Source organism: Pleurodeles waltl, chromosome 4_1, assembly GCF_031143425.1.
Source record: "Pleurodeles waltl isolate 20211129_DDA chromosome 4_1, aPleWal1.hap1.20221129, whole genome shotgun sequence".
Taxonomy (NCBI): Eukaryota; Metazoa; Chordata; class Amphibia; order Caudata; family Salamandridae; genus Pleurodeles; species Pleurodeles waltl.
In genome coordinates, this window is record NC_090442.1 from 495,591,189 (window position 1) to 495,663,277 (window position 72,089).

A 72,089-nucleotide genomic window follows, 5' to 3' on the forward strand; every position below is an offset into this window, starting at 1 on the left:
TCAGCAGCAGTAAATTTCAACCTCATACACCTATTTCTAAGGACAATCCCTGTGGGGGAACGTGAATCAAGAAGCTTTTGTCAATTTTCAGCTTAAGTGGTATTTTATTTGCAGCAATCGCTTTTTGCATCTAACATGCGACAATACGACATGCTTGGCCTTTGTTAATCCTCGTGCTCGAACGAACTATCAGGCCATATGTACACCTTATCGATTGGCGTGGAAGCTTTTTTTAAAGCTTTTATTTCTGTATGGTGCCATTCTCCTCACCGTGCGTCTATGAGATTCAGATTTGGTTTGAAACCTGTTCAGAGGCCTTACAATGGATTCCTCACATATGTTGTCAGTCTTTGATCTGAAAAACCCTCGTGCTGTGTTCACTCATCTAAAAAGAGCCCGCAGCCATTTTGCTGCAGCTGTAGCAAGTCCAAATGTCATGCTCGTTATTGAGTGCAAGACTGACTTGGCGGGTGCGATGGCTTAAATGCGGTTGTCTTGAGTGTAATACGGATGATCATTATTTTCTCATGTCTTCAATGTTTCTCTGGCTGTCGCTCATTGCTAGACAATGTGATTATTCTGAACCTGATATGAAACAAAAATTACTGTTTCATTTATACTGTATTATTTTACACGGCCTCAAGGCACTTGCAAGCTCATCTTACAGCAAAAACAAATACTGCATAAGAAGAGTTGTTTAATACCAATTCAAATCGCGCCCTAATGTAATGAAATGGCATCTTAAGGATGTGAGTAGGAAAACAGGTGAAGGCGATGTATTTCCCTTTTTTCTTATAGTCTAACCACCTTGAAATGTCACCCGGCTTTTGTTCCGCACAGAGCCATTGCTAAACATGAAAGCTTATATGTGCTCAGTGTTATTTCTAATCAGGTTATGCAAAGGGGGTTTATACCCTTCTTTGTCCTGAAAATAAAAACAGCAATTTTAAAGTCAATTGAACTAAAATGTTAGTAGTAAGCTTGACCTTAGGATCGGTGGTGAAATGTAAAACGATGCGCCCCCACCCCCGCGGGATGAGGTGAGGAGCCCTTGACACTCCTATATCTCACAGCTATTCATATGCCCTAAACTGAATGCCCCTCCCCCCACCCGTGCTGCAGAGGTCATGTGTTATTCTCCTGCCTGGAACCCTGATATTATCTGCTGCTGTAGGATTTTCACCTTTATCTTGATTTTAAACGTTGTTGCCATGTAACCTCTCAATTAAATGTGAAATTAAATGCATGTGGGATTCGAATTAAAAACAATTCTGTTCTTTTAATTGAGCTAATTTCTCCAGGATTCCTCTTTCACGACAATCTCTTTTCTGTTTTGATGGGAGTTACTTTATCATCTAAAATCTATTTAAATATCGTACTTAAAATATATACTCCCGGGGTGCGAGCAAATAATTTAAGACAGCAGTGGGCAATATTACAGATAATGTCCTAGGGATGGTTAGTGCCTGGTCTTTATGCACACTTATTACAGAAGGGGTTAAATTATTACGGAAGGGGGTTGGGGACATTTGTGAAGCTCCTTCTGCAATATGGATCACATTAGCGCACATTTTTCACATATGAGAGACCAAGGGGTGGTCCCATTTGAATGGAGCCTGGTGTTTTAAAAACGAGGCAGTACCTCGGCTCTTATCTCCTCAAAGTATTACAGGCGTCGACACGAGCAAGTAGGCTGGAAGAAGGTGCAATGTCAGTGTACACCTTTTTGTGAAACTATCAATAATAGTCAAAATCTACTCATCCCGGTTCACTTCAATCGAGTTTTCTTCAACTGGATTAGTTTACAGACTTTGACATAGACTTGTTCGATAACCATTTAAATAATAACCACACATGATACATACGGTTCTCAATAATAATCTAGTTATTCACTCCTTTGGTATTTGAGGGGAAATACAAAAGGTGTTTTCCATTGATTTCATTTAACGAAGGGAAGCCCTCACTTCATCAATGTTCCTCAATTTGCATGGATCGCCAGATACCCGAGAGATGTAGAAAAATGACAGACGGCACTCTTCCATCTCACCTACTTCTGCTGCTTAGCTCAAGTTTCTGTAGACCTGAGGAAAGCAAAGGAGCCTGGGTGGTAATCCACAACCCCATCCAACAATTTCTCTACCAGAGGTAACTGGCGGAGATCTGTTGCTGACAGGGGATTCCAAACTAAGCTAACTTGTCTTTCAGCACGGCATTGGGTGGGGAGCAAAGAAATATATGATGGTAGGGCAGCTGGCAGAAGTGCATATTCTGGCAGGGATGGGAGCTGCAATGAAGAAAGGGTTGTGGGGTGGGTGGATTGTGAGTTGGTTACCCCTACCAGCGCAATAAACTCACTCTAGATAGGTCAAAACAGTCATGAGAGAATATCTGCTCAAGCTCCGGTAGCTATCGCATAAGTGGCAGGCAAGCCGCACAGATATGCATGCTAATGTCAAGCAGTACCAACAAATCTAAAGTAAAAAACACAAAAATAACACTCCCAAACACATTTAGGAAAACAGAGAAAAGATTAATTAACAAAAAAAAATATCCAGGGTCAGATATCCTTGATAGAATGGTGGACCAGAAGTGGCCTGAGAGTGGTCAGATGGTTTGCCTGATTCTAGTGCCAACAAAAGTACCTAGTGTACCACTATGTTCACTAGCAAATAACGTTGTTCCTTTCCACAACTTTGCATCCTCAAATTGATTGCCATACCAAAAGGCATCTTCTATATTCCTAAAGCCTGTCAGGAAAACGTTCCTTTACCTAAAAATATCAGAATGTCATCTATTTTTTCTTTCAAATGACCCTATCCTCCCATTCATCTTCTGCATGCATTTTCTTAGTACAACATTTTCTAACTCAAATGCATTTCTAGTAATGTATTTCTGCAGACTGCCCACATTTCATTTTAAAGATCACAACCTCTCCTTTGATAGTCATACTCCTGCAACTTAGCCATACTTAATCTACTTTAGTTTATCTTGTAATGCCATCAATCCTTCTGCGTGAACTCACATAACCCCTTCACCCCAATTACTCACACCCATCTCCTCTTTATTTTTATCTACCACAAAAAAACTGGAGTAAATGTATTGTTTAGAATGCTCTGCTGGCTGGACAGCTTTGCCTGCTTGCCCCATATCAAAGTTTTACCTTTGGAATTAGTCACTTTTTTTGGAAGTCAAAATCCTCCAGTGGGGCAATGCTAGAAGCTGCAGCTGGGCAAGGCTCCACGAGGCTGGATACCTTGTCTTCAAGATCCAGCTGAACAAGTTTTTAGCACAGAAAAAGCTCAGAGCAGGACAAACCAGGATTTCATTACCACTTTCAGTGCAACCTCCCTGTGCACACTTCAGCATCTTGTCCCAGTTCTCTAGCAGTCACAAAAATGTCTGTCTCAACTTTAAAAGTTCTGGGTAAGTTTCCTCTGGTTGGTCCTGAAGCTTCAGGTCATCAGGGCAGATTTCTAGGCATCGGGCCACTCTTCAGCGAAGTCTCCTGCAGAGCCAGGTCCTCAGTGGTCAGCTGGGCTTTCCTGGGATCTTGAGCCTGTCTGCTTTTTGTCTCCCTGAAGCAGGAAAATAGGAGACCAGTCATGTGACCCTTCTTGGAAAGCAGTTTAAGTCCCTGAGTACAGTCAGGGTTTAAAAGTACTTGAGTCCTTGTGTGAGTTCTTTTTTGCCAGAAGACATACTATTCCAGTGGGGTCTTTTTCAGATGGAGCTTTCCTAGGATCAGAAATGTTTTGAGGCAGTGGAGGTGTCAGGTTTATCCTGTGCATTAGCTAGTGATTGGAGAAATTCTACCACCCTATCCTAACTCTTTTCTTGTAGGCCCGACCTCCTCCTCTACCACTCTCTTGTTGGTTTATTGCAAAATTGCACAGGAGCCACTGTTTCAATGTGGTGAAACCTAGCTGCCAGCAAACATTCCTGTCTCAGCCACCCCTTTATTCAAACAAGCTCTCCTTCCACCCTACTGTTTTACCTCCTACTGTGACTGCAGTCTGGCTTTCTAGGAGGGTCCTGGAAATGAACAGGAGAAACCCTCCTTGGCATCTCCAAGTCAAGAGATATTGATAAATCTGCCAAGTATTCTGCCAACTATTCCTGTTCAATCAGAAATTGCTGATCCCTGCTAAGTGGTCAGCAGTTAAAAATTGCTGGTCCTTCCTGGGCTCAGAGGCAGAGCATTGTGCTCTGGGCAAGGGTTAACTCTCACAACCAAGGATGTGTATGACATTTCTGCAGGTGTGCTGAGTGGCAGAAATGTTTTTAAACTATTTCTGGCGCAGGCAGCCTAACGCACATTGTCATAAAGTTGCTTTCCTGTTTATGTTATCATGAATTCAAATTTACCATTAAATCCGATTTTTTAAAAAATCAGGCAAGAAATAACTTTGCAGCAGTTTTTGTAGCCTGTGAACATTGAAAAAACCTTTGGCTTTTATTTTTTGTTTGTTATTTATTTCATTGGGATGGCACACAAATGCCAATATGGAGCCTTACACCACCACTAGCGATTTTCATTTCTCACAGCATCCCATCTTACCCTAGCAGCATACTAAAAAATACCTCTGGAGCTCCTTATTACAGGAAGTAGCCTATACTTGAGTCCACAAGACTGGTTCCAGGAGGAAGCACGCCATCTCTATGGTGGGCTAAGCAGTTTCATTCTTGTTGACAAAGTCCTAATACACACTGAGTCAGTCAATGAATAGAGGTACCCAGGCTTAGGTCATGGATAGATAGTGCACATTAGACGTATTTTTGTCATGTAAGTGGGTGGTATAAATACACAATGGAGACCACATTCGAAAGTTAATTTTTCATGCCATAGGTGCACTTTAGGCACCATTTAAAATTGAATTTTAGGGAAGTTAAATAGGCAAAATAGGAAGTTCCAATGTACAGCACATCTTTTATACCGGAAACACTGGCACTTTACTGATGTTTAGCAGTGGTGAAACTTCACAGAGTTCTAAATCCAGCAAATCTAGACATGCAAAAATGTGGTGACCTTGGCAAAAATGGGCCTTTTCTTACCCATGTACATCTAGGTCGAGGAGGTAGGGGTTAAGGCAGATGACAATGTGTATGACTCACCCATGACCCCTCTGCCCGGGCTTATAATGTGAACATGAGAAGAGGATTTGGGTTAAGGGCATGCATAATGAATTATGGCTGCGTGTCTGTTGATACGGAGGATTATTTTCTCCTCTTGGTCTTCAGTGCCATTATAGACAGCTCTAGATTCACTCTCATTGTCTATTTGACGTCACATAAAACCCTGCAGTGAAAAACAGCAGTGTGTGTATGTATGCGTATGCATATGGTATTTCTGTGGTGCAAACCTACCAAAAAGCAATGGTGCGGTGTCCATGGTTAAAGACAAGCATAGGTCAGCAAGTAATAAGAGAAGAAGTTGGGCTGTAGGCAGATAACGGATTGTGTTGTAGTGGTCTTTAAAGAAATGAGCCTTCAACTCTTTCCTATATTCACCATAACTCTCTGTATTTCAGTTACCCATTTACAATTCAATATGTTCTATATGTTATCCTTGACAAATTATTGCTTTACCCTTTAACTAGCACTTTACACGAAACTATGGTCATGTGATAATTTGATACAATGATAGATCTAATTAAAAATGAAAGACGTGGTTAGAAAACAAAATAAACGTTTTGCTATTAATGGAAAATTTCAACCTTAGCATGTTTGCGATTTTGTTCTTAAAATTTTGTTTGACATTAGGGTCATGCGGACCACTAAATCGATCGTTCAATAGTTTACGCTACAAAGTTGAATTTGCTGTGGAGCTCCAGTGTATCACTCACACAGTTTGATGAGGCTTAATTCACCTGCAACACGCAGTGGATTCAATGGGTGCATGTTAAAAAAAAAAAAAAAATCTCCCATTTGATGAAAGGTGCGAAAGCAATTTCAGGATACCGATAAATCTTAAATTCCTGAGAAACACAGTATAACACCACATTAAATCTATTGCATAGCAAGGTGTTCAAATTCCCTTAAATTAGAAATTAACTGAAAATCTAAGGATTAACGTTCTCTGTATACACATATGAAAATGGGGGTGGTGCAAAATTGCATTTAAATTCTAGATGAAAACCCCACTAAATTACATACTAAGAGACTGAATAACTAACGCTCCTGTTCACAGTTCAACAGTGAATGAGGAATCAAAAGCCTATGTTGATATAAGAGATATGTGTATTAACTATGGATTTTGTAAAAAAAACAACCTCTTGTGTACACATGCAGAACTATCGATAACCAAGGAATCAATGAGAATTTGGCTCTTCCAAAGGACAACGATGGACATTTTTCTAAATTAGTTTGACGTTTTTCTAAACTAGTTTGTATTTGCTCATTAGATCTCCTTGATTTTCCGAGTTCTTATTTCAATACTATATTTATGCTGATTATTTGTGTGCAGATGACATATTTATAGAGTATAAAATGTCACTAACATGGACAGCACTTATTCATGGCTAATGAAAAGGAATGAAATCCAGGAGGCATGCATCAAAATGGAGGAAGTTGACAGCAGTTCAGGAGACATGCCCTACAATGGGAAGAAGCAGAAGGTGGACCTGAATGCTAATAGAGCAAATAGAGTGCTTTATTAGAGATGTGCGCTGGAACAAATGAAGCAAACTGTAGCATCTCATGAGACTGGAAGAGACACGACTGTCCCTTCAGGAAATAAGCAAAGTCCAATTATTTGAGCAATCAGTCATTATTCGAATTAAGCTAATTTCTTTTCCTTCAAACTGTCTTTCTCTCTCAAATATAAAAATACCTAGGCTTTTCTGATGAAGGAGCTGGAAATGTATACACATGTTGAATCCCAAATGATCCCGAAAACTCTCTTATTATCAGCCAGTGATGATCGGATAGTGAAGTCTACCTTTTATCTTGAAAATTAAACTTTGGTAATTTCATTGAAAATGAAACTTTGGTAATTTCAACTTCTCTTCTGTCACTTACTGTTTTAGCCCACAACCTCAGTGGTCAAATCACCATTTTCTGGTGCTTTAACCCAAAGGCAACCTCTCCTAGTCTATGGCTCCTATCTAAGAGTACGTGAGTCTCCTTGTTATGGCAAGAATGGTGGTGCATCTCACTGGGCTGGCTGGCTCTCCTCTTCCTCCAGCACAACATGCTCTTAGGCAGAGGCCACCCCTAATTCTGCTAGCTTTTGCTTTTCCTTGGAGTAATGAGGTCCTATCCTGAGCAGCTCCGAATGACATCTGGAGTGTGAGGCACCGGGGCACCCACCTACAAATAAGAAAGTGGCTGGTTCCAACAAGGAGAGCCAGCTGGTGCCATTGGGGCCCTTGAGCTCCCACTAGGGACCCCAACGGTAATGTTGCTTTGGGTGCCTAGTGTGGGCACCAGGGCACCCACTTAAGAGAGTACCAGCTGGGAAGCTGGTGAGAGCTGAGGGGCACATGGGCTCCCCTTGCAGCCCTGAAACTAAATTTATACCGTGGGTGTCCCAGGTGAGCACCCGGACACCACAAGAATGTGGGAATAATAAAGTGAATAACAAACGAATAATAAATGAGCAACAAGTACACACTTTCTTAGCTTGGTTATGTCATTAGAAGGGGTAGGTTTATTACCATGCATTTTAATGACACAGGGGTTCTGCAGCAAGTCTCCCGAGTCAGTAAATCCATGACCTCCAAGAGAACTTACCATATTTTAAAAATACATTCCTAGCTGGAGGTCTGTGGTCATCTGGTTTGTAATGCCTTTTGTGGCTGTTTTTTTTATTGTGTTTTGTGTGCTGAAAAATGGTAATAGAAAGACTCAGACATGTTAGTTATAAAAAACAAAATATATATATGACTGAGTCTCCCTTTTATCATTTTCACCCCTCAAAATGCAATCATAAAAGCTATGTTATAAGAAAGGCTCACAGACATGTTAATTTTATGTTTATTATTTAAATCTGTTTGTAACATTTTTTAATAATCAGAGTTAACACTGCATTGTGTGAAATAATGAAGTATATATTTGACAAAAAATATTGGTGATTTTTGGGCAAATATGATAGATCTGCTTTATATGTATAATAATGATATGCTCACTGCTTGATAAAGCCATTAGACCCACTTTTTATATTTCGTTGTGACTCTTTGACAAAGTCATTTGGTCTGCCTTAGTGCAATTAGGCCTTGCACTGAACAACAGTGGGCGGTAGGTGGAAGGTCAGGCATGGCATGGGTTTTGTTGCGGGGGGGGGTTGGATGCAAAGCTTGGTCATAGGTCAGGCCATGTGGCCAAACCCATTCTGCGCAGGGCATTAGGTATTGTAATAAAATATTACTTTATGTTAAATAAATGCCCTAGAAATTCACTGAATAAAACCTAAAGTTGAAGTAATTTTGTAATTAGGTGAACATTTCAGTAACAATATAACATTCTAAACTACCATGAAACAATTGAAATTCACAAGTTACTACAAATCACACCCTCACCTCCCACTGCTAATTACTCCACATACTACATCACTCATGATGTGAACTATGCCATCCCTGCACCATCTGAAATGACATAATTGATAACAAGACTGTGCATGGTGCTGGTGCAAGTTAAAGTTACTTTAGGGTACGAGTTATAACTGCTTGAGATAATTATAATTCCAGTCATTCTTTTAAAACATTTTTTCACCTGACTATACCGTTATTTTACTCATTTTTCTTTTTTTAGTGAGTCAGGGATCGGGGTGGCACAGTGAATTTATTTTTAGGAGAAGGGGCACAACCACGCCTCCCTGGGCCTTTTAGAGGCCCCTGGGACTCCATCCTCCGGGGCTGTATGTTTTGACAGAGAGAGGGGCATGCAGATCTCTGCCCAAGCCTCCAAAACCCCATCCCAATTATGGAGAGGAGGCAAACACTACACCTCCCCAAGCCTCTCAAAGGTCCTAGAAGCCCATATATTTGGACCATACATTTTTGACAGGGGGGCATATAGCCACACTCCCAAGCCTCCAATAGGCCCTGGTGCTGTATTTAAAATTAAGGGGCGGAGATATGCAGTCCCCTTCCAAAGTCTCAAAGAGGCCTCAGGAATCTCTTTCCCCGGGGCCACTTGTTTTTGGGGAGGACCACTGTTAATTACATCCCATTTTACATAATTCATGGCATGTTCCATGACATCATTTATAATATGCCTGCAACATCTGAAATAACACAGTTGATGACAGCACTGTGCATGGCAGGAGCATGAGTTATAGCTGCTTAAGTGCAAAAATGATTTTTACTTGAGATAACTATAACTGGTGAATTTCAGTGGTTTTGTTGGTTTAAAATGGTATGTTTTAGCAGCATTTTCACCTAACTGTAACATCCCCTTTAACCTTTGATTTTTTTTCAGCGAAGTTGAAGCATTGATTTAGACGGATTTTAGCTTTCATATAGAACAATGTTCAGGTCACAATGCTCGCAAAATGATTGCCTATTTATACAAAAGAAAAACTTCAAAACTATATCACTTTCTAAAATCGAAAATTGCTAATACATAATTTTTTTCTTGTGCAAGAACATGCAATGTGATTTTTATCTTTTTTTACATAAATTGTATACTTTCATATATGTTTAATCATTATAGCAAAAAAAATGCTTTATTATAAAGGTACAATGCATACCCAATAGTAGGAATTGATTGGATAATTCAGATTTCCAGATTGAAACAGTAACAGTAACCATAATGGCTTACACAGTGAGACGCTAATAACTGCTCAGACTAAGATATCTAGGGCCTTGAGCGCAAAATTTGTATCTGATCATCAAAGTCTTTCTGAGGGCTGTTTTTTCTAATTAGTAATATTCATGACACTTGACTGAATAATAGCCATCAGGTCATAGTACAGCAATCTGCTCATCAAATGAAGCATGTACGCCTCAAGAAAACAGCATATACCCCCAGTTATTAACTGGTACTATAAACAGGCTGGCTTGTTTCAAATAATTGAGCATGGGCATTTTTAATTTTAGTAATATTATAAAGATATTGTTTTTTCCACGTATTATAGATTGTAAAACATTACAATTTCTAGCATAGCTCAGAATGTTATTCTAACAGATCAGTATTCTGTAATTTCCTCTGCATGTAAATGATTATACAGTACATTTTGAGATGAAAGAGTGCAGTTTACATATGCTCTGCCTGCAATTAGAATTAAAAAAACAGTATGGTGTGCCAAAGAGTAGAGCCTTTAAACTGCTTCAGCATGTAGCCTTCACATGTCTCAGTGATCAGTGATTTGATTCAGCTGGCACCGCCATATGTTGAGAAAAGCAGGGAATGTCTGAAATAAACAAAATACTGCACAAATGACCAGACAGTCAAGCTCAAATAATGTAGCTCGTTTTTACACTGACATAGACTGCTAGATCTTTCTGATCACATAACACAATTACACTCTGTGTTTTTGTAAGCTTTAAAGCAATGCATTATTCCACATGCATTTTATTTATGCAGATATACGTGCATCAGGGTTCAATGCACTTAATGTGTGTGAATTCACCCTAGCTTGAAGGTTTTGCTTGGCCAGTGGTGTGCCCTTAGACCAGGGGTTCCCAATCTTTTATACAGAAAGAACTGCTTACGTTCACTGAAAATGATCTGGAGCTAGTAATATTATTAGTGTTCTAACAATAACCGCATCAGACAAGATTGCATTACTAGTCATGTATTTGAACGTAAGTTCTTCTTTCTGTATAAAAGGGTGGAAACCCCTGGACTAAGGGCATATTGTGCACCATTGGCCAAGCAAAACGTGCATGCTAGGGTGAATTCACACATATTAAGTACATTTAACCTTGATGCACGTACATCTGATGGTCAGTCATTTTTCTGCAAAACAGCTCTGTTCTAGAGTTTAAAAATATTTTATAAATAAAATAATGACATTCATGGTGGACGAGATATGTGAAATTACTTGATTTTAATCAAATGGAGATATCAAGCAACATGTTTTAATGTTCTACATAGTGAAAATACCAGCCTTTTTACTATTGTATTTTAACTGCGAACACACTGTATATTTTTATATATAGATATCCCTACCTCAATGTTTTATTAGCCCTCATTTTTTATTTACTACATTTATCTTTTTACTTACATTGGTTTTTGTTTGTTTATTTCTTAACTGTACTGCTGTTTGCAATGCTAGAGTCAGATTTATGACATAGGGCACAGAGGTGAAGAATTGTAGCACTAAAGTATTTAACTCTTAAATAAAATTCTTTGTCAAATCAATATTGGAGGTGAGAACACAATTATCTTCTCAATGCTTTTAAATCAAAGAATATTAAAATGAAAAATTACCTTATAATTACGTTAACATTTCATTTTCATTTTCTCCAATCTTTTTTCAAAGTGTTTCATTTACAAACAGCAGGCTTCTTGCTCCTAGCGGCCAGTAGAACACTGTGCCATATTTATAACTGAAAAACAGAGTAATTTTTTAAATAGGAGAAATGTAAAGTGCAGAAAAATGTCCCACATTTGAATATTTTTGCACTTTAAATTTCTCCCATTTAAAAAAAATGGCTGCATGTTTGTGTTATATACGTAACTGTGCTACATGTGGCCAAGGTATGTACTGCGCCACAAGTACATACAACATAGGCTCTCAGTTACCCATCCACATATATCTCATTTATATTCACACATGTTCATACATTCTAAAAGACCACATTCTCACTGACACACATGGGAACCCTGTCATAGAGCCCCTACTCAAAGTATTTTGTTCAAACCATAGTATCTGGCTACATGGACATTAGGTTTAAAGTGAAGAAAGCTGGGCGTGCGGGTGTCTGGTAATAATACAAGAGTTGTTTAGTCTTTAGTACCTCACAATGATTTTCACTGATCAGAAGTAGCTATTGCTACAGAAAGTTTGGAGACCCCTGCTTTAGGACCAGTCAGATTTGGAGTGATTAGGATTTTCCAATTTTCATGTGCTTCAGTCTCTATAAAGCAAGAAAAACGACACAAAACTTTTCACAATTTCTACAAAACTAGGGTTAGAAATACCAAAATATGAGTATTTCAAAAACACCATATTCGAAACCTATTACTAAGAAGAGATATGTCAAAGCATCCTCTCTAACAGTTGTAGTCAGACATGAACTAATTTTTACTAGCACAATCAACTAACAAAAAATTTGAAAGTAAGTCAAGATCTTCCGTGACACTTTTCCTTACAGAACATTATATATTGAGCCCAGCATTGAAAGTCCTCTTCATGAATGGATCATTTATTTGAGAGTTAATTTCATTGAAGTCAATCCTTCTGTGGCACCTCAAGTTTAAGCATAAGGAACAAGGAAGGATGTGACCTTTTGGCGATCTAAATTGTATCTTTGTGTTCATGCAGATTAATTTTGTACTAGCATTTGCACAGCCTAGCCATTGTAAAACAGCATTAACACCCACTGGTTAGATAAGAATATAATTTACAAATACAGGTCAGAGGAAAATGCTCCTTTTTGACAAGCCTGTGCAGCAAAAGTATGTTTTGTATTGATTTGGTAGGTGCACAAGCTGGTAAAAAAATATCCTACACAACATAAAATCGAGGTAAGGGGTTACAAAAATAGGAGATAAATACAGAGTCACATAAACCAATACAGAGGGCTCTAATTCTGATGTTATATCCATATGTTCTCCTGGGTATAGACACTGAAATGGTTGGAATATTTTATAAGTAAACTTTTAGCATAGCTTGCAAAAGCTATGTTTTTACTAAACAATTCCTTGTAAAAACTGTGGCGGAAAATTAACTGTTTTGCTCCATATGCTTTACATTTTTCTTTAGTAAGCCAGCCTGGTTCTGCACAAGGTAACGTCTGTACTTGCCCAGTGAGAGAGGTTCTAAAGGCCCTGTACTTGCTCACTGAGTTAGAAACCTTGGCCTCCCCTTTTGAGGGCTGGTGGAGACAGTACACCCTTGCACAGCATAAGGAAAATCCTGTTGCGTCATCCGAATAAAAAGTAGACAAAGCAGCTTGCACAGAGGCAATCCTGGTATCTAAAGCACGGTTCATAATTTTTTAAATATAATCTTGAGTGTTTTATCTTGAACTGGTCAGAGAGCAAACAGTTATTGAATAGCTTTCGATTAATTGAAAGTAGGAGTAGCTTAAATGTCTACACAAAATGTCAGTTAAACAATTCCTTTACATCATCGAAGCAACTCACAAGCCTCTTAGTTTTGTGTATGTTGTGTAGGTTGGAAATGTAACAGCACATTGAATATATTGACACTTTAAAGTTATTTGCACAACTGCTAACACAGTAAATACAAAACAAGACCCTAAATTCCAAAGGTAGCATCTTCCAATAGCAGCAAAGGAGTAATTCCCAAAAGTATGTTTTTTGAGCGGGGACGAGCATGGTTCATACTGTAATACTGAAGAGGGATAAGACATTTCCAAACAATGCACTTTATATCTAACGGAGCCAAACTGGTGGTTTTATGTATTATTCCTCTGAACTGTGACAGAGCAGGGTTTTCTATATCTTAATCTTTGGGTGTAATTATTAAAGAACCCCTGCCACTGGTCGTGTGGACCTTTTTTCATCAACATGGAGACGTTAAAAGCAGCAATCATCTACATAAAGTCCATATAAATGATAAAATCATCTAAGACTTTAGTACAGTCATTAAAGAGAATTTGTGTGTGTTAAAGGATTTTATTAATCAATTCTTAAGTTTCATTATTTATTCAATCATTAGAAATTAATATAATCCAGTAATTGATATTTCAGTATAAGGAAACATACAATACTGGTAATTATGTCAGTTAAATTGTACTAAAACAGCTTGACTGTTCCATAAAGGAAATACCCAAATCTCAATTATTTTCGATTGGATAGAGTAAGGCGTTAGTTTAGAAAACCCAATAAAGTGTTCTATAGAGAAATTAAATGCATTAGTATAAAGCCTTTGCACTTCAAAATAAAAAGGCATGTTATGCTGAAAGGTATTCTCAACTGTAAATCGGGAGACATCTAATAAAATGGAATAGGGTCAAAAATGGTTTCCCATGAAGAGTGATATAGTCTCAAGAAATCTAGGGATCAATCTCCAGAAATGCGAGTTAGAGAAGCCTCTCCTACTCTAGGAACACACACTAATATAAACACTGTGAATTATGAATTAAAACAAGTAGCTTTTTCTCCATTCATGACATCCAATTAGATTTTACTAAACCTCTGGGAATAGGTAACTCTCCAATATCTTCACAATGAGTCACAGACACAAGTCCTTGAAAAGATACTTCATCCAAATTTTGCAGTTCAGACAGTTCTTTCCATGAACCATCCTTCCTGTTGTCTTCTCTCCACACAATGAGAAACTCAGTATCACTTGTCTGATACATCACAAATGCATATTTACTAACAGAAGTATTCTGGAAAGTTTTAGCATCTGCAGTGGAAGGAAAAACATTGTGTGCAAAGCAACAGTTCAAGGTGACAAACACACCTTTCAGTGCTAATGCATCAATTGTGGTTAATATGGCATGGACAGATAGGCTAACTTAAATCAGTGTGTATATATATATATATATATATATATATATATATATATATATATATATATATATATATATATATGTGTAAAACCCAAGAATGATTACCTACTACAACTTACATTCACACTTAGCAAAAACGACTGCATTCTTTTTGCAAAATTGGCTGCAGCACTGTGAATATCATTAGTAGGGAGTAACCAGGTACCAAATAAAAATATGTAATTGATGGTGCCATAAGGTGAGAAGTGAACAGCTGATATGACATTATATTACACAGTGATGCACAACCATAACAGGCAAAAGTTCAATGGATGGTTCTATACCATTAGAAAATAATGTGTTACGGCCTTCCCGAGTACACACAAGAGGCCTAGTAAAACACTTTAGCAAGCAAATACTCTAAATGTATGCAATCAAACTGCTACTGTTCACTGATCATAATCTTATCTGAAAAGTTTTCAAAAAGCATGTGAAGGCCTCAAGCAAAATGCAATGCATGCCATTTTGTTGCAGTTAATATTTGTTGAAATCTGTTCAGCAAAGCTTACTTGTGTACTTTTGCCGTGTGAATATATGTCAACCTGGAAGGAACTTTTTGCTGCCATCTGTTGAGCGTAGTTGATTATTTTGATTACATCCTGGCAGTTTTTCATTGTCTGTGACCGTTATTTGAAGTCACAACACCATTTCCATTCTGTCTTTCTGCAGGCGAGCATCTTCGCCAGTCCCTTGAGGGGACAGATGTTTGTGACTGAAATGAAAGGTGTTTGTTTCCAACAACATCTTAAAGACTTCACATTATTCCAGTTTTTTTTTTAAGTAATGTTATTCTTTGAAATAACTGGTGAGTCAAGCTCTTTAAACCATTTCTTTTTATAGTGCTGTAAACAGTTAAGACTCATTTAGCTTCCTTATGAAATCACACAACCAATACACCTTCATTGCCCATGTGGAACCAAAGGGTACCCCAAAATTGAGACATCCCAATAGTTACCATAGTCAGATTCCCACAATTTACTGGATCGGTGATGGTGTTAACCTCAAATTCATATGGCAATGTGTCCTGCATAAAGGCAGCTCCCAAACCACCAAAAATCAAGCAATATGCAGTTTCCTAATTAATTTGAGACTAATTGGAAAGTGGGTGGGCCCAAACAATAACTGAGTTCTATATAAATTAAAAGTTAAAGAGTCTATTGCAAAATTAAAAAATAAGCGGTGCAGAATAAATACCATGAGGGCTCTCAAGTGTAGATTTATGTAGGGTATGTAAAAATCAAAAATAGTTTAAGTCTCAATGGACAGCAAATCCAGAAACAGTTGGACAATATCCCAAGTAGAACAGGAACATCTTCTGGCTCACTCCCAAAATTGAGGGGTTTTATATATAATTCTTGCATAGAAAATAATAACTTTTGTAGAATCATTGTGATGTGAGTGAATGCATTATTTCTTCAGCAAATCAAAGCATGATAAAAATAAACGTCACCTTACCTTAACACCTAGACATTATCCACCTCATGAATAAGTATTCAGCACTCTCTATGCTAATGTCATCCTGAGATGCTGAAATGAACGAGATACATTTATAGTGTCATGCTATTTGAATGAAACGGTATTGATGAAGAAATGGAAGATATGGCATCATGTTACAAATTACACCGGAGCTCGAGAAAGCTCATTATGAGCAGACGAAAAATTACAGTGGGAACATCCTAATCTCTTTCAGATGGGGGCAGGGATGACACTGAGTGAGCAACAGAAATGACTTCCACTGTAATCAAAATGGTGTTTCACACAGAAATGTGGCCTAGTTAACATACACAAAAACACAGTTGTATAGAACATAGAAAACCTGTTTCAATATCAGTTATATTAAGTTGGTCTATACATCTGGATCAAGTGTGAAGTTGACTTTCTCATTATAAATAATGTACAAAATAAATCCACAAAATTCACTTACACCTGCTCACCCCACACTACATAAGCAGCCAGGGACTACAGGGTATTGGCCAAGAACAGGACTGCTAAGTCATTATTTGTTGATGAATATATCTGTGAGCAGGTGCTATAATGTGACTACAAGTCTATTTGTAGTAACTTCCAAACCTCGATCAGCAAATAATTAAAAATAAATGTGTGGTCTTCTGATTTTGTTTTTCTCAGTGAAAGAGTGCTAATTGTGATGGGTAAGTCAAGACATGCCCTGTGTGCTTATGTTGCAACTCAGCGATGAGACACAACAAGGGTGAATCTGGTCTGAGGTTTCTTTTGTTCCCATTAAAAGTGGCCATGGCCTGCTTTTGGGTCTGGGTTGTTCCTACTGGAGATGGACAAAGGATGTTATGCATAGATTAATACCTGCTGGTAGTAGAACTACGAGCAAAAATGTATGGCCTGGAATGTGGTGCAGTGTAATTACCAGTGGTTCAGATACATTTTAAGCGAGTACCTATCACTTCTTTTCTTAATCAGACATAGAAATCCTTATTGTAAAGTAAATACATTATTGTATGTACATATTGAATGTGTTTCAAATGATGGTAATTCAGTCAATCAGTCTTACTAAAATGTGGTCTTCATACCTATCTTTCCGACTATTTGTTCTGTGTTTCAGTCTGCAGTTAATATTACACACAGAGTTTTGGGAGTGTATTATCCCCATACAGTCTCCCTTACACAAGAACCAATAACACAACATGTATCAGGAATACTATGAACAGGCTACTCTGGACCGTTTCACTGGACAACAGATCACCAACTTGGTGATCTAATTGTCGGCATGGGATGTGGTAATGGTGGCCAGGTGTTCAATGAAGGATGGGGGAGTTCACCTTACGGACTAGGTGGTCTCAAACACATTATAGTGTCATGCTTCATCATTTGACCACCTACCCCCACCCAGGTAAGATAATACCACCTGGGCGGACTCAACCTCGTTGTTACAAGAACACTGAGGGAGTGCTGAAGTTGATCTTTCTGGATGGAGTGAGGATCCAGGTACTTGAAAAGGAATATAAGCTAAAATTGCCTCACAAATCACCTGTATAATTTAATCCTTTAATAACGGTGTTTGTTGGTAAGATTAAAAACAATTGAGACAATCTTGAATGGAATAGTTCAAGGTATTGTCCAAATTTATATGGCTAGTCTGCAGTGCCATGCCTTAAACTGACTCTCCATTTCGTTAGTCATCGTCCTGTCGAGGGCAGGATGTAGTAATCACTATTTTCCAGTTGAGTTGATTGCCTGAGATAAGGATGAACTTTTCCAACAGCTATAGTGCCACCCTACATAGTACAGATATGTGAAAGTGACAACTGTCTTCATGAATCATTCCCAAAGGAGGAAAAGCCAATAGCAGCAAAACCCTACTAGGAGGTACATGGTGGCTTTGGGATCTTAAGGCAATGAAGATTCAGAAGAAAGGAATAACGGTCGATGTTGAACTACCCTAAAGAGAGTAGGAAAGAACCAGGCTAATAATATCCACAATGGAGCTCTGCAAAAGGAAAATGCGGGGACAAAAATAGAAGCTGAATAGGTGAGGCACATGGCAAAAAACTTTAAATGCATTGTGAGGCATACATTGGTGTAGTTTGCTTTCAGGAAATTTATGTGAACTCATGCATAATTGCATGAAAAACAAATCTATCTTTTAGCGCTCTACTTTAGCTCTAAGTGTGTCCCTGCATCAACGTTTGATGCAAGGAACCATTTCACTGTTACAAAATAGTGAAAAATACACAGAAGTGGAGTGAGCACCAGCTGCTCGCATTGTGGCAGTTCACATTATTCTCTCACGCATTCAGACTTTACAGCTAACTGCACTGAATTGCGTGATGTGGTCTAATGGTGTAATTTCGGGAATTTAGTGTAAAAAAATCTTCACCAGGAACTGTCTTGGAATGGTAAACTCATACAGTTATAAGTAAGAGATAGCCAACATTGTTAGTGGAAAATAAGATGATTAGCTCTGTCCATCACTGAGTTTGAAGCAGAAAGTATGGAGTAGATGAATATATAATAATTTGATTACTCAGATTCTACTGCTCCTTTTACAGTGTTTATGCCGTCTTGGCTGTCACTCTTTAGTTAATAGCTGTGAAAATGATTTCACCACTGCATGGATTGGCATAGTCCGTAGCAAGGTCACAAGTAGAGTTACCACCTTCTATGCACCGAGCGAGAGGGCCAGCACTCCCAATTTACGATGATGGCCACACCACAAAGATGGCACCCCCTACACCACAAAGACTAGCATGCACGCAAGTGGAAACGCTATTGTCTAGTTTGTCATATCCATAAAAACTGTAATTCCAATTGTAATCCGTACTTCAGGTGAAACTGAATTACGAAAATTTACAGCATATACAAATCTTTGCAAGGGAAGAGGCTTTTTAGTAACATGGGATGAGCTTCTTTGTACTGGGTCAGTTGCACATTTGGACAAATAATTTCAACATATTTCACCCTATCTTGCTATTATTCTGGTAGGGCAAGGTGGTTTATGGGGTGACAGTGTAGTTCACCTCGTCATTAGTCGAAGTGTCAGCTTTCACTGCCTGGAGCCCACGCATTATGAATACGAGGGTCTTTATAGAGCTGGAAAAAAACCTGCCCAGCCTGTTTATCTACGTGGAAATCTGATCTTTGCCTAGATAGAGGTCATTAACTGGTTAAGGAAGGAAAGCGTTGATAGACCATGAATATATTAGTGTTTGCTCCATAAAACGTCCAGTGAATTTGCCTTTTTTGGAAATATATGTCAAATTGTCTTGTGAACAGATTACTCCGAGGTAGAGAATTGTATCTCAAGAGTAGAAGAGGAAAGTGAGACGTTAGTCTTCAAGTAGGAAGGCAGAAGAAGACAGCAACAAAGGCTCCATGAAAACATACTGACATGTTAACAGTCTGTAAAAGGTGACTACTCTGTTCCTCAATTAATATTCACGTGTTATGCTATTTATATAGTGCCTTGTATTAAAAAACTGTGATTGCTAACTGCTAGCAGCTGCTTCTTATATGTTCCAAGGACCTGCAAGCATTTCGTGAAACATGACACCTCAAGTAACAGTACTGCCTCACATTCTGCAGAATGGATCAATGTGCAAACCTTTCTGACTTTCTGCAAACATCTTGCAACTTGATTAAAGCCGTAACCTAAACCAGTCCAGTCTAATGAGTTTGTCTCATTGGCTCCAAGAGTGCTGTCATCAGACTTCGATTTTTGCCACTTTTAAGGGACAGTAGTTGTCATGCTGTCTTAAATCTGATGGTGCGAACTGAACTGTGTCTAGCATAAGCTCCTTAGTGCTAAGCTTGTCTCTTTGTCCATTACACCAAAATGTTCTATGGGGAACTTTATTTGTAAGGGCCATTGGAGCTACCCATAGATTTATGAAGGACAGGGTAAGTCATGTGTAAGGACAACTCGCACCGTCTGACCACGTATTACAGGACTAAGATTATTGCAGACCTGTTTAAAGTGTAGTTCATTGTTGGACAAGCTACGGTTTACGTATATGTATGTACACATAAAAAAAACCTTATTTTGAAGTAAGGTCCACATTAATTGTTTTAAACTTGTATGTATCAACTGATAGGTTTATAAGTATTTCTGAATTAGTTTAATTGGTTTAATTAATCAAGTGCTACCTTGTAGAATCCTGTCGTCCTTACAGACTATGTGACAGGTTAAGCACAGAAACAATAATTCTTCAATGCTACAGGTAGAAAATTAAGATTTATCAGTGTAGAGGACTATCTACCAAATGAAATGCAACTGAAGAAATTCTAATTTAAAAACAGACACAGATGGCTGGAACATAGCGTTTGGCAAACCTGAATGCAAGATTCACATACCTAGACTTACCAATAGCACATGCTCAACTAGAGGCCTAATGAGGACCAGTTTACATTTCAGCATCGAGCCATGGATCTCTCAGAGGTCTTCATACTGGTCAGAGCTTCCAGTGTGCAACTCGCCTCTAAACTCCTCCTCAATGATACATCAAACTCTGTCAATGTTACACAATTACAAATACTGTGTCGTTAGTGAATTTTCAGTATCACCCAATGGGCAACCAGTTTAACAACAGATTATGTTTTAGAGCATGTTTAATTAGTGGAGTGATTCAGTTTAGGGTGCATTTCTCAACAAAACGGTTTTTATGCATTTAAATCAAGAAACTAAACGTAACATTGAGGGAATCATCAATTTAAATGCATCTGATTTTGAGGGAAATAAAAAGATACTATGACTTTTTGCACTGAACCTGAGGTGATTTGATTCAATCTTGTCTCCTACACTTACTTCAATTATGTTCACTTTAGGAAAAGTATCAACACTACTACTGTACACTATATGAAAAAAGCTATATCTGAAGGGTAGGAAGTGAGCACATTGTTCCTTAAGTTTAAACAATACTGAAATCAACTAAAAATTTCACTTTGAAACCATTGTTATCATGGTGTATCCTGGAGACAAATATTACTTTTAGAAAATAGTTTTTTCTTGTAGAAGCCACTAATATGTAACATGGGGCATTAGTCCAGGGGGGTAACTACCCACTTCAAGTCATAATTACAATGCTAGTCAGAGTGCACTTCTGAAGTCACTAATAGCAACTAGGTTTGACTGAGGGAGGATTTACCGTCTAGTTTAGTATCTAAATTGGAAGTGCAAAATCTCCAGCTGGGCAAGGTAGCAGGCTGTGGGGGAAGAGGGCTCCACAAGGTCGGATAGCCATTGAATCAGGCCCTGGTGAAGCTGTTGACTTTTTGCAGGAAAGCTCTGTGTAGGAGAAATTCGAAGTTTGTACACAAGGAATGTCTTTTGCTGGCTGGATACTTTTGGTGCCTTTGCCCAGTGAAGATTTCCACGCTTGCATTTTGTCACTTTTTTGTAGCTTGGATTCCTCTACAGGGCTGCAGGGAATAGTCTAAGAGGGCTCCACAAGGCCTGATATCTTTCACTCGAGTTTTCACTGAATCAGATTTGCTGCTATGAAAAAGATCAGAGTGGGCAAACCTGAATCTTCAGCTCGGTGGCAATGCATCTTGTTTGGATTAGCATGGCAGGTATGTCCTGATCCTCTGAAGGTCTTCAAAGCCAAAGTGGTTTTAAGTTCCAGGTTTCTCATGATGTTACTAAAGCTACACTTTGACCCTGTCCAGGGTTCCAGGACCTCAGGAATCAAGATTCAGTCCAGCAGAGGCCAAAAAAGCAGGGTCCATGGCAGGTCCAGTTGGAACCCATCATCAATCTGCACCCATCTGCAGATGAAGTGACATCACAAGAGTTTCCATCATCCATCTGTGGAGGAAGTGACATCACTGGAAACCCCAACATCCAGCTGCACAAGAAGGGACACCATCCTTCCCACTACTAGGACCAACCTAATGGCAACCGGTGCACTCAAGGTGTGCCAAAGGAAAACCCATTTGAGCCCGCCTGTGCCTGGACTATGCTCACTGCCAGGAACCCTGGTCCTCCCCATTTTCTCCACTTCCTCGCTGCCATCTTCTGTGCCCTCAATCCCAGCCACCATTTCACCAGCTACTCTCCTTGACACAACACTCAACACTGACGGAGCATTCGCCTGCAAGTTTTCATGCACTTACCAATACCCAATGCTCACTGCACCAACAGCACCTAACACCCAATTCTCTCACACTCACCTAGTCCTGCAACCACCCACACAACACTCCTCACTTGCAGGCAATGCTCCTTAACATCTACTCACAAACCAAACATCCCACAGAGATGTAAGACCTGCTGCTTCACAGCACCCGTATCTACTTTTCCCACACAGAAACCTAGCTAAACCCTGCATCGCCACCTGACATCACAACAGCACCCCCACTACATGATCTCCAAGCAAGACACACTTCACAAGCCAGGAGGTGGAATCATCAATGTCCACAAGAACACCATCAGCTGCACCATCTCCACAGACATGTCATGGTCCAATATGGAGTCCCTGTTGTTCAAGAACCATGTCTCAGCCAACTTCACCCTAAGCAGCACTCTTATCTGCAGACCACATGGACCACGCACAAGGTTGACTGACTGGGTCCTTCCAGTCAGCAAGGTTCAGATCTAGCAGAGTGCATGTCCTTGGATTCCAATGTCATGTAGGCATTGGATGAGGATGAGTGGGAGACTATAAAGGGCTGCGGAAGAGGTCCATGAGGATGAGGCTGCCGTGGCTCCTCTGTACTGTTTCATTGGGATGGCATCCGTGGCAGTGATGAGGACAATTTCTGTGCTCGCTTCCAGACAGAGTGCTGTTGAAGTGTTGGTGGCATTGAGGTATATATTCAGTGAGGCATTTGCTGATGATTTTCTCCAAGACCTTGGCCGTGAATTGTAGCAGGGAGATCGGTGTGTTGTTTGGCGAGTGTTTTAGAGTCTGTGGACAATTTCTTCAGCAGTGGCAGAACAGTTGTGTGTTCACAAGCATACGAGCATACGAGAAATTTGGGGAAGGGTTGAAGGCATTCAGAATGGATATGAGCATGACCAGGATTGTGGTTGCTGCTTGAGTAGGCATTCACCTCCTTCAAACCATAACCCAACTTCTTACATTAGTGATCAGCGGAGATGATTTGAACTTGTGTTTGTGTAGTGCCATACAGGGATTTTGTGAAACACTACAAATCCAAATAAGTAATCTGAGATCAATTCAAGCCTTTTTAAATTCTCCCTAGTTTTCATATTGGCTGCTTTTCATTTATTCTAAATTAAATGTCCTACCTCTTTGTCTCTTAGAGTGAAAGTGGAGAGGATCAATGTGACACTATTTTTGTGTTTTTAAGTGCTAAGATCATATTTTTAATGATGTATTGTGGTTTTTTATAATATTTGGTCTTATTTATTTAGTTAAAATATTTACTATTTTTCTAAACCTGTGTTGTGTCCTTTTGTAGTGGTTCACTGTACTACTATGTTTGTTGGTACAAATAATTAACACATTGTCTCTGAGTTGAGCCTGCCAGCTCATACCAAGCTACCAAGGGCCTGAGTGGGGGTTAACTGAGTGTGATTTTCCTTACCCTGACTAGAGTGAGGGCCCTTGCCTGGACAGGGGTAAACCTGACTGCCAACCAAAGACAACATTTCTAACAAGAATGTAACACCTCAACACAATAAACCATTTAAAACAACAACAGAACACACCATAACACAATCAACAATTAAACATCACACTTGCACATCAGTGCAAATAAAGGATATTTATGGAATTGCAATGTCGAGTTGCATTTATTTGTTTTTGTGATTTTGCTATTGCATTGTTATTCTATTAACTCACTATGCATTTGTTCTGCTGCTTTGTTACAATATGCTCTGTTGTACTAGTATTGTTGTGCTGTATTACTTTGTTTTCTTGTGCGCTCTAGTTTAAATTCAACTTATGTATGACAGTTTTAACCAAAAGCAGAATATTGCACTGAAGTTCACGTGATAAAATAGCAACGGACCATTGTTAAAAGTGGTAATGTAACAAAGCTAAGCTCTTCAACATTAATGGACTCTAAACAGTGCAAAGCAATGAGCAGACCTTACCTTAGTTAAGCACTTCCCCTGCTCACTTTATATCTGTGATCTGCCTTTTGGAGCACATACAATTTACTTCCTTTGGGATTTTGAACCTAATACAATGAGATACCTGCTCCTTAGTCTATCGTTATGGCGCAGGTCCCTAAAGAATCAGGTTTTAAGAACTGCAGCAAAACCTAGTCAAAATACACTTGTCATTTGGCGGTCACCACTGTGTAGGTTCACATATTTGGTTAGAACTACATTGTTGTTAACTTCGATTGCTAACCAGTTTCTGTAAATCGAGACTTTCTCAATGTTCTAGTTGCTTCTCCTGCACTTTCTGTGCAAGTATAGCTTAGGTAGAAATGTGATGCCTGTGATAGATGTCAGTTGTATTCCTAAAATATCACTGTAAATGTGTAGGATTATATCAAGTAATCACGATTGAGCATTCCACGTCATTTACCTAATAGGGATTGAAATAGACTGCAGTATTTTCAATATGCAAAAAAAGGATAAATTATTTGCAAAAGAGCATGTACTCTTTGATCATGACATTTTGTTCAATAGATGGCAATATTCAATCACGTGGCCATTATAAATATCAAACGAAATGAATATGGAAAGGATAATAGTCAAAAGAAAATCTACAGACAAAACTTGAGTTATTCCATAAGCATCCAGCTATCATTTTTACACATAGCACTAACCATTCTTAACGTTTTTCCTTGTAATGCTTTAAAGACAGACCTTTTTCTGAATACACACAAATACATTCCTTCAGTGCAGTAGACGAATAATTTCATGCAGGCGTGTGGTTTTGGAATGTAGAATTAACACAAGTGTCTCTTATTTTCACAGTGTGTATACCATTTGGCAGGATACTGCATGAATTGCGTATTTGTGTAGTGGTTGAATTGTTGCAGTACTCCTTCTGATGTTCTCTCAAATTGGTAATGGTTATCGTTATGAATATCACATTTCTTCCCTCTCTGAGCTTGAACTTTTCACACAGTTATTACAGCATAATTTATATCATATGTCACATAGTATCAGCTTCAAAGGGATGTCCTTTACGCCACTGAAACTGTAAATCTATATCATACATGTGAGTTTAAACTGAGAGGATCCTGCAAATGGAACCAATACGTTTGTTGTGGTTAGTGGGCAGGGTCTTATGTCTTGTTAGGCCCTTAAGCTACAGCAACAGCAACAGCAGATAGGTCCTGTTAACTTCATCCTTCCTCCAACAGTGCTTCCCTCCTAGGTCAATTCCTCACCACATGCCAACATTCTATTATAGAATCCAGTCTCAGCATTGAAGACACCATCTCAGACAAACAGGGAAAGGGTACACAAGCTACTGCACACCTCCCTTTCTTATAAGGTACAAAACTAAGAATAGTAAATCCCTTTCACCAACATGGCAAGAATGATCATTCACAATCACTCATTATTCAACAGGTCCAGCTTACTCATTCACCCCAAAACAGCCTGTTAAATTCTCCAACACTCACACAGACTCACAAGAAAAAGAAAAAACCCACACTTTGCCAAACAAGAAAAAGAAAAAGCAACTAGGTTGTGAATAACATTGCATAACGGACCAAAACCTGCAAGTCTTGTGACCTTCTTTGACATGAGGCCCTACCACCACGTCTGCTCACTCACATTACTGGCAATGATGGCTTACAACATTTATACATTTGGACACCGTAGTAATGGATGCCCAGCCACACAACAGCCAGGGTACTCAATCCATTGGCTTCCTTAATCAAAGGGCTCCCACATCAACCCTAAAGCCCTCACATTCAAGGCACAAACAAAAACAACAAAGTTTAACCCTATATCAACTCAAGTCAGTACTCCCTTGACTAGGCTCCAATACATCGGTCATCAGAACAACATTCATATACACCTCACCCAGACATGCACATCAAATTGCTAAATTATGCAGGTGACATACACTCTTAAACCTCCATCTTTCACAAGCAATGCACACATACCCACTGCAACAACAAACTCTACTAGCACTCATACACAAAAGTGAAGCCCAACAATCCAACACAGCCAACATTCAGTCACATTAGCTGGAGAGACCAACATGCTCAAGTGGCAGGCCACGAAATGACATTGATGTAATTTGGTGCCGCTCAAGGGACTGACATGCTGGCAATCCATCATGTTTTCAGACTTGCCCACACCATTTTTCTGACATGCAATTTGCTACATTTAGTTAGGAAATAGTCTGTCTGACAGCAGGATTGCTAGCAGTGTTTACTTTCTGTTAGAGGAATGGTCTCATCTTTCAGCTTCCATTGCAAACACATCTTTAAAGGACAGTCAGAGAAAATTGGTGGCAGGTTCTCCCTTTGACTTATCAACATCTAAAAACCCCTCCCTTTGACTTATCAGCATCTAACAACCACACCAGAAGTTTTTTGCAAATTTCCCTCAGATATTAACATGTGCATTACTAACTTTAACCATACTTTCAGAAAGGTATCAGAAAGGACTGGATTGTTCCTGGCTACAAAAAACTAGTGTGGGGACCCAAAGTTGAGGTAGACAGAAGAAGCATGTCGTGCTGAACGTTTTGTAGGTGGTCCCATTGTCCTAGGACCACCACAGGCTGAGATATGAGCAACACTGTTTTGTAAAAGTAATGACTTGCAAAGGATTATGGGGTTAGTTTCCCAAGTGCAGTGAATATTGTTGAGTTTGCTTTGAGGATTTCTATTTTACCTAAAGCATTTACCACTTTCAGGTGTTTTAAAGGGAGAGCCACAAGAAATGTGTCTGATTAGGTAACTGTAAACAATGTGACCAGTGCTCCAAAATAGGGATTGAGTTCACGCTGTTGTGCTTTTCGCGCTGTGAGCACCACTGCCGCCATGCAACACGAAGGGGAGAGACAAAAAATAGTTCACCCACACTAAAGTATATCGGTTATCATGCAATAATCCATGTAACCAGAACCGTCTGCAAGGCATGACAAAAACAGCCTCAAGGTGGGACAAACGTAAAGCATTTACCAAATACATCAAGTGATTTTTGAATGGCAAGCCCAGGAACTAATGAAAGTGATGGGGATGGAAAGCCCACAATACTTACAACAGGTCAAAGCACTTGCGTGCTCAACCTAAAAATATCAAATATAGAGAACATTGTTTGATAAAAAGTGTGGCAGTCATTCACTCCACATATGTCTGATGAAAAGATACGCTATGAGATTTTTAATAATGGTATTTATGAATAATGGATCCTTTAAACTTTTACCCAACAAGAAAAAAAATCTGGCACATCAAAATTTGATTACAGATAAAATTGCCAATACTCGGTTGATCAACACACCTGGAATGTATAAAACGTAACTTAGGTAAACATTTAAGGCCATATGTACAACCCTTTGGTACATCTGGCCCTTAATCTCCAAACACATGATCAGCACTGTTTGAGTTTGAATTCATTGCATTTGCAAGTTGGAAAGCAGAAATCAATCTACTGCAAAAACTCCAAAAAAGGTAAACGCTTTACGAAGATGAAGACAAGTGGGAGGGGGTGCTCAATTGGGCAGCGTAGGCACGTAAATGACAATTTTATTACATTTAAGCACAGGCTTTACTAATATGTCCCAAAATTCTATTTTTAAACTTTTATCCAGGTCAACATGGCCACTTCAGGAAACACAATACAGTATACTGCTTTACTGCAAAATGCCAAAACATTACTTATTTTTGTTGCTTAAAATGACTGATAAAGGTAGGCGTGCTCTATTGCGGCACACATTGAACTGTACCTCATCAGGTCACTCCCAAGAACTGGCAGATAATAGGGTAGCGGATAAAACAATTTTCCTAGCTTCTCACTAAGTCATCTAGATGGGAATTCAGAGTTTGAGCCCATGCATTTTGTTTCGACCATACAGCAAACATATTATTCTCAAATGAAAAATATGATGCAAGAATTGTCATTGTTCTCTGAGGAGAGTGACAAATCTGATGGAAAAACTATGCTGAAAGTATTATTTGTGTTCTTTGGGGTGACTGACAACACTTCAAGCCACTTGTTGTGCAATATAACACAACCAGTGCAACAAAGAGCCTTGGTTCCAAAAAGAGGAAGTTATGAGAATAAGGAGGTTCTTGTTCAACGTTTGTTGAGGGTAAAGAATTGATCATATGTTCTTTTGATACAAACTCCCTGATGCCTCTAGGTCATTTATTGGCCATGTGTTAGACATCATCAATAACCTGAATGTACACAGAAGAGTGCAGCAGCTGTTGAGAGCTACGGTGTGGGGGCATCATAGCGGTCAGTGGATGACCTTGTATGCCTACTACATCAGGTGTTAGGAAACAGCTCAATGATTGTTAGAAATTGGGTTTCTGGTCAACAGAGGTATGCACCCTGTCCATGCAGGAACCACAATCGTAGTCAGGGTAAGTCACAACAGACACTAAAGTATCCTGTGCTCACTCCCCTGGTAGCTTGGCAAACAGCAGTCAGGCTTCACTTAAGAGGCAATGTGTAAAGTATTTGTGCAACACCCAATCAGTAACACAGTGAAGACACCACAAAAACACTCCACACTAGGTTAGAAAAATAAAGTATATTTATATGAAGAAAACAAGACCAAAATGAAAATTGTATTAATTAATTATATGTTTTTTTAAAGAATAAATAAAACTGTAGTGCTTAGAAGCAGAAAGTGACAACCAGGGCTATCTGGCCCTGCTAGACCAAGTCAAAGCCAAAAGTTCAGACTGACCGTGATGGAGCGCAGGCCAGCTACAAGACACATGCAGGGTCCCCTGAGCAAGAGTACCTTTGCTCTTGAAATGCATTGTTTCTGATTGGAGAAACAATGACGATGAGTCGCTTCTGGGTTTGCGCTGAAGAAAGCGATACATTGCCGTTGATCCGAAGGCTGAAGGCAATGCATTAATTCTGGGCCATGCAAAAGGGACACTACATCGTGCAGTCGTCAATGTGGTGTTCTGATTCTCACAGCAGCAGCGTGTTGTCATTGATGGCAATGCAATGTCCTTGATCCTCACAGCAATAGTAATGCTGTAGTGAAGCATTGACGGTGAAGGTGATGCATTGGTTCAAAGAAAAAACACTTCCAAGGGCCCAGGTCTGGGTTTGCACCACTTGGTAGGGCAGGATTCACAGTTGGCAGAGTCACAGGCTGTAGCAGGATTTTCTGAAGTCCTTTGTGTCCTTGGGACTTAAACAAACAGGAGGCAAGCCAGAAAGCCCTTGGAGTCACTCTGGGTTCAAGTGATGGTGGTCCAGTCCTTCTCTACCCAGCAGTGGAACAGCAGGGAAGCTCATCAGGGCAAGAGTCCAGCAATCCAGGAATCCAACAGAGTAGCAGTCCTTTGAGCCGTGCAGTAGTCCTTTTGTTCCTGGCAGAGTGTTCACAAGTCAAGAAGTATACTGCATTGGGGGGTCAGGGGTCCAATACTTATACCCAGTTGTTCCTTTGAAGTGGGGGAGGCTTCAAAAAACGCTTTGAAATGCACAAGGTCCCTGCTCTTCTTGCTCTGGCTCCAGACTCCCTATATGGGAGTGTGTAGCACTCTGTGTGGGTACAGGCCCAGTCCTTTCAGGTTCAAGTGTCAGCTCCTCCATCCCATACAGCCCAGGAATATCCTTCAGCCTGGTGATGGGCCATCAGGAAGTGAATGACCCATCAGTCACACCTAAGTTCCCTTTGTGTGTGTTGCTGTCGGGAGGGAATGCAAAAAGCCCCGCTGTCACCCACACCAGAGGTGCACTGGAGAAAGGCAGAAGGCACAGACATTTTTTGGTAAGGAAAATGCCCATTTTCTAAAAGTGATATTTTTTTACTTGCAACTTAAAATACAACTTCACCATAAATTCCGATTTTAATTTGTGAGTCCAGGGGCACCAAACTCAACAAACTAATCTCTTCCACATTAGGAATTACACTTATGTGATCTAATACGGTAATATCAATGCTATCCTATGAGAGAGATAGGCCTTGCAGTAGAGAAAAATAAATTTGGGAGTTTTTTCACTACCAGGGCATGTAAAACTTAGAAGTACATGTTCTGCCTTTTAAATGCATTGCATCCTGTCATGTGGGATAAGGCAGCGCAAAACTGCACACAGGCTCTGCAATGGCAGGCATAAGATATGGTTAGAGGGCTACTTAAGTGGGTGGCATAATAATTGCTGCAGGCCCACAAGTATCATTTAATTTACAGGCCCTGGGAACAGATAGTGCACTTTGCCAGGGACTTATAAGTAAGTAAATTAAATATGTCTATGTTACTGTGATTTAAGGGAGAGAGCACAGCACCGGTTTAGCGGTGGTAAAGTGCACAGAGTCCTCAAACCAGCAAAAACTAGGTCAGAAAATGGAGGGAGGCATGCAAAAAATTTGGAGTGAGCATTCAGAGAGGGTAATTTCCCAACACAGATGCACTGATGCATTATCTTGGACGAGGCCCTACAAGAATAATTAATGAGTTGCTTAATTTGTCAATCAGGAAGCATGACTCTTATGCATACCTTAATCCCACCCACCAGTTTGGAGTTGTATGCAAAGTCCATAACATAGTTTGCAGTCATTATGTGTGGTCACAAATGGCCAGATGTATGAAAGCCTTTTCTGGTCGCAAACGGCCTATCTGGCTGATTGCCAACTGGAAAATGTTTTTTCCCATGTAACAATCCTATTCTGAGAGTCGGTAAATTGTTACCAACTCGCAAAATAGGTTTATGAGTCGCTATTAGGAAAGGGTGTGCCAAGTGCATCCCTTCCTCATAGCGAGACGCAGGAGGATGTTAGAATGTTTTGCGACCGTGAATCCAGTTGAAAAACAATCACAGTTACCACCAATCCCTTCCCCTTTTTGAATGGAAGTGAAAAACAAATTTCAGAGCAGGTAGTGGTCCACGGACACTGCCTAATCTGAAAAAACAGAAAGAAATATATATATTTTTTTTAAATGCATCCCATTTTCCTTTAAGGTAAAAGGGCTGCATTAAAAAAAAATCTGATTTATTTCAAAAGCAGTCACAGACATGGTGGTCTGCTGTTCCCAGCAGGCCACCATCCCTGTGAGTGCAGCCATTCCTATTCAAGTCACAAATTACAACGTACCTCATGAATATTGATGAGTTAGGTCTATGCAGCCCCATTGGGAATCACTAAATGTGTCTGAGACATATTTGTACATTTCATTTTGCGAGGCTCTAATTGCAGCTCGCAAAAAGTCACAATTAGAGACTCGCAAAATGAAATAGTCATACATCTGGCCCTTGATTGCTATCTGAATTTGACCTGTAATGGACAATATCCCAAAGTAGTTAGCATCAGAAATCCCAATGGCATGCTAATTATATTTTCCATGTCCTCAAATACAAGTTAGTTCTAACTCTGCAGTTACCACAGACCATAAATCAGTTAGGGCGCTTCTAAGCATGCTAGGAAGGAAGACATGGTCTGCAATGAATACCTTTTCAAGCCATATATTTTACACAGCAATGTACACCACTAGCATGCAATGAAACAATGGTCATCAACCTAAAAAAGGATGGTGGATTTAACATCAGTCATACAATCATCAAGTTTCATCAGTACCTTCTTGAATGATTGCAGGCCATAAACCCATTTCTTGCCCTCATAGAGAAACCCATATTTAACATTTAACATTTTCAACTGGGAAGTGATGAATGAGGATGAACAATTACAAAAATGGAACATGTGCAATAATCTCTTTTAAACAAATTGACTGTTCCTTCTTCAAAATCTTAGCAGAGGAGCTACTTTCTACTTGTGATCAGTTTGCATTATGCCTTGCTTTTACTACTGCCTAACCTACCCTGGAAGGTGGGTTTTTTGTGATAAGGCTCCCCCAAAGGAAAATTAAAATCATAATACTAATCAGTAACATAAGAATTAATTGCTAGGCCCAGAATCTGCTGTTCCTTAAATGTTTAAAAGCATGCTTTGAACTTTATGTAACCTGTGCAGCATGATTTGCATAACTTGTTAGGCTGGCCCAGATTTCTATTAAATGTTTCTTCTATAACCTTTTCTCGACTTGAAAGATGCTACAAACTTGTCTGAAAACAATAGAACCAGTATTACCTTACCCACCTACTAAACTGCTTTTGTATTCATTTAAATAACAACTGCTTGTGTGATTGAAACATTGATTGAAACATTAACATTATATGAATAATGGGCATTGGGGAGGCATTACACTTATGTATGTAAAATAGTTCTTGCAGAGGTAAAGGAATGCATGTGAAAGGAAGAATGAGTATTCAATCCCTGCTGCTTGTCAAGAGATGCATTCTTTAATTTAGCAACATCTCAAGAAATGCATATCTTTGTTTATAAATGTAACGATCAAAATAATTATAAAAGGTGTCCTAGGGAAAGAGCAGGGAAGGAGTGTGAGAGAAGGGAGAGCGATAGACAACCACAGTGTCCTTTGCTTTGGGTCCCTACTTCTTCTGCTGCTGTCGGAGCTGAGAGCACAAGTGATTAGAAAGCATTATAAAGTAACTGAGCTATAGAAAGATTTAGATGATATTCTATACTGATCACATTGAGTTGACTGCATTAGCTATGAAGTCTAGGGTCAAGTGTAGAGAACTGCATGAGAACTGTCTCGCTTCAGAGCCATTAGATACAACAGAGTTATTCATTTTGCTGCAGATATTGTATTGTGCCATAGAGAGTGTAGATACATTTTGCAGAATAGTGTGATAGCTGTAAGCACGAGACAGATAACCATGAGAATCACAGTTAATGTAACAAACTGAATGTTTTTTTCTAACTTTACCAGCCTATATGAGAGTGTTATTCCAACTTACCACATTTTTGTAAGACAGAGACGAGCAGAGTAGGGACTGATTCAGAGCACACTTTATGCATGTTTCTGTAATCTTATGCTTGATTGATAACATTATATTAATTCATTTAAAATAAAGACTTCAAAGCAACAAACTCTTTATTGACTCTAGAAAACTGATTTATTGATTACGTTTATATTCTGAATTTATAATCTATACATTTATTAAAGCCACTTTCAGATAAAGATTCATACTGTGGGTCCAGACAAAGAGTAAGTGGTAGTAGGGAAAAGGTATAATTTATCAATCAAATGTGATGGTGTATTTGGTGTTGGAGTGGTGCACCCAGCAGTTAAATCTGGTGGCAGAGGGAATGGTTGAGTATTAAGGAGAAATTAAGCTCCAAAAGAATAAAAAGTCGTTAGAAGTTAGGAGAAAGATGAAATAAAAATATCTAATGTTCAAAGCCCAACTGCGATGAGCAGAAGTAGTGCGGTGAATGAGGTGGTCACAAATGGCAGCTGCAGAACCAAAGAAGACTTTCAACAGGTGTAAGTATTAATAGGGCTGTTGTGTTGACTTATGTGGAAAACATTGGATGTTTTCTTCTTTCTCTAAACCTATGAATAGAGGTTTTTGGCCCAAGAGGTAGTCCAAGATACCAGGATAGATAATAGATTGTTTTGTCTGCTAAGGTGATGTGTAAATCGTGAGAAGTTGCAGATTACATAAAATTTGGGAATTAATTTATTTGTGTGATTGTACGAACAGCAATTGGTGATAGGGGAACCTGATACAAAAAGGTGACTCATTGCTAATTGGGTGATTTCCTGCAGGTCGAATGAATTGTGGATTTAAAGTCTGGTAGATCCTTTAAAAAGGATCTTACTCTGACATGTTAAGAGACTATTTTTTATTTCCTTAGAAGAAGCAGACAAAGCTTTAGTAAATGTTGCATTTTTGTTGTTTTCTTTTGAGAACAAAGAAAATTGTAAAGGAGGGATAGCTGCTGCAGAGAGCAAGTTGTGGCGTAGTAGCGTGCTGCTCTGTTATTGGTCAGTTGGTGAAGGTTTGTGCTGTGATTAGTGGAAGTTTAGCAGAGGAGGCATTTTGTTTCTGATCATTGTAATTAATTTGAGTTTTGACAATAACGAAGATTTTAAATCCAATAATAAGTTTGGTAAGAGGGGATGTGGTGATTTTAGTTAGAGAGGGAAGAGACTTCTCCGGAAGTAGCACCAGCTTACCATGTGATGGTGGATTTGGACCCACTGTTATATATATATATATATATATATATACACACACATACATGTCTTTGGGTCTGAGAATGGAGTGGAATTACAGAAAAAGAAGGTGATTTGAATTTTCTAAGATGAGGAACATTTAATTTGCCAGCAATCAGGCTATTAAGGGACATGTTGTGTGATTTGAGGCCACCCGCTAGACCTGCCCAGTTTGAAGCATTATGTGAATGGGAAAGAATGGTTTTAGAGCATGAAAGGAAGAGTTATATCAGACAAACTAAAAGAGCAATAAGGAATTATACAGATGCAATTGAGCATCATCAGAGAGTGGAAATGTATTGCCTGGATTCCTGAGTCCTGGGTTTAAAAGTCTCAGACACTAAAGTGAGGCAGAATGGACAGAGGGATAGCCATAGAAATGATATGAAGATGTCTTTATCAATATATTGCGTATTAAATTCTACTGAGTACTAGTATCTGTCAGATGGTATTTGAGAGGGAATGAGTCAGCAAATTCTGTTGTTATGAATGAAGAAGTTTTTATGGAGAGCCTGCCCTTTTGAACGTGCCGGATCGCTTCTTTATGAAGACTGATAAAAGCCATAAGCAGAGTCGTCACACTTCACTGCTCTCATATTTTGGATGCTCCTGCTGGAAGGCACCATCATCACTACCTGCTGTGAGGGGATAAGGCTGTGTCTGTAAAACAGACAGAAAATTACATTTGAAATGGAACCGCTCCAAACCAGTTCCAGACCTTAGACGGTGAATCCACTCCCCCTAGCGGAAAATGAGAATAAATGTGGGATCCAAACCATTTGTCTTTGTTCTATTTCCAATTTCTTCCTAAATAAGGAAGGGAAGAGAAGAGGGTACACCAAACATCTGCAGTGAGACCAAGGTCAGTGTCTGCATGACAGCCAACCTCCCAAAGGTAAAGGCACATTTCTTGAAGGCTGTGTAACGTGCTGGAGACGCTATAGTTCTGTGTAGTACCTGCAAGACTGCCCACTCAGAAAGGTGAAGAGAGTACCAGTCCCTGCAGGAGCAGAGACTGTTCCTGGAGTGTAGGCCACTTAGAAGAGCCTTTTTATATCAGAGGTGAAGCGGGTTTTGACTCAAGTCACAGTGAGACATCCGGGGTCTCTGCCTGATTCATGTGATGAATTGCAAGAGGAAACTACACACCAGAACCACAGTGGGTTGTCTAGCACATTTGCAGCATGACAGACAGGACTTATGTTGTTAACACCCAATATGTAGGAATCTCATAAGAGAACAAGCATTGCTGCTGAAGTGGAATACCTCACCCCATCTAAGACGTGGCAACTACTGAAGACAAGCATCCACCAACCAGACCTGCTGTGCTGTTTGTCCTAGTGGCCCAGATGAGGAGCAAGACTGCGACCCATAGTCCTGTGCCTTTGGTAAATATGGCCATGGTGTCATTCTCATCCAGTGTTGCACCAAGCCACATCCCCAATGAGAACAAAAGACTAAAAGACTATATTGAACTTGTAAAGATGAGCCTACTATTAGGAAAATTAACATTTGCTAGTGTGAACTCTTTTGTCCCCGATCTGAAAGCCCTGACCTACTGTTTGCCTAACATGGTTATCACTTAATGAACTTCTGCCTGATTGTTGCCTATGACCTTTTATCTCTGCTAGGCACTTTACATATGGGGCCGGCATAGGACTAGGCAGAATGCCTTATAGATGGAGAGACATTAGGCTAAAACCTGTAGATGGGATAATAGCTGTCTGTAACTGAATCGTTCTTAAAATGTCTGTAGTATTTAGTTTTGCTTTGACATTGATGCACTTCTCTTTTTATTAGGGTAAGCACTGGTCTAGACAATGAAATATTGTGACTGTACTCTACCTCCCAAGATTACCTCATTTAAAAACATTGGACTGCTCACTCTAACAGCCCTGAGAGCTAAGTGAAGAAGCAATGTACTTGGGCCAGTTTGCTGACCCATAGTAGAATGGTCCACAAGAACAGAGGCAAATGACCACAACCACCATGTGTGTGGCCTAGTAGTCATTGAATGTCCTATGCCCCATCCCAAAATGGAACCTGACACTTGTACCTTTAATGACTCTTAATCAACACCTCAAATGTCACAATCATCAACACAATGTTCATGGCCCAGGAGATGTGATCGCATTCTTCTTATTTTACAAATGTGTACAATTGCATATGATGTAGAATACTGAGCAAGTGTTTGACACTTCTCATTAGATGGCAATGTATTTTCTAGCAGGAAATCTTTAAATTCGGTCAAATGATGTACTGTAGTGTGTTTCCCATTGCAATTAATTTTCTGGGCCTATGATGTTTGAGCTACTCTGCAAACATGATTAGTGACCCTTAAATGAACAAGATCAACAATGAGTTGACTAACCAGATAGTCACTCGTTTGTCATCATCACTCAAAAGGCAGTAGGGAAATGCCAAATGGGCACCCTGTACAGGCTGTAAAAGATGTGGGGTTCTGCAGTATGCTCACCTACAAAACACTGTTATTTGAATGTGTGCTTAGCTTGTAAGAATTCACGACATTTTGAAAAGTATTGTTGACCCTTTGGTGAAAAATAACTTGATAGCCTGCTGCTAGATAACGGTCTGCTTTGCCTAGAAGACGGAGAGGTATTTTGACACTGCTTACTTGATTTTACACCAAGGACTTCTATAAACTGCAGTAATTGTCAGGACACTGGGATTGCACTTAACAGTAAAGGCTTTTTTAGTTACTCCTTGAAGCAACTCCATGGAATGTTAGTTACTTGCCAATCTAATTATGGAAATTGTGTTGATATGTCAGTTATGAATCTTTTTTTAATACATTTTATTAATTTTCCCGTTTTTTGTTGTTTAAAACATACTTAAAATGGAAACCAAAAACAGACAAACGTGAAAAAAGACCGGCATGTCCAGCCTCATCTGACCTCCACACTCACACTCCAGCAAAATGATACAGGACAATTTTAGAAACCAAATTACGAGGTTTATTCCGTCCCGACCCCATCTGATCCCTTGAACATTCGAATTTCTGCAACTATTTGTCTAACAGAACAGAGAGTTTCTAATTCAATGCCCCTGTAATCTGCCCAGTCTGCCAAATCTTGAGGTGCTTCAGTGGACAGCCTTGATCCTTATACACCATCACCTCCAAGACCATGCAATGATCCATCCCCTTCCTTCACACCACCAAATACACGGGGGATGTGGCCGTCCACTCTCTTGCTATGTCCTGCTTCGCCAGAGTCAGACCAAGAAATAGAGACAATTTATATCTGTTATCTCCCAGTGTGTCAGTGAAGTGGAGGAGGCTAAGTTTTTGATCCATCAGGAATAACACCGACAAGACTCCACCGAGGCAGGGCGTCACCACATGCCAGAACCAGTCAAGTGCAGGACACCCCCTTACAGTGTGTAAAAAAGATCCATCAGCCGCTTGCAGTGGAGGGATGGCAGGAAGGCAACAAGCCTCATCCACCATAGACTGCATGTGAAATATACCCTATGGAGGTATTTAAATTGGATCAACCCAAGTCGGGCCGTGATGGCCACCGTTGCCCCCAGAGCTTCAATCCAGTTCTCGTTTTCGAAGACCCAAACATCTGCCTCCTATGCTCCCAGAGAGAGAAGAAAGTGACAGATAAGCAACTGGTATATCTTAGAGTGCTGAATTGTGATGCAGAAAATTGTTTACAAAGTGCCTTTAATATAGCCTTTGGCGATACATTTGGCATTCTCCTTTGTGTCCAAGTCGTTTTATAAACACACCTTTTTGATTACTCTCTTAAGAGTAATATATTTTTGTGATAAAAAAAACCCAGTAGTACTTTCACTCAGATGTGATCGCTGTGCATAAAATTTGTTACAAAACACGACCGGTAAGAGTGCGTTTTTTCGAAGGCCGATAATCAAGCTGCTATTTGCGTTATACAAAGCAATCACTGTTTAAATGCTGATGTGCATAAAAAGGTCAGGGCGTTTCCAGTATTTGGACCAATGTAGACAGCTGCATTACACCATCAGCATCACAAGTGGACAAAGGTTTGAGCTGGACTGCAACCAACGTACTTAAAATGACCTTGTGCTTCATACCCAAGCATGTGTCTGTGAAAATCCTTCCACTCGCTGGAAGAGCAGTGCAAATCTCTGTCAGTTTAGATGAACCCTCTGAAAGGAGAGGCAGGGAAATGAATCAGTCTTCAAATCAGGATGCCGTGATATGAATTTTAGAAAATAAAATGCTTTTTCCAAAAAAAACTTGTTTTCCTTTTCAGTGCCTCTACACAGACTTTGGCTTAAAATTGGTATGGATGTTTTATCAGAAGCTTGTGCAAATATAACAGCCTGTACCGGATAGAACTGTTCACATTTAAATTATCCTGTGATGTACATTAATTTTCTCAAGCAATGCAGCGACTAAGATAGTATTGTAATGAGAATAATAGTTGCTAGAATTCCATGGAAACAATTAGTATATTTCAGTGACAGACCCACCAGACATTCAAAAATATGTGACAACACTTTTAGAGGCAACACTTTGTCAAGATGTACACCATGAGGAAATAGAGAAGCATATCAACTAAGGAACCAGGTAGTTGTCTGACCTAAGGACGAATGAATATACTCGGTTGTCAATGGTCATATTGATAGATTTAAAACAAATCCACCTCAGTAGTGTGGTCCACAAGTTCATTTTTTACTGGTAATTGTGACCACTATTTTGGCCCTTTGGGGCAGCAGGGAATGTTTCTGGTGCAGTGAGGAACCTTTTCTGGAAAAGAGCGACCTGGCCTCCTCATAGAACCTGCTGTTTATCCTACACCGAACACTACTCTCCTACAGCACCAAACCCCAAGCTTCCGTCGAGCAACCCCGGCAAGCCATCGCAGGCCATCGCTGACCTGACCAACCATTTTTCATGTGCACCCTAACCCCCTGGCTAGATCCTAAGCCCCCTTGCTCACACATGAATCACGTCCTACAGTCCATCATGGCACTGTCCATTAATTCTTATCTAGTGATGCAGAGAGGGATGCAGCCTGCAACAATCACCGACTTCAGGATTTCCCACACACAAGAAATTCAAAATCTACATTTGGAAAGTGTGCAGGGGTTTCCAATTTCCGTGTAAAAAATCAGGCAAAGCCAAAACACTTTGGCCAAGTTTCTAAAGATCACAATATCCTGAATTTACCTTAGTATGAGCACATAATGAAAATTCAAGCACCCACGTTAGTACCTCTGGCTGCCAGAAGGTTAGGCTCAGTAAATTACCCAAGTCTGTAAAGGCCGAAATACTCGGATTTTACCTCAACATGCAGGTGTAGTAAAATGTGTGAACATCTATGTTAATATAGCTGGCTGCCAGAGGGTAAATCTCTGTGAAATCAAAGCAATTATACATCATCTGTACCCTCTGCAAGATGTGGTCTCTTGTCTGTGTTCAACAATCTTTTGGTGTCAAGGATAACCCACAGGTAGGGAACTCTAAATGGGGTAGACGTTTCCTTAAGAAAAGAAAATCTGACTTGAATGGTAGCAGATGGTTTTGTAAAAGATCCACAAGCTATATTTCAGTTTGGAAAACTTATGTATTGAATTTAACTCGTGTGAGAGAATCTTGAAAGTATAGTGGGCAAAAGGTCCGGGTACAGGCCCAATATTTTAATTACAAAAAAGTAAGAGAATAGACACTTAGCATTCTAAAAGTGCAGTGCTGGGGCACTTTTGAAGACATTGTAGTTGGTATTTAAACAAGCATTTACAATGCAACAGGGCTCACATTTCGTCAAGTTAGAGCTATTCGCATTGTAAACTCCTTACCAGACTTTTCTTGCCACATTAAATTGAAAAAAAAGAGCGCAATCACGCTGTGTAAAAAAGTGCGATCGCGCTGCGATGAAAGAGAAAAAGTAGTCCAGAAACCATACGGAAAACATGGAGCCTCGTTTGTTTCCAATAGTTGGTCGGTGCGCTCCAGGAGGGCTAAACACTGGAAAAGGCATGACATATGCATGCCTTACACTAATGAAAGCAAATGGATTTTAAAAGGCAAGCCCACAAACCAATGTAAGGGAATGACATGGGCATGGTTAGAAGCTCAAAGAGAGATTACTTCAGGGGATGGAGCGCTTTGCCCTAGCCCCTAAAAAACTCTTGCCCTTCAGAGTCATTTTAGAACCAAATAAACAAAGGACGAATACTCACTTTGCACGGCAGAAAGTCCACCTGCTATGCACAGAAAGAAGTGCTCTTTTATTTGAAATTAGCCGCTGTGTTCTAGAACTAAACCCAAGACTTGCTGCAAAGCAACTAGTATACAGGCTTACAGGGGCACGAACCCTATTGATAATAGGGCTATAAGCTGCACCAGAACCGCGTTCAAATGGTCAGCTGTTATAGAGACTTGAACCAGTTTTGAAGACCCTCTTACATTTTTTTCCAAAAGGTCTTGAGTCATTGTCATTAGTCCAGAATAAATACGAAAATATCTCATGAGAAATAAAACCGCTGGTGGAGTGTTCCAGCTTTCATGGTGGATTGTCTCCGAAATGCCCACAGAGAGGCAGCCTGTCATTAAAATGAACCTTGATTTACCCAGACTTAACAGCCTCAGTGAACATGTGTGGGGTGGGATTTTGGTGGACATATGTCACTTAGTGGACACTGTGATAAAAGACCATTTGATTTTTACGAGTATCACAAGGAATACTTGTAACCAAGTATTGTAGGATTTTATTGTATTTTCCTTCATAGCCTTTAATCTCCTACATCAACTTTCTACATTATTACTATTATTTTCCTTGTTAAAAATGGTCTGCATTTCTATAACGTGAAGTCCTTAAGTACTTGGCATTTTAAGTGTTGTTTGACTGGATGCCCCATGCAAAGCATGCACATTTCTCTGAGAATATCCAGGTCACTTAGGCCAGTCTGCTGATTATGCGTTACACTCAATGAAACATGCTAGTATGTATAAGGTGCTTTTTTCGGCAGTTAGGAGTTTAGTTACAGTTTATACCAAGATTGTAGCCTCTCTCTCCCACAGCCTGCCAGAGCAACTTCTCACACAATGCGATTGTATTTCTGGCCCATGTTGCACTGAATGAAACTGAATTAAAAAGGCTGATTTTGGTTCCTGTTATTCCTTGTTCATTTTTTGTTTATTAATGGTGTATGTTGACATGTTTTTTTACATTTCTTTAAAAATTAGATTTCTCTATTTGATGCCGTGTGCTTTTTATTGCCATATCTTTTAAAAGAACAGATACAGTGTTTTCCTGAAGATTACTCTTCTGATAAGGTTTCAAGTTTGTTTTTGATGTGGCCGAATTCGGCTATGCAAACATTTCTCAAAACGGTGAATCACATAAATATGTTAATAAGAAGCTAAAACTAGAGCAGAGAAAAAAAACTCACTTTATTCTAGAACGCTCTATCATCCTTTCATCAACTATTCTTAACCGTTTTCCCAGCCTATAACATAGTTAAATGTCTATAACTATAGATAAATACAATATGTCTTCCTGCAATCTTTTTATCTGTAATTTTATAAATAGGGGAGCTACAAATTTTTTGCAGTCCTGAAGAGCATCACAAGATAAAAATGACATGCACTAGTGACTAGTGTCCTTCTTGGCATAATAGATATATCTGTTAGAAATTTCACAATTTCTTCAACCAACTCATTATTTCATGCAAGAGCCTGAGTTTCATCATTCATCTCCCACTCCTGATTTCTTGGCTTTAATGTTGTCCAAATAGTGCAGAGGATGTCTGTACAATTTGACAATATCTACATGATCCTAATTTAGACAATTTATGCATTCATGTTTATGTCCTTCAAAGTTCTCTAGAGCATCCGCAAAACACAAAGCTGGAAACCTAACAAATATAAAAAAGAATGAAATGCTTAGTACAAAATGTGCTGGTAAACCGAGGACACTTCTGAAGTAGCTAATTTTAGATTTAAAATTAACTAGTGTTGCGTTATAAATGCACTATGTTGCTTTACTTTTATGGTATCTACCAATGTTGACCTTTGCTTATTGAAATAGTTTACTACTATGACGAAGTGCCGTAAAAAAAAAACGCAGAGGATGCCCATAGCCCTTTTTCTGTTGTGTCAAAGTCTAAAGTCTGTCTTCATTGAGGTGCTAAAGGATGATGATGTGTATGTGACGGCAGTGTCCTTTTCAGCCAGTAATGCTTCATTAAGGCATTTCTGTATTATATTATATTATATTACAGTTACTGGTTTCCCTTTAGTCTTTCAATATACTCAAGAACTTCATGCGTGGTGTATATTGTCTATATTGGCATCTAGTGTAAGATCAACATTAGCATTAGGTGTAAATAACTGCACTATGATGAATATTTTCTGTACTGATTGAACAGAAGCACATTTTTTATTCTATTTAGGAGCATCTGTGGGAGTCTGTCCAGATCCATTTATGACTTTTCTAGAAACAGTAACATGCAGATTGTCCTAAACCACTGAAGTAACAACCAAAATGTATTACAAATAACCATTGACATTGCCTCACAAAAATGCACAGGCAGCAGAAATGGCATATCCCCTAATAACAAAGGGGTTACTCCTTGGTCCACCCTTAGCCCCTAGAATAGAGTTCTATTTGCTGGGGAGGGGAAGGGGCAAGGAAAATATTCTGGAGTAAAAAATACAGGAAGTAAACATGGCTCTTATGTAATATTTGTTTCTTCCTGTTATACTTTAACAACTCCTAATACAAAGGGTGGAAAAAGCAATGTAACAACCACTAAAAGGCAATCCAGAGATACTGAGTGTTACCACTGACTACCCAAAATGAATGAAAATGAATTCAGTGCACTTTAACATCTACATATATGTGTGGGCCTAGAATTGTCATTGTTTTCAGGAATGTTTTACTTGTCAGGAACATTGCTTATATTTGTTTGGTGATTCTATTTAATTTCCCTGAAGCCTTTTCAATCACTTAATTATAATATATGTGTAGTTTGGGACTCCATGCTTTTGATATCTTTTTTGTTTCATCAAGCATGAACGAAAACCATTTTATGTCTGGCTTTGTCATTTTTATCCTTCGCAAAAGATTTGTTTGTTTATTGTAGTAATGATAATAACCAAGATGCATAAATTCATATGTATTCCACCTTTGTGTTCATGTGACTGGGAAATATTGCAACCAAAGCCTCAGTCTTAACGGCAAAGGTTAAAAAAATAGGTTTTTAGCTTCATGGAAGAATTTTTCTTTGAAGAGTGTGTCAGATTCTTTTTACAACTTCAGCTCCAAGTCTTAAATATACTAACAATCCAAGACATTTTAAACAGTCTTACAGAACTGTGATACAATATTTTATGTGTTGATATTTTTTTCATCCCTCCTTCTGTAAGGAAACAGTAAAAATTAGGGTAAGCCACTCTAATGTCATTAGATAAAATGGGCATTTCTGAAATAACATGACTGATTTATCTGACTTAGGCACATAGGCATTGAAAAGAATAACCTTTACTATGCTGCCTCAAGTGGGAAACTGTATTGCCTAAATGATTGCTAACCTGCAGCTAAAGTTCTATTTAAAGCTCAACATTGGTACATTACTGCATACTGAGACAGTCTTAGAAAAGAATAAAGACAAGCTTAAAAGGCAACGAGACAAGAAGGCGATAGTCTGGCAAGTGCTCCTATGTCATACAGGCAGAGTGAATCAACAGTACCTGAGCCCACTGGGTGCTGAGGCCAAGACGCCATTCTGAAATTGCAACTGATGATAATGGCAAGTATTTGCTCCACATGCCCAAAGGTATGATGCTTTTGTCAAGCTCCATACATTAGCAGTTTTGACTTTGAGACCCAGATTGTTTTCACACAGTTGCTTTTTTGAAATTTTATAAAATGCTTTCAATAAAGGCTTAACGGCTGGCTCATCTACACTGAAGAGGTTTAATTTCCCTGTTTTCTCTGCTTTTACTCCAACGACTGCTCACTCAGCTTTGCTCATTTAGATCCTAGGGCACTATTCTGTATCACTTTGCTCTTTGATAGTCTGCCACCGCAGACACAATGGGCTTAATATGGCGCTCATTCCTTTAAAACATATCAGTACACAACCAGTCCATGAGTTGTGCACAGAGGCACACATTTAGTCAGTACGGACCTGCACTCGAAACCAAGAGCACCCCGGAGACTGGCAGTTTCAATTATCTCAGAGAGGGACATGTAGTCCAGCATGAATCTGAGGAGGGCCTCACAGTCTCAAGAAATTGAATGTGATTCCATAATGCATCCCATGCCTACCTGCAAATACCTGTGCAAATGTTTCTGGGTCAGTATAGTAACATACTGAGGACTGGACCTGCTGAGCCCACAAGACCCTCTTTACCTCCTTCCGAAAGACAATCCTTTAATGTACACATCAGCTTGCCGGCACCAGGCTGAGGAATTGTTACTAGCGCTTCAGGCAATGTGACAGTGAGCAAGCATGAGTGAATGCACTGATTGAGCAGACTGCGCAGAGAGGGGGAAGTGCGTATTAACGTGCAATAGCTCAGTGAGTGAATAGATGAGTAGGCTGAGCAGCACAATGGTGGATAAATAGGATGATTATAGGAGAAGAAATTAAACGGAGTGATGATGAACAAAGTGATGGTGAATGTGAAGGACTGTGCTTGAGAGAACTTGTCTTTTAGGAAAGTTGTGTATGGGTGAACGTGACTGAGGTGAATAAGGATATTATTGTTGCATGAGGATAAAAATATAAATGTTAACATCTCATGGCCCGCATTTGGCTACAAAGTTTTGTGTTCCATTGAACAGTACTAACTCTTTCTCTCCCTACATCCACAAAGTTTTTATTGTGTGTACACTTTCAATGCTCTCAGCATCGCCCAACCTTTAAAATACCTTATGAAGCCACTGTGTTTTATGTCTCTATGCAAACCACCCCTTTTCTGGCCAGGCAAGGCAAGGATCACATCATAATATATACATAGATGCATGACTATCGCCCCCACTTGCCAAAACCAAAACAAGACCAGGATGCCTAGTGAGCACCCAGGGGAGAGGAAGAATACATTTATCCATGAGAAGCACCACAGAGGTCAAACCCCAGGTTTGTTTTGGATTCTGTGCCTGAGATCGATAAAAAAAAGGTAGGAATCCAACAAGACTCTGCCAAATTTCCCCCTCTCCTCCATGAGGGTCTTCTGCCAGCTAACCTGATTTTCATATATTCACAAAAATATATTTTCTGCCAGGGCCAACAATTCTAAGGGTGGTGTCAACATACCAAGAATGCCTTATTTATGTTGAGCTAATCTTACCACCAATATGCCAAGGCCAGCACATTTGCAACCATACACACACCCACACACATATTTATGCAGGAACACAAAGATAAATTATTTGAAACTTTCATTTACTTACTTTCAGCTGTCCATGGCGACCTGCTTCATATAAGGACTTTACTCCTCAATTGTGAGTGTCTCCTTCAGGGTAGAAATACACCATTCCATGAATCTTGACCTTGTTCTTCAATCATTTTCTCCTATTGTTTTTGAGCTCGAATTGATGGAGGAGTGGGATTCTTCGTGGGCCCCATTGTTTCAACATATGTTCCCCAAAATCCTGACACAGGCTTGAACCTTTTTTTCTCAGAGTTTTCATACAGTGTCCACTAATATCATAGTTATAAGTGATTGCGTAATGGGCATTCAAAATGAATGGGCCAGTAAGATGAACAGAGGCCAATTCAGAATTATGAGTCCCTTGAAAAACCACGGCCCAGCTGTTTTTCACCTAAACCTTTGCTACTAAATGCAGCCACTGTGTCTGGGTACTATTCCAGGGGAAATTGGGAATAACCATGAAAATTGGGTGTGGTATTTACGATTCCACTAGTAGTTCTCACATTTCTTGGAGTAGCCTCAAGGATAAACTTGTGATCCTGGGATAAGCTTAGCCTTTGTAGTTACTGATGCCCTCAGATTCAGCAACTCTGGAGATGGAAACTATCAGGTTGATTTACAACTATTTTGTAATTCGCCCCTAAATGTCTAGAATGTTCAGTAAAAGAGAACAATATTTTAGACACAGGCACTCATTCCTTATTCTGTTTAAAAACGAGGAACGTTTATTTGACCACAACTTTGCAAAAAAAATAATAATACAAAAAATCCCTTCTTGACAACTTGCTCTAAATTAGCTGAACTACATACCTAAATAATTTGGACCATAAAACTGGCCACAAGAAAAGGCAATAGGACGACATTGGATAGGAACGTATCTACTTACAGTTTGAAATAGTAAGACTATTCATGTCTTCTTAGCTTATTGCATGAATCCACTAAACAGCAGAGCAGACTTGGCAAACTGAGCAAATTGCATAAGCAATTATGATGGGCTCTCTGCTTAATTCAAATGATGTACCTTTGAGGCTAATGCCAAATGAAAAATTAGAATGGCTGAAGTCCAGGGTAGTTCTAAATTGTGATTTTCGTTAATTTGTAATGGAAATAAGGACGCTCGAACAGAAACTACTAAGTTTCAATTGAAGTCCTTTTCCTATTCTAAGTGTATGCAGCGGACAGGGACGAACTGGCTGTAGCGGGCATCAGACCTTTTCCCGATAGGCTGTAAGGTGGGGAACAGTTTTGCAGTGGTGGGGGCTGGTTTTGTGACTGGGGGCTGGTTTCACAGAGGTGCTGCAATATCAGCCCCCAGTACCATGGGTAGCAGTGCTTGGCACTTGCAACCTCTACGCCCAAACCTGGTGCTGTTCCGACAAAATTGCCAGGGATGCTTTGGTTTCCCAGTGCAGCCTGGCAGTGGAGCGGTGTTGACGGTGATTTAACACTGTGAAATACAGTGCACACCCAACTTTTGCAGCAGCTGTACTTACCAACCAAGCTATCATTCAAGGCAAAAACATTGAAACAACTTTACCTCTCATTACAGGGTGATCTGGTGAGGGTTCGCAAAGCAGTAGTTGCAAAGATGTGTCCTCTTTAACATACTTTGTACAGCCCACTGATCATTCTGATATAGAATTCTTCATTATTTCAGAACTGCGTTCAAAAAGGCGTGCACAAGTGTAGGGAACTCACAAATCTTTACTGAAGAACACTTGTAAACTTATGGCAGTCACAGGAACAGAGGCATAATCCAGGAAATCCCTTCAATCAGCAATTGTGACTTTTAGGATGCACTACCTCATTTGTAATGGCCATAGAGTTAAATTATGCTGTAATGGCAACTTTCGGCATTTCGCCACAAAAATATTTTCTTTGTGAAGAAATTCTTTACCAATTCGTCCACCATTTTGAGGGTGAAGCGTTTCCATGTCTGCTATTGAAGTGATTTTTCCTTCCCTTTTCAGGGCTACTATCACTTTTCATTTTCATTCCAGACTTGCTATGGATATGGGACTATCCACAAGCTCTTAGGTAGATGTTTTAAAACGTTCCCTTGGAATGTCCACTCCCTGTTCCTGGTGTAGGATTTACTGACACACACACATATATTTAGCACCAAAGTAGAGAAATACTGCAAAATGAACATAAGGATTTACAAGTGTAGTGTCACTTTTTATAAGTACCTTCTACTCATAAATCGAGCCATTTGTGCATGTTAGATGGGCTCACATGACCAAATGGCTTTATGAAAGGGCACTCAGTGGGTTACTATAGTGGCACCCGATAAAATAAGGTACAGTAGGTGATGCATGTATTAAGGATTATTTGCAGTTCAGCAAAAAAGTAGGTTTTCTTTTTTATTTACTGGGATGTTCCTTCTTCCGGCCTAGACACACCATTTGGAATGCAGAGCTGAGTGCTCTAAAACCAAATAGGAAGGTGAATTAGAATGAATTTTCTGGTAGGAGTGTCCAAACATATGAGGTTACCTTTTTTATACATTAAGGGCCATATGTACGAAAGCTTTTTCCCATTGACACAGAATGGGTAAAATCCTTTGGTACATCTGGCCCTAAGTTTTGTAAAAATGTACAATGTTTTGTGAATCTAATTGGGACTGTGCACCTGTGCCTTCATCGTGGAATGGGTCGAAATTGAGAACATGTTATGCACATTTTTAGAGCGCCCACTGTCACATACGATAAAACTGCAAACAAAGAAAGTTAATTACGTTTGAGTACAGATTCTTCGCCAGTTTGACATTATTTTGAAAAACCTTTAAAACAGATACTTCTGTGTGGTACACACGGATTGGCTTGTCACTTCCATCTTTTAAACTGTAAATCCCATTTCTGTTAAAATGTTTACACAGTCAGCTACGCAAAACTAGGTGCAAAACAGATTGTTTATAACTCTATCTTTTACCACACGAAAAGTTAAAATCCAAGAGTTTCAGGGGACCCCACATTGCTGCTTTCCAGATACATCATTAAGAAACAAAACGCAGTTTTCAAAAAAGTAAATGATCGATAGAAAAACAATTATGGTTTCCTTTGTGTGAAAGAAAATCAGATGGGCCTCAATTTAAAAAGAAACGGATGTCATGCACGTTTTAATGGATGATTCCCTCTCATCCCAAGGCCGCATCCCCATACAAACACGAAGCTCAAAATCACTTTAAGACGTTAATGGAGCAGAATGCATGTTGCCATGGCAACTGAGATGCCCCACGTCACTTAAGTGAGAAAATACATACTACTAATTATCACCAAGCATATGGCATGGCTGTCTTTCACATACCGTACCTTTTCAATGTTCTGCTCTGATAAAATGGAGACCGGGTGTATTTCTTTACAAGAAGGACAGACAAAGATAAACATCGAACCACATGCCTAGGGACAGAAGAGAATTCTATTGTGAACGTTTGTATTAAATCAGCCAAGTTGTTCTGAATAGAAAGCCTATCAGTACAGGGTCACACAGAAATACACGATGCACCAAGTCACGGCAAGATGCAGCATTCAACCCAAAACGTGCTTTGTTTCTTTTAAGACCTGACGCGTGTTAAGAAAGGTTAACTGCAATAAATTTACCGCAATTTAGCCTTGCTCAGCAGGGTTTACAAGAGATAGTTCCTCGTAAATCTACCAAGGCATAAATAAATGTGAATGTGGAGTACAGATAAAGGGAGATGCAGGAACAGGCAGGGCTTTCCCACTTAAAGAAATATAAAGCTATATGCTTTGGATAGTGGAAAAGCAGCAGTGCTGAAGACAAGCAGTCTGTGTTTTGAGTAGGCATTTTGTGTGCTGTAAATCGCCCAGCAACTTAGCTATTTTTAAAATTAACTTTTAACACGTTTATGTCAATTTGTTCATGATGCCCCCTGTGTTGTGCACAGGGCACCCTGCTTCCAGGATCAGTGCGCCCAGTTCATTCATTTAATTTTTGAGGACGAGTCTAGTGAGTGTGCAAGCGTGGTCTCTCCACATGTTGTAATGTACATCTGTGGGCTTGCACCACGCCCATCACTTTAATTCGTACCCTTGGCCTGCCTTTCAAAATTCCCTTGATTTCGTAGGTAAATGCTTTACATTTGTTCCGCCTTGAGGCTGCTTTGTTACCACATCGGAGACTGACCCTCTAGCATGGATTATTGCACGATCGGCCATATACCTTGGTGTAGCACACTACTTTTTTTTATTTTGCCTCGCTGCTTTGCGCGGCGTGGCCGTATGTTGTTTCTTCCGCTTTCTTATTTTGGGCATGTTGCTGTTTCTTTGTGGTGTCTGCGCAAAAAGGCTGGAAGCTGGAGAAGGGTTCTTTTTTATTTATTATTATTATTTTTTTTTTTTAAAGGTTTATGTAGCGCAGCTTGATCAGAGGAGCATGTTTCATGAGGATATCAAGTTTTATATAGCGCAAACTCAGTTGGAGGAGCGCTTTACATGACTACATGAAGTTTCAAATAACGAAAACTCGATCTGACTTGTGTTCAAGTTTAGCACTTGAAAAATATACAAACAAAAGCATTTGAAACAGTAAAAAACACAGAAATCATCAGTGTCTCCCCTGGCACAGAGGGAGAGCATATACTACAATATTCACTGCACTCAGGAAACTCACCCCATAATGCTTTGCGGGGCATTTCTTTAAAAAAAAAAACTTTTGTCCATAAATCAGCCTGGGGGGGGGGGGGGGGGGGGGGGTCCTACGGCAACGGGACCACCACCAAACCGTTCAGCAGGATGCACTCTTTCTGTCTAGGTCATCTCTGGGTCCCCACACTAGAATGAGGTGACCCCAAAATGGTAGCCTCTCCCACCATTCAATGTCGTTTTAAGCTCTCTCATCTCTGGAACTTTTGTTTTACAGCTGGGAGGAGTTTGTGTTTTAAGGGTCTTGTTGTAATAGTATTGCAGTAGGCCTGCTAGGCCTGAAAACGTGTAAGGGACTCTGCCCTCTAGGGGTTACATATATGGTTATATTGCGTTACGTTTTACCATACTCTTTTCACGTTGTTAGGCCCTCTAGGGGCTGACTTTATGGTTACATGACCATGTTTCTTACAAATGCTATTTTTATTATGGTGTCCTCTAGAGGCTGTTCAGAGTGTTACATTCAAGACACTACAATATTTGCTGTACTTGCAAAATCACCCCATAATGCTTTGAGGGCATTCCTTTTACAAAACATTTTTGCCCATAACTCACCGTGTGGTGGTCCTAGGACAATGGGACCGCAATCAAAATATTCCGCACAGCACAATCATTCTGTCTAGGGCATCTCTGAGTACCCACACTAGGTTGAGGAGGACCCCAAAATAATAACCCCATCTACCAGTCAGTGACTTTTCAAGTTCTCTCATGGCTGGAACTTTTGTTTTATAGCTGGGATTAGTTTGTGTTTTAAGGGCTTTGTTTGTAATATTATTCTAGTAGGCCTGTTATGCTTGAAAATGTGTAATACACTACGACTATATGGTTACATAACCATATTTCTTACAAATGCTATTTTTATACTGGTGCCCTCTAGCTACTGTTCTGAGCATTGTAGTGAAGATACTACAATATTTGCTGCATTCACAAGCTCATCCATAATGCTTTGCGGGCATTCCTTTTACAAAATGTTTTTGCCCGTAACTCACCGCACCATATGCTCTGTCTAGATCATCTCTGGCTTCCCACACTAGGTTGGGGGTACCATAAAATAATGGCAATATTTTCATTTTATGCTGCAGATAGAGAAAGAAGGTAAATGGATTGCTTTCTTTATATGCAGGGCCACTGTAATTATGTGGCAGAGAGGATCAAAGTATGCAGCTGGGTTGACCAATTTATGCAGAAAATAAGTCCAGTTATGCATTCACAATGCCAACAGCTCTAACTCAAGCAAATGTGAGACCTATTGTATTGACAGTGCCTGTTTCTCTTGGTGTTCTGAACCTTGTAGTCCATCATAATATCAGAACTACAAGGGTCAGAATGCCACTGAGAAACCTGGACTGTTAGAGGTACTTACATGAACATGGGAATCATGGAGACCTAAGCACAATCTAGTTACTCTTTGTGCTAGAGACTCAGAACATCATTAGATATTACACTAGACAGAAGGCTTTAAAATGTTGTGACTCATCCGTGATCAGATATAGCACATACAAATTCCAAATTAAATAATGTATCTAATATGCACACCACATGAAAGAGCTCTAATTTAGTCCTGCTTTACACCCCAGTGCCTGCCTCACATGCCATGAACAGGCACAATGGCCATTTAATTTCAGTGCCAAGGACCAGATGCCTTGTTCACGTGCATAGCGTTTCCAATATGTGTTGATGCACCGTAAGTCAAGCCACTTGTCTAAACAGCAGCTGGTCCAGAAAAGCTACACAGTAACATCATCCCACACCTGCTACGAATACCAATGCATCCAAAGTGCTTTCCGGTATAGAAACCAACAAACAACCATTAGAGACCTGAAATGGCGCCTACTCATCCAACCTGTCAGCATTCGGTACTGCAGTCCTCAAGAAACATTTGTGACAGCTGCAACATGTTTCTCTGACTATCTCTCTCCGTCTCTACACAATCAATGTGTACATGGAACACAACGGTTCCTCTGGGCCTAGCACTACAGCTCATACACCACTGTGCCTGAAACAGTGGAAGCAGGAACCCTCTACTGGGTCTTTTTGGAAACACCGTAGTAATAAAAAAAGCATCTAAAAGCGAAGGAGTGCAGTTCCACAACTACTTCTACAGCAACATTCTTTCTGTTGCCATAAACTGAAGTGAATATTCTGTTTTCAAATCGGAAAGCTGCCTAAAATAGATCAATCGAATTTGCTTTAATTTACTGGTTGCGACGCTGTGTGATGGTCTCCGTCACTATCCTTGTCTACAGTCAGTGTCTGATCTCATCTTCTCTTATCTCCCCAACACCATGTGTGTCCACAGGACTCTATGGAATGAGCAGTGATCCAATTCATATTTTATTAACAAAGTTCAAGAAAGAGGAGCTTCTCTATTTTTGCTCATTAAAAAAAAAAGTGAACCCCAAATCTTTTCAGTTTAAACTAGCATGGGAAGAAGATAATGCAAAGCTTAACAATATACAACAAGAGGGAGGCCAGGGTGATGCAAAGAGACAGGCTTGCCAGAATCAAACTAGCTAACAGAGGAAATAAGAAGAAAAAGGTTAATCAGTACAGAAATAGCCAACAGACGGGCACTCCAATTGACAACTACCTTATGAAGAGCTTTACAAAGAACAGGCTTATCTGTAGACAACCAGCTAACAAAGAAAATGATAGCAATACCAGTCGCAGCTCAGGGGTGTTAAAGGGGGTAGGGCGGCGCGTTAGGGGAGCGGGCAGGTGGCGGGGTGAAAATAATAATAAAATGTAAAAAAATAAAAAATAAAAATACACTTACCTGAACGCCGCTCCGCACCGCACCCCGCTACTCTGCTGGCTGCAGGCAGGCACAGGCTCGCAGCCTGCCCTCTGGCCAATCCTGATGCTGCTCAGAGCAGTGGCAGGATTGGCTGGGTGCGCCCAGCCAGGACGCTCACAGGCAGACTGGGAGCCTGTGCAGGTTCTCCCCAGCCCAGCAACTGTGTTGCTGGCTAGAGAGAGCCCTATGTGCATGTGTGTTTGGCTGGCCCGAGACGCCGGCCGAACGCACACATGCGCTTCCCCTCACACTTGTTACCCCCATGGCCCCGTCCCTTTCAAAGAAAAGGATAACAATCCTAGTTTATTATCCTTTTCTTTGAAAGGTTTTGCAGCTGCCGCTGGGGCGGAGGATGTTTGGGGGGCGGGGTGACGCTCCTCATAGAGGAGCCGCCCTTGAGCAATTCCTAAAATGACTAGCTTTAGATATGCATTTTAAAATCATAGCTGAGGTCTGAAATGGAGTCACAAAAAAGAAGAAAAATATACTTGCGGTTAAGCTGGTGTATCTCCTAAAAGTATCGTCAAGAGCTCTTATGGTCCCATTATGAAGCTGACCCAACTGCTGGCATCACACATAACAAACAAATACCGATGGAAGACACCTACGATCTGATCTGTCAAACTAAAATCCAACCCTTAAAATAACTAGACAAAACACAACAGGGCAAGACTACACGGTAGAGGTAAACACTACTTACTAGCTCCGCCTTACCACGTCTCTTTTCCATTTGCCCCCCCCTTTGTTCCCCACTGTCTCTTTTGAAACACAGTTGCAGGACTATAATCGGAGGTCTCTAGTCTTGATAGAGTTGGAAATGATTGTTTTCCTCCAAAAGAAATGGTGGCCTGCGTGTATCACGATCGTGAGGAGGCAATTATTGGAAAATCAAACAAGTTTGGAAGAAAAGTTGTTAAGTTGCTCTGCAATTGTTTTCGAATGCAGGTTTTCATTCAGCGCCTTTGATGTGCACAAAAATGACACCGAGTGCCTGGTTTTATTAATGTTCTCTCCCGCGCGCCTCCGGATGCGTGCATTCTCACAGCTACCCTGCGATCCATCAGAGGGGAGTGCTAAAAGATGAATTAATAGGACTCTTAGTGTGAAACATATATCAGCGAGAGAGGAACCTTCTGGGTGATTATAGTGAGCTCCATACAAGTATGATTGCTACTTGGCGATGCACTGCCACTTTATTCTTCATCTATAAACATTGTCATTATTATTTTCCTCCAAGGACATGGTATGCAGGAGACAAACTATTCACTCTGTGTTTAAAAAACGAATATTGTACACAAAATGTAATTACTATGTCTGGCCACATTTAATGATGCAGCCCGTTGTCATGCTACATGACGGAGAATTAATGGCACGTGGCACTGGCGAAAATGTATTTAGGACTGGGAACACCTATCCACTACAAGCAGTCCTTCTCATTTGTTGCTTTGTTCTCAATTGGTTTCCTTCGTCTTCTAGTGTTTCCCGTCCCCTATAGCATCGTTTCTTTAACATTCTTTTGAATGGAGGACTTATTTTTCTGTTGCTTACATTCAGGAAACTTATTTTTTCTTTAACACTCCACATATTTTCCTGCTATCTTCCCAGTGTGCCGTTTCCTCTTTACATCCTTGGCCCCGCACTCTGTTTCTCTTCTCCTTCTTCCAGTTTGTCTGTTGCTTTCCCTTCTCTCCCTAGCTCTTTTCTTGCTTTTGTATTTCCACACTCTCCTTCTTTTCATTTACTCTCCGAGATCCCCAGAACCATTCTGAAATATTCTTTTTATTCATTTTTGGTGGTGGGGCAGCAGCTTGTGTGGTTTGCAGTGTTCAGATCTGTAGCACAGTCAGCGTGGCTGAAGTGAAACCCATGATTGGAAGGTAGGGAATATATTATGTAAACCTGCCTGCCCAAGGCACAGTTGATGGTTTAATAACTGATACACTATCTGAAGTCCTTCAGAGAGAAAACAGCAAATCTTGAACTACAAAGGGAGTACATACGGTGCATCACCTGAATGGCAAATAAAGCCTGAAATACAGATGGTGGGCTGCTATCAATGGTTAACTTGAGCAGAGCCTGCGCTTGCAGGTGGGGTCCACCAGCACTCACTTTTGAGGACCAGAACTTATTTTTCTTCAACAGGCTTTGATTCAGAGCAACAGAGAGACAAATGGAAAATGAAAAAACGGAGGAGGAAGACAAAGTTGGAAAACAGTGACAAAGGGAGAAAGCATGGATAAAAAAATCTGCAAGAGTGAGACAAAGAGGCAGTGAGTGTCTAATGATGGATTAAAGAGACATGAGGTGGAATCACGACTCTGCAGCCTTGGTACATGGCATCCTGACCTCAATATTTCTGGTCGTGGGCTTCTGAGCAAAACTTTGGACTCTGTCACTTACTAGTGTACAAAAAAGCACTTACTGATAGCTATTTTATGTATTAATTCACATTTTAAAAGGGGGCAAGTAATGGTAAAACTATGACTTGTGGTGTCGATTGAATTTGGCAGCATCACCTGGGAACTCACTAGATAGGCACAACTTAACAAGAAATTATTTAATTGTGAAACAGAGTTAGCTCTATGAGGTGAGTAAAATGAAAATGATTTATGAAAACCTTTTGTATATGTTGTTCTGAAGATGTTAAACCTGAAAACGAGATCCATTCATAAACAAAGATATTGCAGTTCAATACATGCACATGAGGGCTGTGCGAGAATGTGTATTTTCCCTCCAAGCCATGTTTTAAAAAAAGGGATTCCACATGTGAGCTGGAAACATTTTTGTTCACTTTCTATCAGCAACAAATGTTTGTTCATACCAAGACCTCTTTTTTCCTCACTGTAGTTGTCAACTGACTTGGTGCGCTGAACTGTAATGACTGTAGAACCTCAACAAGTCGATACAGATAATACATTACAGAACAAAGAACTTAAAAATACCTCTAACTCATTGCTGGATAAACCAGCAATCAGGCAAAAACTAGCATGAATTAATCTAAGAAACTGACGGTCACGTGGATCTTCACATGGTTATTTTATGTTTAAAGTGTTTCAGAGCAAACAGTGCCTAGCCGCAAATGGCAATTGTGGTTATCAAAGCCCTGAGCCAAGCCACGATCATGCCCACTGGTGGTTGTTATTTTGGCATTAATAAATAGGCACTATTGAAACTTCATGGAGTGCAGTGAATACTTTTGGTGAATTGTATTCTTCGAGATTGGTCCTCTCCGTCACTGGCACCGGCAGTGGAGTGCACCACCCAGCAACCTTTAGACCATTCTTGTTTGAAAATACATATATATATATATATATATATATATATATATACACACACACACTTATAAATATTATATATATATCTTCTTTTCAATCAATCAAAAAAATCAATGACGATATATAAACTGCAGCTGATCACCCAACAGGGTTTGCAGGTGCTTGCAGGTCCTGGAGAAAGCAGCGAAAATGAGTGAAAAGCCAAGAGAAGGCACAAAAAAGAACAGAGGAAAAGGCAAGGAGAACACATTGAGAATGAGGCAAAAACAAGGAGAAGACAGAAAAAATGGATGAAAAGCAAGGAGAAAGCAGTGAGATTGAGGGACAAGCAAGGAGAAGGCACACAACGTTGGTGGAAAAAGCAAGGGGGAAGCAGGGAAAACAAGGGAAAAACAAGGAGAAGGCACAAAAATGGAGGAAAAACAAGGAGAAAGCAGAGAAAATGATAGAAAAGCAAGGGCAAGGTGCACAAAAAATGAGGGAAAAAGGAGAAAGTTGTGAAAACTAGAGAAAAGGAAGGAAAAGCCACACAAAAAAGGGACTAAAGCAAGGAGAAAGGAGTGAGAACGAGAGAAAGCAAGGAGAAGGCACAAAAACAAGGGGAAACAAGTAGAAAGCAATGAAAATGAAGGAAAAGTGAGGAGAAGGCACACAAAAATGGGGGAAAAGAAAGGTAGAAGCAGTGAAAATGAGGGAAAAGCAAAGAGCTGGAACACAAAAAATGCGGAAAAGCAAGGAGAAAGCAGTGAAAACATGAGGAAAATCAAGGAGAGTGCACACAACAAAATAGAGGAAAAAGCAAGAAAAAAGAAGTGAGAACCAGGCAAAAGCAAGGAGACGGCACACAAAAAATGGGCGGCAGAGGGGAAGAGGAAAAAGCAAGGAGAAGGCACAGAAGAAACCTGTGAGAAAGCAAGGAGAAAGCAGTGGGGATGAGGGAAAAGCAAGTAGAAGGCACACAAAAGAAAATGGAAAAAGCAAGGAGAAAGTAGTGAAGAGAGGGAAGTGCAAGGAGAAGGCGCATAAAATGAGCAAAGAGCAAGAAGATAGCAGTGAAAACCAGGAAAAAGAAAGAAGGCACTCAAAAAATGGAGGCAAAAGCAAGGAGAAAGCAGTGAAAATGAGAGAAAAGCAAGGAGAAGTCACTCAAAAAATGGGGGGAAAAGCAAGACAAAACCAGCGACAACAAGGGAAAAGCAACAAGACAGCACCCAAAAAAGGGGGGGAAAAAAACAAAGAGAAAAATGTGAAATGAGGGAAAAGCATGGAGCGGGCACACATAAAACAGGGGAAAAACAAGGCGAAAACAGTGAAAATGAGAGAAAGGCAGGAAGAGGGCACACACAAATGGCGGGAAGCAAGGGGAAAGCAGTGAGAATGATAGAAAAGCAAGGAGTAGGCACACAAAAAAAAGATGAGAAAGCAGTGAGAACGAGGGAAAAGCAAGGAGTAGGCACACAAAAACACCTAAAAAGCAAGGAGAAAGCAGTGGGAATGATGGAAAAGCAAAGAGAAGGCACACAAAAAAGAGAAAAAGAAATGAGAAAGCAGTGAAAACAAGGGAAAAGCAAGCAGAATGCACACAAAAATGGCTAAAAAGCAAAGAGAAAGCATTGAGAATGAGAGAAAAGCAAGGAGAAGGCATACAAAAAAGAGAAAAGGCAAGGAGAAAGCAGTGAGAGTGATGGAAAAGCAAGGATAAGGCACACAAAAAAAGAGATAAAGCAAGGAGAAAGCAGTGAAAAGAAGGAGAAGGCACACAAAACTGGGGGCAAAGGCAAGGCGGAAGCAATGAAACAAGGGAAAAGCAAAGGGCAGGCACACAAAAAACAGGGAAAAAGCAGGGAGAAAGCAGAGAAAACATGGGGAAAAGCAAGAATAGGGCACACAAAAAAAACAGTGGAAAAAGCAAAGAAAAAGAAGTGAGAACGGGGGAAAAGCAAGGAGATAGCAAACAAAAAGTGGTTAAGCAAGCAAGCAAAAAGCAATGAGAAAGAGGAAAAAGGAAGGAGAAGGTACCTGAGAAATGGCTGTGAAAGCAAGGAGAAAGCAGTGAGAACGAGTGAAAAGCAAGGAGAAGGCACACAAAAGAAGAGGGAAAAAGCAAAGAGAGAGCAGTGAAAATGAGGAAATGCAAGGAGAAGGTCCATACAAAAAACAGGTGTTCGAGCAAGGAGAAAGCAGTGAAAACCAGGGAAAAGAAAGAAGGGCCACACTCAAAAAACAGGTGACAGAGCAAGGAGAAAGCAGTGGAAATAAGGGAAAAGTAAGGAGAAGTCACTTAAAAGACAGGGTGAAAACCAAGGCAAAACTGACAAGGGAAAAACAAGAAAACGGCACACAAAAAATTGGGGGGAAGCAAAGAGAAGGCAGTGAAAATGAGGGAAAAGCAAGGAGAAGGCACACGTTAAATGGGTTAAAAAGCAAGGAGAAAACAGTGAGAATGAGGGAAAGGCAAGGAGACAGCACACAAAAAACAGACAAGAAAGCAAGGAGAAAGCAGTGAGAATGAGGGGAAACGCAAGGAGAAGGCTCACAAGAAACTGGTAAGAAAGCAAGAAGAAAGCAGCAAGAATGAGGGAAATGCAATGAGAAGACACATGAAAGAAGAGGGAAAAATAAAGGAGAGGGCAGTGAAAATGAGGGAAACGCAAGGAGAAGTCACTCAAAAGATGGGAGGAAAGCAAGGTAAAACCAGTGAAAAGTTCAGAACAAGAAGACTGCACACAGAAAATGGGTGGGGAACAAAGAGAAAGCAGTGGAAAGGAAGGAAAAGCAAGAATATGGCACAGAAAAAATGGGGAAAAAGCAAGGAGAAAGCAGTGAAAACAAGGGGAAAAGCAAGGAACAGTCACAAAAAAAAAATGAGTGAAAAGCAAGGAGAAATCAGTTAGAAGGAGGGACAAACAAGAAGAGAGCACAAAAAAGTGGGGTAAAAGCAAGAAGACAGGAGCAAAGTGATGCAGCAGGATGGGAAGAGCTAGGCCTTTTTTTTCTTCTTTTTTTTTCTTGCCGCATATTTGTGGATCCACTGCAATTTTGTGGCCAAAAAAAAAAAATTAAAACATTTGTGGCTCCCAGCAGGTTCCCTGTGGAAACCCACCACTAGGCATGGGGGGGGCAGAGTATTTCTACCCTGACCGTTATGCTTTTTTCACTTTTTTCCTGAGTCTCGGCTGGGTCAAAGTCCCAAGATAGCGGTCAGCACATTTTGGTTGATGTGCTGGCAGCCAATGAGATCTGTCAGATCCGCGGAGAATCCAAGTCTCTAGGTATACAAATTTATTTTTTCTTCAAGAACTCCAAAACTACTGAATGGATTTATACCAAGTCACAAAAAGGGGTCATTTCTGGACCAAGGTCTAGCTTTCTGCTAAATTTGATGTAATTCCGTTCAACGGTTCGGTCTGTAAATGTGTTCAAATTCCCTATGGGAAATTGCATGGGGAAAACAGGTTTTTGGACCCCACCTTTTTTTCGGGACCCGCTTGATTAATCACTCTAAAACTTTCAAAACACCAGCTGAAGTGAGTAGTGTACTAGTTTTGAGCATTTTTGTGAAGATCCGTCAAATAGTACCAAGTTAATAGCAAAACAAACAGTGCTTCATCTGTGAAATCTACGTCGTAACTATCTAATCTAATAGTGACTGCCATTAGGATATATATTTATTTATGAATTTCATTGCTTACATAAGACCAAAGCTGCCTGTCAGAACTAAAAGTTGTTCACCAGGAAATCATCCCTATAATTGAAATTAAGCAAGCAGAATGACAGTTGGCCTCGGCTTTTATATTCCTTATTGTTGCTAGCCTATTCACAGCCCTGATTCTACATATGTCATCCTCATCTTGCTGGCTTATCAGCATTGATTCTCTGTGAAGCACCCTTTGCTGAACATATGGATTCTCATCTGACAATTTCACAGGGACTTATAAACAGGCAATCTTTATTCCGTCCCACTTACAAGTGTCCACTCCATTCAGGCTTGTTTCCTCAGCCTGATGAATGACTCAGTACATCACTGCTCATTGATAGAATAGGTTATGCTTGTGTACAAACAGAGCCTAACATTCATTATGTGATGCCTTCTTCAGCGCTCAAGTAAACACCTAGAGGAATGCTAAGTAGCAGGGGTGCCCTAATTCATGTTGTGGTGTCTGGCTGCATAATGTATAGATACTCAATGCATTCTCGACCGTGCCAACTGAGTGACCTTGAAACTAGGCAGCTTAAACAATATGATTTACAACAGTAGGCGACCACTCCGCCAGGGCCACTTAGACATGCAATGTGAAGAATAACTAACTACGATATTTATTCAATTTGGAATATGGATGTATAGTTCAAACACATACGCCATTCGTTTATCAAAGCAGAATAACTTAGCAATGTCACAACACAACACAATACTATTCAAAAGTCTTGCCAGGTCATTTGGATATCAAGCACTTTACAAGCACTTCATCTTCACAACAAACTAAGGTTTATGAAAAATGCAAATGGTTTGGAAATACAGCTATTTTTAAACAGATGTTGTGAAATTGGATGAGTGAATGATGCTATGTTTTTAAGCAGCAGTGACTTTTATACTGTATGACTTGGGCCTTTTGCATTAAATGCATTAAGGTCTGCTCTCCAAGTTCGCCAGCTAAGCACGTCATCCATAGAACGAGCCTTGTTGAAGACAATGAACTAACCAGCAGCCTAAGAGGATGCTGAGGCTTGCATCCGCAACAAATGTGTGCTGTCAACCTGACACTATGGATCTGTAAGGCGCTGCCTTGTACATCGATGCCTAATACCGCCTTATCCTCAGTATTACACCAAGAACCAGATGAAACTCCACGTGTCTTGGATGTGTCTGAGCACATCATTCTTCGTGCTGCTGTGCTTTTGAAGGCTAGGTATTCTATGGTCCGGTCCGGCTAGAAAGCAGGAGGCTGAAACTATAGTCCTCTGCTCTTAAGACAAACATTGCATCCCCCAGTCTGCACACGCAGCTATACAAAGGTAAAGCCTGAGTTGCACTTCCAATGGGGTCGTTTGTGCTAGAAATCACAGGTGCATCAGTGTATTTGTGGTTGCATTATGTCAGTGTTTTCAGTGTATGTTGTCTATGAACGACTACCTGCATGCCTTGCTTCACCAAAGAGGAGTGAAATGTAGGCTAGGTCTAGTCTGAGCAGAAGAGAAGGCATCACATGAGGAGAGGATACAGGTATAAGCAGATACGAAAAGACTGAGCAAACAGGGGCATGTGTGTGTTTGCATGAGGGATGGACAAGGCTGTAAGTGTGCCTGATATCTGTGGAGCCACTTGCAGTGTCCCTCAATGGTGTCCAGCAACCGACACCCTAAACCATTCCATCCTTCCACACACCTGGACCTTGTTTAGCATGCTATGTTCACTGCCAGAATGATGGTGCGACTTGTTGGCATAAGCTGGACATCCTTAGCATAAACACCCGCCCGGGCAATAAATCTGGCCTTGCCATAATGGTGAGCATGTATGTTATATTGTGTGCATCTTGGCAAGATGCTGACAGTCCCTGACATACTGCTCTGTTGCGTAAGAGTAATAAATCCACACCATATCTGCGTTCTAATTTGCCTGAGAGAAGGCAATCAATTATTTGCTTCTAAGTACCACCAAAGTTATCAATGGGACCGAATTGAATAAGATCTTGTTCAATGACAAGGTTCTGAGGGGTGTTTGTGATTGATTTCCATCAGGTAACCACCATAGGCCTTTGACTGCGAAAATAGCTGTTTAGTAATCAGCAAAGAAAGATAATCCAATGCCAACCATGCCTGTCACTAGCTTTAATTTGTGGACTCTTCATTGAGTATCCCCTGGGGCAACAGATACCGTATAGTTCTCAATGTGTTTGAGAATCATTTTGCCACCAGAGTCCTCCCAAGAGGGACAGAAACAAGTCAGTTCCATCTAATATTCTTTTAAGTGTTTTATCTTCATTCATAAAAGGTGCAAAAGACACCGATTGCTGATGCAAGGTAAGTAAATAGACTTTTTTCATTTTTGATCAAAAGCATTGGTCATCAACTTTGTGCAGTCGGTTTTCAGGTGGTTTGGTGTGACTTGAAGGTGCAGAGATTATAATTGGAAACTAGGGAGTTCTCATCTTTCTCACCGTCCATTGCTGGCATAGAGAGCTCTACATTAGTAATAAAAAGAATGATACAGTTTAATTTATGCTGTGCCAAAATTAATCCCATGAAACATCTCATTATGCTGTAGGGAAATCAACAATTAAAAAGAGATGGAGTAAAGTGGGGGGGGAGGTGCTCTGCCTTGTTCCCCATTTCAAGCTATACACAATAAGACGTGGTGCGACTAGCTTTTTTTTTTTTTTTTTCTGGGCTATGCCAGATGTTTTATAAAACATTCAGAAAGCCTTCAGAGATAGAGGTCAGATGTAGAGGGCCTTGATGACTATTTTAAAATTCTTTCCTAATAAAGGTGAATTAATAACAGGTGTCTGTGCACGCTTTGGAATAGGCAAGTCAGGTTTCTCAATAACGTTTCAAATATTAGTTGCCTCAGGATTAATATTAGGAGTGTATAGCTTTACGAATATAATAGTGGTGGCAAAGTTGTTGTCATTGGTGCAAATGTGTCAATCCTTCGATTTCATAGCACTGACAAAGGATCTGTATTTCTTTGATTTTAGATAGTTAGCCAGAAACTAGTTTTTCCATCTTAGGAGAATTTCACTTGTTGCACGTCCACTTAGTTTCTGACAGATGTGTTTGAGGTTGTCTATCTCATGACAGTTTTAATGTATTTTAATTTCTCAAAGCTGAAATTTGAGTGACATTTTACACTGATTACTAAACTTATCAAGGTTAATCTTTGCTTGGAGTTTTAATGCCATGATCTTTTGGCAATTAAGCCATGAATCATACAGAAATATTTCATTATCTGTAAAGATAACGCTCCTTTTTAATATTATAACTACAGCTGTAGAAGGAATGTGCCTTTAAGATTGGCGTTTTAACTGCCTGCAATACATTTGATTTTAACACATATTAAGGAAATTATACTGATGCACTGTAAGTTTGCCACAATTTTTCAAAGATTTGTTGGGGAGAGTGACTGACTGATTGACTGTGTTGATTTAGTTACTATAGGGTTTATGAGAAACAGATTTATATCCTAATCTTTAATACCTAGAAATGTTAAAAAAAATATTCATTAACTCATTTGGTATAAGTCAATGAAAATTAGTACATTCCTATTACTCTTCCTTTGTGATTATCCAATGCCACTTTGATTTTTTTTTAGGAGGACGTTTGATTAGTGTAGATAGCTCCACAAGATAAGCACTGCTGAAGTCCACCCAGAATGAATAACAGGGACTGATTAATGGGACCGTACCAGCAATGGTGCAATTGTGCTCCAATGTTTATGAATTTTATGAAGTTGCTCTAATGTTTGTGCAATTTTAAAATGTTTGCACAGAAAGAGCCTACTTGAAAGTGTGTAAAATCATATTAGAACATTGGAACGTTGGCAGCTCCATTGAAAACAATGGAGTGCTGCGGGCTTTTACTGGCCGGTAAAAGCCCGCAGCGCCAACACTCCAATGTTCGCTTTGTTCACAGCAACAGCTGTGAACAAAGCCTCACGGAGCCCGAGGGGATTTTAATCCCCTCGGGCTCCGTGAGCAATTTGTTTTATTTAATAGAACATTTTGCCCTGAGTGGCAGAATGTTCTAATAGCCTTAGAACCCACCGTAGCGGGCTCTACCGGCTATTAAAAGGCCTTTCCCTTGTTGAATGCCCTCGCCTTCGGCTCGGGCCTTTAATAGCCGGTAGAGCCCTCTATGGCGGGTTCTAAGGCTATAGTGGGTGAATGTGTTAATAAGCACAAATTACATTAGTGCTTTCCCATATATTACCGAACTGTTCATGTGAAACTTCACCATCAAGGGGTGCAACCCAAACTGGCCCTTAATCCAAGATAAAATAACAACAATTAATCAAGCATTTGCTGGAAGGAGGGCATGGGAGATTTGTTAGTCTGAAGTTAGTATTGTTTTGTTTGAAGAGATCTCCCGATTTGTTAGTAGTAAGCTCTGGATTTTCGCTATTTCCATAACGTTCAAACATTTTAAGAAAATAAAATGATCCCTCTGGTTATATTTATGAGCTGAACACTTAAAAGCACCACGGTTACAAGTGGTATGTCTACATTTGAAGGTTGATATTGACTTCCAGGCCCCAAAGGGCATGACATAAAAATAAAATGTGTACCTGACTTAGAAGACTACTGTGAAAGTAAATTATTCAATATCACTCACCACATTTCCAACCGCAATTTTCCTCCTTAATAATGCTTCAAATGTCTACAGTTCAACATATTCTTTGTGAAAAACAAATTATGAACAATATTACAATACTACTGGCAAGACAGCCAAGCAATCAAAGCTTGCCAAGCTAGACTCAGTTTAACCTTTAAATTGACCCGCCTGTCCCTGTGTCTATTCAAGGAATAGGAGTGTGGAATGGGTGAGGCAGTGGTCCATCAGTGCTCCTCGATGCCCTCTTTTTATACTAAAAATTCAATATCCTAATTTCTAACTTCGAGTGAATCCTTGACTATGGGACTCTTATTTGGAGTCAGGACAACTCGTGAATTTTTGCTAAGAGTAACTATAGTTGGGCATTGGATTCAAGTTGAATTGTCACAGGTCTACATGTGATTTTCATCCATGATCTCCTTTGTCTTTGGTCCTCTTGGGTGGCGCTTGCTCAGAAGATGTGTACTGGTGTTTGGAAGCTCTGGCTGTGCTCGTTACGGGCCTGTGTCTGTACTGGCTGCTTACCCTACCTTGCATCACCCGCATTGACAGAAAACGCCATCAGTAATGCTCATTGTGTAGAATGCATTATAGAGATTCAAGAGGTGTGGACTCTGTGTTCTTCGTCTTTACATCCTTATGTAGGCATTTACCCAAAAATAACAAGTGCACACTTGTTGTTGATGCGTGCGACCTGTGTTTAAATAAAAATTACAGATATTAAATAAAGTCTTCACGTCTGCTATTTAGTTCTCATTAATGAGGCCTCCATTCTGTATGTTCACGGTAACATTTGATAAGCATCGTAGCAAATTATGCAGGTTAATTCATACGTATTGTTTTAATCTTACAGAAAACAAACTCAACATAAAGAAATCCTGCCCTCATTGTGGGCTATGCAAACGTGATTGACAGATGAATACATACATTTTGCTTGGAGAGTGAGCGTGTAGATGACAGGCACAACTCTACATTGCTTGTGTTTGTCATCTGCTCTCTGAGATAATTGTATGTGTCTCCATTTTGCAGTTGTGCAGCCTCTTTTCTGAGACTGGTGGTAAAATAAGACATACAAACAACATAGAAGCCTATCCCCGATTAACATTGTTATTTTCTGTACCAAAAGCACATCATTCCACTTCAAACATGACAGAAAATACATATCTTAGGGACTGAAATTAGTCATTACTCTAAATTTAATAGCGTGGGAATGGAAATGTTCAGAGCTTATAGTGGTGCAAATGTGAAAAAGTAGATGCACGTGGTGGCCGTGAAACTACTATTACACCAGGGAAGCATAATTTTAGAAAGTGAGGTGGGTTTGTGGTTTCCTATAAAACTTTACTTTTCAATATTGAGAAAGTGTCACTTGGGGGATGCGAGCTTCATATTTCCAGACAACCACGCTAGCATATAATGTTAATGTTAAAATAAATTATAGGAAAACCAGAGTGCATAAGGGGTGGCTAAAAGGCAGTGGAAAGGGATAGGAAAGTGGATTGGTAGGAGTACTAAGTGAGAGAAAAACAATAGTTTGTAAAATCAACATTTTTAGGGCTATCAAATCAGAGATGAGAGTGTGTGTGTGTGTGTGTGTGTGTGTTTTTTTGTTAGTGTGTGCATGCAAAAATCCCAGGTGAGATCCACCACACGCAAAGACAAAGCACCTGTACACAAGTATTCATCAGAAAATAAATTTCTTTGGTGACTGTACCACACCATACACCCCGCCTGAAGCTTACACCCCTGAATTTGCTGTGCAGTATCAACTAGGGTCGGTGCAAGCAGTCATCACCGCTGCGGATTCCTTTGAGGACACGATGAACGTGTTTCTTCTGCTCTTTCATCCACTTAAGGCTCAAATTCAAAGCATGGATAAAGAGGTCTGTATTGGATCAACTTGGCTATAAAGGTCAGATTTTGAAAAGCAATTTCAAGTCAACAAGTTAACGATCAGGAAAAAGAGTTTTGTTCGAACAGGAAAATTTACAAAAATATTGTGCCAGCACAAACTGGACTGTAATTGTGTAAGAGGGTTTTGTGACTAGGCAGAGTCCGTACGCCATTTTGAGCTTTGGAAAGGCTCACGAGTGTATTGATTGACACATAACCAGGCAAGAATGTGCCTTGCTCCAGTCTCCAGACCTGTTGCTGAACTCAGTTAAGAGAAGGTGAAATACCAAAGCTGATGTGAACATGGGTGTTCACTTTTATTAATTTCCGCCCCTGCTTTAGTGACAGGAATTAATTTTGCATCACATTCCTGGACAGGCCCTTTTATATTTCACGTTATTGGCATGGCCCCCACTCAAAGAGAAGGGTCAGTTGATTTTAGCAAGCCCATGCTTGCCATCCTATGTGTTCGTGGAGCCACAGCATAGCAAAGAAGCCAATGTATATCTCCTTACTGTGCACAAGGACTAGTTAACATTGCACAGGGAGTGTCACGTAGGTATTTCCACTACACGTAGGTACCGTTGATGTTTCAGGAAATAAGTGCAGAAAGAGAGCACTAGCAGTAGGTGGCGCTAACAGCTCAACACATGTCAACTGGCATACCCAGGTGCCTAGCATCTCCTTTCCACCGAGGAAAGACCACAAACGCACCAAGCACAAGCAACAAGAGACCATCTTACCCAGCTTCCAGAAGATGCAGAGTATTCACATCCATGGCTAGCTTGCTCATGCCCGTCCGCTTCTTCAACACTATGTGCAGCCCCAAAATTCACCCTGCAGGCTTTAGAGCTCACCTCAGAACCTTAAGCCCAACTCCAAAATGCTATCATCTTACTCAACCACCAAGAAGCACCGGTGTGCGCTTTCAGAAGTATGAGGCACTATCAAAATTCTACAGAACAATACTACAAACATCAGTGATGAGCAAAGTGTATTTTCAGATGTGTGGATAAAGGTACATGAATCAGGCCCACAGAATTCACGACTAATGTCTTTTGGAACAAATGCAGACCCGACTTGTTGTGAAACCTCTGCTGATATATATGTTTTTATAGTGGATGAAAAAAATATAACAGTCATGTCTCAAAAAGAGACTTATAATTATGAATATCATCACACTTGTATTAAATATTTCTGAATTCTGTTTACATTTTCTGTTTGATGGCGAGAGTACAGACGTTGCATAAAGTTTTGACCCAGCATCCGGCATTGCTACTCATTCCATTACTATAGGCAGCAGTGCTGATGAAACCTTCCCGGGAAGAGACTCTGAGATGTGAATACTGGAGGACAACCTCCTCTCCTGTGAAACCTCAATGGCTGCTATTGTGCTTTCCATTCAGTAAGACTAGCCCTGAAGAAAAAGCAGATTATAGGAATATGTGCAAGTTAGCAATCATCATTTGATTCAAAATGGTTGCATAAACCCAGTGATGAATTTGTACTCAAATAGGTGCTGGAGCCCAAAGTTTATACCATGCCAGGGACTATCGAACGTCAGGGTACTAAATACCAGGGCTGCAAAGTCTTGATTTCAGCTCCTGCCTCTTTAATTCATCACTAGATCCTCCCTGCCTCTAACTCTCTGACTCTCTTGCAGGTTCCATTGCACCCATGCTTTCTCCCTTTGCCATGTTCTTTCTACGTTTCTCCATCCTCCTTTCTCCCTTTTGTGTTTCTTTCTCTCTAGCTGTGGATCAAAGTTTGTTGAGGAAGAATGAGTGCTGGTGGGCCTCACGTGCACCCACAGGCTCAATTTACGCACTGCGTAAATGTAAGTTAGTATGAAGTAACCACTACAAATGAGGAAGGGAACAAATACACTATTTGTACTTTTCCTTATAGTAAGTTATGGAACAGCCCTGTTACTCTGAAGCATTGAGAGTGCCACAAAGTCCGACCATCACAAGGAAGATTCTAAAACGGAGCCCTCAGATCCGGCCTGTTTTTTCCCAGGTGACCAATTCAAAGCAGGGAGTTTTATGAGAGTTCCAGAATCATAAACTAATAAAACGCCCCTTTTTCCTCGGCAATGAAGGGAGTAGACCAATATCATAAATGTACAGGAAATACCCTGCAGTATAAAGATGTTATGCTAAATACCTCAAACGTTGATATTTTGTAAATGTCGCGTTTAAATGCAGGTGGAGCGATTAGAAAAAAAAAACATTTTTCAGCCGCAATATGACAGTGACTTTTTCTTTGTATAGAGCAGAGTGACAACATCAACATTTGAGTCACTTCGATATTTTAGCTACAATCTCTCTAAAGATCTAAGTTAACCAACTGCGGTCACAGTGGCAACTTGAAAGAGCTTACGATGCTTTCTTTCGCTTTTGACTAACATTTTCTAATAAAAATTTATTTGAAAACGTAAGAAAACAAGCATTAGAAAAGGCAATAGGTCTCACCTTTGGGACCTATTGACTTTGTCAATGGTTTCAGCTATGCTGCACAGCATCTTGATGCTGTGGAGCATGGCTATTTTTTTTGTTAAAGTGCATCATCATTTTGTAGGTGCAACTGCCATGCATGTTTGTGCTTACAAAATTAGAAGCTTCTATTTTTAGGACTGAGCCTGCGAGTGCATGCGCTAGCACATGTGTAGCACATGCAAGACCATGTTGTATACATAAAAGGGCCTGGAACCCTCCCATGCTTATTTGTCTGCTGCAGTGTCACTCTTCATTCCTGCATCCCTATTTGACTAATTCATCTGAAAAGTCACTTCCGGTGCTTGCAGCGGAGCACCAGCCAAGCACAGATTGATTAAACTTAATCAGTGCCCGTCTGCTGCTCCTGACGCAATTGAGGTACTATTTTTTTTTAGATTGCCTCAGTTTGTGGAGGTGCAGTTATGTTTGCAACCAGTCTTACTGCTTTCCACTTCCACACACCATTTCTCCGTGTGGGGTCCCATTTGCACCACTCCCTACCCCGTTATTATTAAATAATCAGTCCAAGCACCCCTACTCCGGGCTATGTCCGCCCACCACCATCGTTGCAGAGTGCCACGTCTGTGTCCAGGCCAACTGTTATTCTATTTCCACAACCCTCCTCAGGCAGCATCGCCACCATGAGGTTTGTAAGTGTAACTTGTTACTGCAGTAATGTTCGGGGGTTCCATTTATTTCATTTTTGCAGTGATGGATTATACTGTCCCAGCCACCACACACACCTCTCCATGGGGCAGACCTGCTCCTCCTCTCTTCCCTTACCCTGCATTGACAACAGCTCAGGCTTGCGTAATTGTGAGTCAGAGTGGGGGAAACTCTGGCAGCTCTGTGCTGCTGCTTGCCTCTGTCTTGTTTGTGACTTTGCTTTATCCCCCCCTTTAGACTTCCTCAAAGCAAACTCAGAGTGAGGCCCCAAGCAGGCACTCACAAAAGAGACTTAGAGGTTGATTCAGAGGTGAGTGGTCCATTAACTCTTTTATCATTCAAACCCGAGACCTGGATTACTCACAGATCTCTGCAGAAAGCACCCTTAGCAACTGGTGTATTCACACATATAGGGTTTTTTGAGAGCTGCTGTGTCTCTGCAGCAAGCACTTTAACCCACTGAGATTCCTTAGAAGTGGATACTATTGTCCGCTAGATATGGATGTGATAATCTTTGTGGCTTCATACTCGTAATGAGGAGACTTTTGACCTGCTACGCTTTTCTTCCCTTTGAGCAGTGCTTAATTTGTGCCTGTTGTTTCTGGTGCTGAGCACCAGCACTTATTTTTGAGGGCCGGCGCTTAGTCTTCTGCCCCAAGCATTTGCTGCGAGCAAAAGTCACATATGGGAAAGACGGAGGAAGAGAAAAATGAAAAAGCATCAGAAAGGGAGAAAGTCAAAAGCTGCAAGAGTGAGCTGGAGGGGCAGGGACTGGCTTTATATGGATTGAAGAGGCCCGAGATGGCTTCAGGATTACGCTGCCTCAATATTCCATGTTCACTCATTTAATTGCAGCAGCCGCGTGTTTAAGAGGAGGGCTTTGGGCACCGACACCTTTTTATTTACAAATTAAGCACTGCCTTAGAGGTGTATAAAATGAGTTCTGCAAAGTTGTAAACTGGAAGTGTATGTCTGTGTGTGTGTGCTTGGGGGTGTGTCTGTGTGTTCTTGAATTTGTGTGTATGTGTGTTCTTGATGTGTGAGTTCTTGAATGTGTGTGTGTGTCTGTGTTCTTGAATGTGTGTGTGTGTGTGTGCACTAATTCACAACATTTTTAGATGTGAAACTAAAACAATTACAGAATAAACTGGACTGCAGGAAGGAGCCACTGGTTTGGGAGCCGTGGAATTGCCTTTTGCATTGGACACACACTGTGTGCCACCCACCAGCACAGGGAGCCAGCTCCTGTACATGTTCAGCAAATGAGCGACAGACAAAGAAACACAGGGCACAGCAGCGGGCTTTTGTCCCCAAATACATGTACGAGGGTTTGGAATTGCCAAATACATCAAAGAGAAAACAAAGGTGTGTGGATTACCATGCTCTTTTTAATGCATTCTAACTACACTGTGACTTGTCTCCTTCAAACATAAGTTTTAGTGTGATTCTATGGAACTCTATTTAACACACCTTAACCCCTCCCCCCCTCTGGAATTAATGCTGCCTCTTTCTGTTCCAAAAGTCTAGCTGCTGCCTGCCTCTGGCTTGTTAGTGACTTTGCTTTATCCCAGACCCTAGACCCTAGACCTCCTCAAAGCAAACTCTGAGCAGGGCCCCAGGCAAGCACTCAGAACAGAGTCTAACTGACTACTTTGAAGGTGACTGGTCCATTTACTCTTTCATAATTCAAATCCTGGACCTGGATTGCTCACAGATCTCTACCGAAAGCGCCCTTAGCAACTGGATTATTTACATTTATTGGGATCTGAGAGCTGCTGTGTCTCTGCAGCAAGCACTGTAACACACTGAGATGCCTTGCCAGTGGATACTATTGTCTGCCAAATATGGATGTGAATCTCTGTGGGATCATACTCGTAAAGAGGGCACTTTTGTCCAGCTCCGCTTTTAGGTGGGTAAAATGAGCTCTGCAGAGTTGTAAACTGCAAATGTATGACACTGTGTGCTTGGGTGTGTGTCTGTGTGTGCATGTTGTTGTGTGCTTGAGTCCGTCCCTGTGTGTGCATGTGCTTGAGTGAGTTTCTGTATGTGCTTGTTATGTATTTTGCGTGGGTTTGGTTAATGGCGCAGCATCACAAAATATCAAGAAACTATGTGCCATATGTATGACAAGCCAAGAAGATATCACACCACCTCAAACATAAAGGCTTAATGCATGTGACAGTGCTTTCCTAATGAGTAACTTACTTTTGGATTTACAACCTTCCTTCCTATTTGTCACCTGATCCACCCAGCTTTATATGGTCTCACTTGTATAAGTGATAGACGCACTGATATATGATAT